This window comes from Papaver somniferum, chromosome 8 (assembly GCF_003573695.1).
Source record: "Papaver somniferum cultivar HN1 chromosome 8, ASM357369v1, whole genome shotgun sequence".
Taxonomy (NCBI): Eukaryota; Viridiplantae; Streptophyta; class Magnoliopsida; order Ranunculales; family Papaveraceae; genus Papaver; species Papaver somniferum.
The window spans coordinates 41177-109846 of record NC_039365.1 but is presented as its reverse complement, the minus strand read 5'-3'; the positions used below and the strand labels follow the sequence as shown (position 1 = coordinate 109846).

Sequence of the window (68670 nt, the reverse complement as noted above, 5' to 3'; positions counted from 1 at the left end):
TTTTTTTTTTTGAAGAACAAGGAACCTTTCCATTAATAAAAATTCGAGGTTATAATAAGTTTAAGATCAAAAATAAGAGAATACAAATTAACAAGAACATACAATACTGAGAAATCCGACAAGAGAAAGAAAAGGATTACCGGAGTAAGAAAAATAAAAGTATGAATAAGATCAAATTAAATCGTAGGAAGAATGGTTTTTCTCGGAAGTAAATCTCAACCATTTAGTTTATTTTTCTTCTTTAGAAAGATATGCTCCAAAAATAGAAGTGATTTGGTCAAATCTCTTATAACTAGTGATGAAGCTTCCGGCGTCAAAGAAATCGTTGATGAAGATCTCGTCGTTGGAGAGCATAACTATAGATGTTAAAACCCGACCCAATAACCAAGAACCGCCAATAAACCGAAGATAAACCTCAAAAGAGTAGATAAAACCACCATAATTGTGTAGATAAACAGAAAACATAATTAGAATTAAGCTAAAACTACTAGCTAACCTAGAAAACAAAAAATAATGAAAAAAGATGTGCTCATATCGAGCCAAAAATAGACCAGATCTGAGAAGAGAAATGGTCTTTATTGATGGTTTTGTTGAAGAAAAAGAATGAATTAACTTGTTTGCCTTGCCCACGTTAAGCCTCCTTAATTAGCTGTTGAAGCTTCTGCGGCTGTGGTGGTTCTTGTAGCTTGCGGCTGTGGTGGTTCTTGTAGCTTCTGCATCCCCTGGTTTGAATGAACCTTCGTTACGATATGTGGGATCATCCGAATTTAAAATGATTCTAACTCAACAGTTTCCAACCGAATTCGCGGAATCTGACTTACAATTTGCCTTAATACATCCTTTTCCTGCACTCTGTAGAGCCACAATAACATTCCTTTATCTTTAAATTTCCCTCCGAATCATGAACTGAGCCTAGCGTATAGTTGTAATCATATGTCAATTCTTGCAACGGAGGGATATTGTCAGCAGAAAATAGCATTATGTGCGGCATCCTCTTGTCATCATGGTCATAAAGAACATTTTGGGCTACAACGTTAGGTGAACAACTATGGTTGATAAATCTACTAACATTTCCATACCCACGGGCATCAATGGTGAGCCCCTCCTCATCTTCCACATTTTCTTCAGAGATACTAGTTGATTGCAAGTCATCGCACAAAGTTTGGTTGCTGCTTTTAATCCTCCCAAGATCATAAAGATACTCATCATTTCCGGTTCTTTGATCAGCTTCCTTTTCCGAAAGGACCTCCCCAGTGTACTCACAAATGAAGCTTCCAGAGGGTATTGAGTTCAAGGATCTAACTCCCCATCCCTTTGACTTAGTTTTGAAGATCTCCAATTGAAACTTGATCCCATGTTGGCTAACTCTATTACGACATGATGGAGGACACTTACAATGGGGTCCACATTCATAAACACTTTGGGGATGCTTCAATTCCACAAGAGCACCATTGTGATTAAATGGGACATCTCCTCCATTCTTTACTGCACAAAGACATTTCTTTGAATCAGAGCATCCGTTCTTGCATCCACAACCCCCCTCGAGGGGAATAACATTGTGCCTTGATGGGTACTCCATTTTAGTAATATACTTAAATTGAGGTGGTTTTTCGGAATCTACTGTGTTCACAGCACAAATTCGCATCTTCTCCTGACCTTGTGATATATCATCTACACAAAGACCTTCACATACTTTCAATTTTCTCGATTTTTGTACTTCTCTTAGAGCAAGCTCGGGTTGTCCAGGAATTCTTCTCAGTTCAAACATATAAACATTGTTACCATGTCGTCCCTTTTCTTGCCAATAACGTTCAGCCAAGTACAACCCATCATAAGTGTACGTCGTAACCGTTTTGCCCTTTGTCTCAAGAGAATCAGGTCTTTTCATTTCTTTAAATCCACGAATAACCCTAACTGGAGTTCTCTCATCTACACTATTCTTTAGAGCAAGGTTTCCCCGCTGAAGCTTTTGATCTTCAGCTTTCTTGTTCTCGCCAGATGGTTTTCCTCCGTGACCAGAATATACTAATACATCAAAATTATCAATGTCATCATAAACTCCACAAGACACAACACTTGTTGCCAGATATTTACCATCTTTGTTTAGAAAATCGATACCAGACTGAAAAGGTCCATGAAGACCAATCATAGAAAGTTCCACCCTGAATTGGAACTCGTCTCCAACCTCAACCCCGGGTATATGACCCACTATTTTACCACCGGTGTTCACCCACTTATCCTTTTTCTTCAACTCATTGACGGTTACCAAATCAATCCTCTTGGAATGAGTTCCGGGCACCTTCACCTTTGATTCCTCATCTCGTGTAGCCTTCCTGTACGTTTCTTGAAATAAACGAAGAGTCTTTTTAACCTTGTCGCGAGTTACAACGTTGTCATTGTTAGAGGCTGGACGCCCAACCGGATTCACACTCAAAGATGAATGTGGTGACCTTGGAACTGACGAAGAAGGATTTGTGTGTGATCCATCTTTATTACTTGTGACTTGTGACTTGACATCCTTCGCAGTTGGTCTATGTCCAGCGTTTGTTTTCAAAACATCTCGATCTGACGCAACTCTAACATTTTCCACAAAGTTTTTCATAACACTCCTCTTCAAATTGCTCCTTAGATCATCCTGAACATTTTCTCCAGTAATCCTAGCCTCAACCATCTGTTTTGGTTGCTTATTTTCTTTATCACTAAAATTATCATTATCCGCACTTGTGTCCTTCAAAGACTCGTTACTTAATCTTGTAACATTGCTCCATCCAATCGGATAATCTCGTACAGCTGAAACTGTTCTTCTAGGAGGATATTTTCCCGCAACTTTCCAAGGCACAGATGCATCTTTGGTAACAGCATCCATTGCAGGTTCTTCAGATTCCATCCGGTTAAAAGATTTTGGCAATTCAATATCTTTGGTTTTTCCACCTGTTAATGGACTAATCAACTCCATCTGATCCATAGACTTCGAATGCTCTGAAACCAGAGGCTCTTCAACATTCTTAGTACTCAATCTTGCAGCACATCTTCCACAATCTTTAGGAAAAGATCTTGTGGCCGAGACTTTTCTCCGTTTATACTTATCACGACTGCAGGTTACGCCATCAACTGAAACCCCCATTGTCGATGATGGTCGCTTCAAAAATTCCACCATTGGCGCTGTTCAAACAAAGTAAAGTTACACATAATCAAATGAGGCACGAATCTTTCGTAATTCATCACAGCTGATATGTAAAAGTAAGGTTACAAATAGCATCACTAATGCAGGTACCACTATAGTACAATGGTAAAGTCAGTGGATGTGTCGGTGTCACTGTAGTACAATGCTAAAATCATTGGGTGATGACACCAGTAACCTGTGAGTTCGAAACTCGCCGCTATTTTGTAAAAAACGCCCCGGGCACTCATCTAGACGCTCTAGGCGTGCCAGGCGCCCAAGGAGAGCCTAACAAAAAAGCGCCAAAGGCGCAAAAATAAAGCCTATTTATGATTTTTCTAAATCTCGGGCTTTCTAGGAACTCGCGTTAGGCGCTGGGCTTGGCGCCTCGCCTTGCCCAACGCCTTTTACAAAATAGACTCGCCAGCACCAAATTATTTACCAATGAAAAGAAAAAGTCACTAGGTGATGATACCAGTGACCGACTTCGAAACTCGTCAGCACCAAGACGAAAACCAAAAAAATGTCACTGAGTGATGATATCACTGGTCTGAATTCAAAACTCTTCAGCATCAAATTCTTTACCAAGGTTTATTATAAAAGGAACCCTAGGCGCTCTCCTAGGCATATGAGGCGCCCACCTTGGTGCCTAGGGAAAAAAAGGCGACTATTTATTCAGTTTTCTCGACACGCCTAGAGCGCCTAATACAACATAGGTCTCACGTCGCTGAGATGGTGTTTAATTGCGTAGTTTATAAGTTAGTAAAATCCCTGAGTTTGTAGACTAGTTTTAGAGTTTGAATTTTATCATGGACTTAGGACGAGTTCGGATCGATAGCTAAACATTTTGTGCCAGAGCCAACCACCACGATCACCGCCCGCACCATGAAATGGATGACGTACACATTAGATTCTATGTTGTAAAAGGCGCTTCGAGCCCTCTCCTAGATGCACTGGTCGGACAAGGGGTGCTTAGACAATTAAGCGCCCAAGACGCCAAAGTATCACCAATTTTGTATTTTTCTAATTTTTCGAGCCTCGCCTAGCGCCTAATACAACGTAGGCTGGATTCACAAAACAAATTGTGAGGGAACCAACCGCGATCGATGTCCACACCATAAAATGGGTGACCAACAAGTTAAATTCCATAAGTGGAGATTGGATTGTTTATAAGTCGATGGGATCCTTCAACTCCTAAACCTAATTTTTACCCATAAAGCTATGAAGAGTTAGGTCGGTACCCTAACAGTTTTGGCAATACTTCTATCAATTTCTAATAAAATTAAATCAAAAGGAGATTCACCGGTGGTAAAAGTTATGATGGGAACCAATAAATAAAGTGGAATGAAGACTGATGATAAAATTTTAATAATAATAATAATGGGTTTCTACGTAGAGAAAGAGGGGGAAGAGAGAGATAGAGTACCTGGTGGAGTTAAGTAATGGGTAAGTTGGAAGAAGAACAAGACAACTTCTACAAAAGGAAGAAAAAAAGGATAATTAAGTCCACTTATGTCTTACACTAGTGATGATAATACTAACTTACAAGCGCAACATGCAACATTAGGCAGCAACTTGCTTGGGGTGTAACAATCTACGAGGCGTTCCTAGATTTTGGTGCAGTTTAACACTGTGTTTGGATTCTAAAATTTTCCCCGGAAACAAAATATTTTGTTCATAAAAAAATTGGTTCTAAAATATTTGTCTCAAATTAAATTCTTGCTTTCTGATTTCTAAAAAGATATTTATTTCCAACTTAACACAAGTATGGGTTTAATATGCACTATTTATGACCTAGTTTTTTCTATTGGGAAACCGGTAGAAATCGAATAAATCTATATGCTAAATATGTATTTATTTCCAAATCAAGGATGGATGGAGTCCTAGTTAGCCGTCATCCATCTCTGGCGACAAGCATGATTCTCAAGTAATTGCTTGATATGAAAAACAAGCCTGATTTCTGATGATTGATATGAAAAACAAGCCTGATTTCTGATGAAAATATTGCGTTAAGTAAACCTAAATTTTTTTCCCAAGTATTCACTTGCAAGACTTAAAATATGAAGAAGTCTTTGTAGTATAAAAGTAAAGTTGTTTGATGATAATACCAGTGATCTGAGTTTGAAACTCATCTAGGATTCAAAAACCAACATGAATCTTTGTGATAAATTATACTTTGCCATTACCATTTATTTTAAATCATATAAAATAAAAAACTGATCTAGATTTCTAGATAGATATCGATGAAAAACTCCAAACTAATAGCAGCCATAAGTCACCCTCTAAAACCAACCTTCTACGGCAAAAACTCCATATATTGGTACAATTGGGACCCAACAAAATTATAAATATATAGAGGTTATTAGTATATTGAGGTTATTCTTATGAGTTTATTAATATATGGACTATCAATACACAGAGGTTGAACTACATATTGACGTAGGATGGCTTAAGCCATCCCAAAGTCAAGAGAAACTCAAAATTCTATAGTGATTTTAAGTTTGGCAAAAAATTTCATGTCTAAAACATAAGTTTAAGCCACCCCACCTTTATTTTCCAGCTCCGCCACTGTCAATATAGGGATTTTTTCACGGTATATGTTAATTACATACTAGATCATAAGCTTTCTCACTCGCAAGGAAAAAGATGATAAGAATCAAAAAAAAATTATAATGGCAATAGAAGATAGATTAGGGTTTCTATGAAAAGCCAAAAGAGAATCAAAACATTAGGTTTTAGGAAAAGAGAGTGAGAATACCTGGTCAGTGAATCCTTCCTTGCTTCCTTAAGGTATAACAAATCTGGATGGCTAGTGTTAAGATCTAAGCTCCCATAAGTCCTCTATTTATGGGTGAGCGCCTTGACATTACTTGGTCTCCAAGATCTTATCACTTTCTATAAAAGAGGGAGATTTCCATGTACTAACAATTACTGCCTCCACCAATAACATGCCTAAAATAAGGAATAAATTTTTGTAAAACCAATCAAAATATGACACGTGGAATTTAAGTTAATTAGTTAAAGTAAGTAAGATCTTCTATATATTTGCTACAAAAGTAAACTGAATCCTGCTTTTATTCAAACTCCGTGTCAAATCATGATTCGTACTCACCTCCTTCAGGTCAAGGTCAGAAACGCGTAGAAAAAATATCGGAGAACATACCAAAACAAAAATCGTAAACCCTAATACCGTAAAGCCCAAAACACTTCAAAACCTGCTTTGAGTCAATCAAATCCATACCGAATCTTTCTAAAATAGACATCTCTGGTTGCTCGTCCTGGACTTATGATATATATAATGATGTAAGAGAAAGGGTTTCTTAGGTTGAAGCATTTGTGTATAAAATTGACGTAGCATGGATTCTTGTCGTCTAGATTATTTCATCCCGAGCTTATATTTTCGGTTTTTCTTTGTTTTCTCATGCCTCTTGTGTATACATATATCTCGCCATCAGACACGTGTATATAGAAAGATACGTGGAAAGCAAGCAGGCCAAGACATCAAAATACGATGCATTACGGAACACCAAATAAACCCCAAGGAGTTACTTTATCTCATCCCCAAAAGAAGCTAAGATCAACGGTAGAGAGAAAGTTAGCTGACACGGACGTGACAGGGGCAGAAGACACTTGTCTGACACGAGCAGGCATCTCAACTACCCTCATTAAACACTCTGAGCAGTATACGTGTCGATCAACCCGTGCTACGAGCGAGGATGTCTCTGCGTGATCAAGTGGCAAACGCAGACCTCTGCGTGATGGACACAAGACACTAGAAGATAAGGTTCCAACGGCCTTCAGAGAGGGGTCCCACACTCTAACCCTATAAATACCCCCTCCCCACCAAGAGGAAGGGGGATCGGAAAAATCAGGAAGGGAAGGAGAGAGAGATTTCGAGTGTAATCCTTTAGAAGAGAAAATACATGTAAGCCCAAAAGTCATTCGACTACTCTTGTAACTGTGAAGAACATAGTGAAACAACAAACCCCGTGGACGTAGGCCTTAGTGCTGAACCACGTAAACCTCGGTCTTGTTTATATTTCAGCACTTTATATTTGCCTAACCCCATGGATCTTTACTTGTATGTATTGTTTTCTTTGTTTTTACCTATATCCCGTGCGCAAACGCCCCGCATGGAGTTGTTAGATGAGGCTGTGATAAACCCGAAGGTTTTGAGCCAAGGAATCAACACTAAGATATCATCATCACAAATCACTCTAGATTACAATGATTGGTTGTGAGCATTCGGATGCCTTCATGATTTGAGTGCTCACAATTTGGCGCTAGAAACAGGGACTTCGTCCCGGTAAAAGATTTATCTTGTCCTGTGATTTCATCTTAAACTGGCATATGATTGCTCTGATTTATTAGCTCGGACCGTATAGATCATTTGTTAACTTCATTATATTCAAAAACGCACCCATTATCTTCGATAAGATTTATTGTTTTGATCCATGGATTTACGTTTTTCTTTAGATCTCGTGCGAACCTGTCTCTCAGGGGGGTTTTCGTAGTTTTTTTAAAGGATCTACTTGCATTTTTAAAAGGATCTCTTTTAATAAAACTTCAACCCGTGTATTGTAACTCATATGTATTAATCCTCTCCTGGAATAAGATATTTCGCAAACTAACCCGATTCACGCGGATATTCCCGTTTTTCGCTGTTTGAAATTCCCTTGTGCAGAAAGAACGGATTGTGAGTAAGGAAGGCGAGTTTCTGCGATATCTCATTGTCGACAAAAGGACCCGTGATGGAAAAGACGCAGGAAGCAGGAAAATCCAAAGCTTTGTCAAAGGAAACACCCAGGACAACCCCGGTCATCACCCGAAGCAAGCAGAAAGGAGACAAAGCTAAAATGACCAGTCAAAGGCAAGATACTGCGGAAATCACTTCACTTATATATGCTAATTCAGTTGCAGCCGCGGCTCTCAGAGCAGCGGTGACAAAGTACGGTGCGGCTGCGGTAGTCCCGAAGGCTGCAGAGGCTAGCAAAACTTGTGCTATGAATCAATTTCATCAACCAAGAGAAAGGGTGGATGAATCCAGAACATACCAACCCGTGCACCTTCCAACTTTCGGAATGCCACCACAAATGATCAAAATCAAACCATACCGGCGGCTCTAGCACCGCAGAGGGGCACTTACCCCGATTTGTAAATGCCAGCAACCGAAGTTGAACCTCTGCCACCTTTAGTGCAGACCGAAGAGGAAGGCGGCACCATGGTCGTAGTGGCACGAGTTGGGACTCCCAATCAGGGGTCCAACCAATCACATCGACTGATGGCTGAGCTTGAAGAATTGAAGAAGAGCCAGCAGGTTTACGCAGATGCTGTAGCTCTGCTGGCCAGAGAAAATCAATATTTAAAGGGTCGGATTGCTCTAAGCACGAAGACCAGCCAACAACTTGATGAAGCAAATTCCAAAGCACCAGAGCCAAACCGAGACCGAAGAGTCGTCATAGCGGCTAATGGAGACGCGACTAGGGGAAGTAGCGTATCCGACCCGGATTATGACGACGGAGAATCAGACGGTAACGAGCAGAAGAACTTAGGGCACCACTGCGCGATGGAAGAGCTACGAGATGAGATGATGGCCGAGATCAGGCAATTAAAAAGTAGACAAGGAGGGGGGAGGTTAGAAGAGGTCATGAGAGAAGCTAACTCTACGCCCTTAACTCATCGCTTGGCCAACACCCCTATTCCGCTGAAATGCCCTGTCCCAACGTTCGAATGCTATGATGGATCCAGCGACCCTGCTGCACATATTCGGTATTACAACCCTGTCAGAACGACGCCGTACTCCGCAGATACTTCCCGTCAAGCCTGAAGGGATCGGCATTATCATGGTTTGATAATCTGCCACCAGACTCCATCCACTCATACGACCAACTCGCAGAGAAATTCTTAAGAACATACATGTACAACAAGACTGTAAACACCGGAATGGATAAGCTCTTTTCACTAGTGATTGGCTACAAGGAAACCACGAGGGAATACACTAACAGATGGCACAAGATCTGCCAAGCCATAGGGAGCGTGGACCCAGTGGTAAGCATCAATTGCTATAAATGGGGATTAGACCGAATGAGTCCCCTATTTGTTGAAATTCATGGAAGCGTGCCTAAGACAGAGGGAGATCTTCGAATAATTATTGAAAAACACGCTCGACTTGAAGAAATTCAACGGGAAAACCCGAGGGCATATCCGCAGAGATCTCACCGCACCAATTCAACAGAACGAACCAATGGGGCCAAAAGGAGTTGCTCAGTGGAGAGACCTCACGAAGATAGGAAGGAACGAAGGGATGAACGAAGAACAGGTGACCGAAAATTCGAAGATCAAGTTTACACGAAACTCAACGCTAGCTATGCTCGTATCCTACGAGAGATCAAAGGGAGGGAAAACCTGGAGTGGCCATGGTCTAAGGGAAAGCAGCCCCCGAGATCCGAGAAGTCTAAAGATTACTGTGAATATCATTGTTTCAACGGACACCAGACCGAAAAATGCAAGAACCTTAAAATAATGATCCAAAAATTAATTGATGCGGGAGAGCTCAAACATTACGTACGAAAGGATATTACCGAGGATAGATCCAAGCGAACCAAACCAGTCCAACTTCCGGAAGGAAACCGCACAATCAACACCATCTCGTGTTCCAAAGCCACAGGGCCCTCACTTACAGCGCAGATATGAAAGAGGTTATGGAAGCAATTCGAAGACCGCTGCGAATTGTATAAGGTCGATGGAATAGAGGTGGACGAGCACGAAGAGTGGATGCAATCTCCTATCATCTTCGATGCCGAAGAAATCGAAGAAGATATGGAAGAACATAACGATCCCTTGGTCCTAACACTACCAGTAGCTGGATGTAACCTCAAAAAGATCCTCATAGACGGGGGAAGCTCCGTAAACGTCCTATTTTACGATGCATTCAAACAGATGAAGCTCCATGATGAACAGTTAATGACCTCTTATTACACCATCTACGGATTCAATGGAGCACCCACGAAGCCCTTGGGAGACATCGTGTTGCAGGTTAACGCAGGGCACATGAAACTAGAAACCCGATTCAGTGTGGTGGACATCCCATCCCCCTACAACGCCATTATTGGACGAAAATGGATACATAAACTCAAAGGAGTTGCGGCAACGTACCACCAATATCTCAGATTCCCAACACCTGAGGGAGTAATGGAAATCAAGGGAGATCGGGTCACTACGAGAGAGTGCCAGGCCACTCAGGATCATATCAACAACGAGCAAGAAGAGGAGCGAAAAATCCGAAGAGTAAAAAATAAAGAAACCGCGAAAGAGAAGGCCATAGACCTGTTCCTCAAGGAAATTACAGGGAAGGGCTTGACGAAAGATGATAATGTCCTAAGCACAGATACAAGTACTTCAACAACCAGCGAAGGACAGAAACACGCTAAATAACAATTAAAGAACGTCCCAGTCCTCGGAAATCCGAAGCCTGTGTTCACACCAGTGGAGCCCGTAAAAGAAATCAACATAGGAACGGAAGAAAGCCCGAAGATGATCAAAATAGGGACCATAATGGACGAAGGAAGAGAAGATTCTTTAACCAAATTACTTAAGGAATACGCGGATGTGTTCGCCTGGAAGCTAGGAGATATTCCGGGGATTGACCCAAAAGTAATCCAACACGAGCTATGCATCAAACCGGGCACGCCCCCGTTCAGGCAGAAAATACGAAAAGTAGCTCCAGAGTATCACGAGGCAGTAGAAACAGAACTTCGGAAACTACTAGACGCACACTACGGGAAAAAACATCATTGACGACACAAGATAAGAGTTGCAGTAACCCTACGACAACTCCATTTCATGCATTGTGGAACGGGGGTATTGTAGAAAGTCCAAGTTTTTCTACAATGGATGACAAGTGTTGTAAAGGGTGATGTGATTCATGGTTCGACAATAGTTTGTCAATGTTGTGATTCTCTTTCGATTTTTTTTGATAACCTAACACAACTCTTGCTTGTATTGTAGAAAAATCGTGGACAACATAAGTAGTATATCGTAGAAACATATACAACAACAATTACCAGTATTATGAATAATACTTGCACAACACTTGTATGAATTGTCGAACTATCCTGGACAACACCTGGTTATGTCGTAAAGACATTTTTCACAACCTTTGGTATGTGTAGTTGAAATATGGAATACAACTCTTATTAGAAGTTGTGTGCATAAAACTATTTTGAAAAAAAAATTATAGCTGAAACCGAATTGCATGAATTGCCGAAAGTATTTCACATTCACATTAACATGCCAGTGTAGCACATTTACATTCATTCAAGTTAACCTACCACTCCAATTGCATTACCTAGCTAACTTCAAATCACCTTGTATGAAAGTGTGTTGCGCAACGAAAGAAAATAAAATGATAGATTCTTTGAACATGACTAAAAATATCATATAAATCGTAAAACACAAATATTGGCCTTCCCTACAAATATGACAGTAGCATACACGTTCCAGTATGGTAGTCTGGGTTACATTGCTAAATGGAAATGATCCATTTTTGCTGCACACTCTCTTCTTGGTAAACCTAACACCGATTATGAGAAACATAGTGGTAGATGATACCGTAGAGGCACTGTCTTATACATGAAGTGTCGTAGTTCTCAACGAAAGCCTACAGGAGAAGAGTGTCATTTAGCAATACAAAGTAACAGTCAAAATTTTATAATACAAAGTAACAGTCAACCTAAGAGTGTCATTTAACAATACCTTACACTGAAACTAACCTTTCCAAGTCCTAGAGAGGGTTCACCGTTAGGTTGTGGACGGGGGATGACAATATTCATCAATGTACCTACAATCGCAAAATGTACGAGTTAGAAACAAATTATTCTGAAGGTCCAAAAGTGTAAACTAGTCGTTTAATTGGGGCGTGAAATCAAATATTTCCAAAGGCTGCGAAACACAAAAAAAACAAAAGCTCGAATATAAGAAACAAAGACATTAACTTACCAAATTTTCCACCTTCTACCCTCATATCTTCCAAAATATCTTCATACTCTTCATCATCTTTAAGCTCATCTGCAGTAACCACCTCTGTCAGGCATACGACCTTGGTAGCAATGCCACCTCCATTACCACCACCTAGACCACCTCCGGTTTGGAACAATTGCCTCTGCCAAAGAAAACAAGAAAACTCATCCCCTGCTGTCCACTGCACTACACAACCACCATTCCAGACATCCTCCTCAAAGCATTAATTGCATCAACATCTGCATCTTGACAACCTAGCCATGGCAGCAGCATCACAGTCACAGCACCAATATCCTAAGCCATTCTCCTCAAATCTATCAGCTGAATCCATCTGAGCCTTAACTGTAGTCCATTCATGTGCTACTGCAACAGCTCAACACCACCAGTTTCATGAGACATACATTCCCTTCTTCACAGCCATCATACCAGCATTCCCCATTACCATTTCACATCACTCCATTCATCTTGCTTCCAAATGTCCTAACATACAACTAGGTTCGCAGGCCATTCATTGTATTGCGGCATCTTCATCACCAACTGCAATCCCATTTTTATCTCAAGACTCAGTTTCAGCCATATTCATTTCAACTAAGAAAAAATACAATAAAGATAAGCTGTAACTAATTCCATACTCAAGTAGCCAAAATTGAGATGAACAGCCAACGAGAATAGCAATATCAAGATTATGAAATTTTTTACTTGAATAGACTAACAAGTCACCAAGATATCATTCAGAAATGTGTAAGAGATTGCCTACATTGTAATAAGTGAAACAGATAGAGGTATAAAAGATGTCAACATCTTGAAATTTAGAAAGAAAGAGAAAGAACAAATCAAGGGTGTCATTTGCCCACACAAACTGTTACATATTAGCTTGCAATGGTAAACAAGCCAATACATCGTATCTAAGCCAAATCAACCGTCCCATAGAATATAGACATTTCATTTTAAGTAAAAGCAACTGCATTGGAGGGCAAAACTCCAATGCCCAGGGTTCAGAAATCATCATATTATTTAAAAAGCTCGGCTTCTAATGACATCAAGATCCATCTCAGTAGGATCAGTTGCTTGCAACTCTACCTGAATTCCGTCAAGCTCTCTCTTGAAACTCTCCTATGAACTCGCGTAAATCATCTTGGTCCTCACCCTTGTGGTATCATGAGACCTTCAAAACACAATAATGAGACAAAGGTTACTCACAGTTCTAACCCTGACCAGAATTCCTATCAGACAACAAAATCGCATATATTCCCGTTTAAAAATCGCATAAATAATAAAAAATACGGAAATACGTATGCTGACGCACAACTTCCAGACCTTAATTTGAGAGAACGGTGAGACGATGGTCATCAAGATTTTGTCAAGAGATCTTTCGAGCTCTGGGACTTGGATTTGTAAGAAAACAATCCATAAGCATGACGGTACCTGACTATAGACTTTAAGGTGGCCCCTAACTACTCCAATCCCACTGGCATGATGTATCATAGCATCTCGATATTGCTCATACAGTACAACACAACATCTCGATACTTCTCGTACAGTATATCACAGTAGAAAACACACAATTATATAGTTTTAACAAACTTATTCAAATAAAAAACCGTAAAAAAAAACACGGTGCTTGGAAACACCGTACCCTTCTAACAAACATATCGTGTCCTTCTTGAAGATGCAGGCCAGTGTAAATGCAACTAACGAAAACAAATGTAAAAACATGGTGATTGAAACAAAATCCAAATCGGAAAAAGGAATTAGAAAGAAAGCGTGGAAACAGACCTTAGAGGAGCATAGAGGAGCACAATCGGTACAGTTTGGAGGTTTCTAAGACTTGGGTTTAAAAGCAGGAGTAGATAGAACATAATCTGATGAAAGTACATAATACCTTCAATTTAAAGGGCGTCGTATTTGTTCGGAGAACCGATAATCACCAAAGTGAGAATGTAGAACACCTAAAAAGACCAGAGAAACAAACAGCTAAAACATAGTTAATTACATGTGAGCTATCTGATAAACAAACAGATAACCGATGATCACTGATGTAATTAGCTATCTTAACACCTAGTCATCCATTAATCATAAAAGACCAAAATGAAAATTTAAACAACCCAAAGGCTCCATGAAAGAAAGACCAAGGACAACTACACAAAGGCTCTCTAAAAAAACAACGATGTTGTCACAATTTACAAAACCGCTTAATATATTAGATACATGTAATTAGCTATCTGAAAATGTTGACCTAAATTGGTTTTTCCTTGTCATCAAATGTCTGCTAGTTCGAATACTTCTACCACCTGGTCCACAATTTAAAAGGTAGTATGAGAAAAGAATTAGGCGCATTGCAGAGAAACGATTAACTAAAAATGGAGATAATAAAGATTTGCAAAGATTAGACTATTCAAGAAAGAATAACCTTTCTCTTTTGGCAATTCTCATAGCTTTCAGCTGACTCGCCAAGCTTCTCCAGAATAATTTGCTTTTGCTTATCCTTCTCTTCAATTTTGTACACAACAAAACGGAAAGTCCTTTTTTACTTCAATTCCAAAAACCTTTGTTTGCAATCATCGTGCCAGTAATCCCCGACGCTGCATTAGCCTAATACAAAAAATTCAATCCACAATTCAAAATCAATACCAATCCACTATACCCACATACCAAAATCAATACGAATCCAAATACAGGACCAACAAGAATCAATACCGAATACAAATTCCAACCTCCTCTCCCATTCTTCTCCATATCTTCCTCTTTCTCTTCCTCCTCTTTGATTTCAAATTCACTTTCCTGCTCATATTCAGAAGAACCAGGTTGCTGTGCTTGTTGTTTCATACTCTCCCATTCTTCTCCTTCGCCCCTGATTACTTTAGTTGTCTTAAAATCCTCCTCTGAGATTCACAGCAAACCCTAATACAATTTCTGCCATTAACGACCATTACCATCTTCATCACTGCCAACATCAACTACCGATCACTTACAGGGTTCGGTTATGGGAATTGGGATGAGGTTCTAGATTGAGAAGAATATTTTGATGAATCGAGAACTTCTAGAGATGGAAGAATTAAGTTATGTGATGAAGATTTGAAGAAAACTTGAGTTAGGGCCGCCGTCGATTGTTACCGAGAAGAAATTTGGTTTTGTGTAACTTGAATCAGTGATGGGGTTGATTAGAATTTGGTTCAGATCTGGATTTGATGAGCTGCTACTATTGACTGTTGCGGATGAGAGAAAGGGGGAGTTAAAGAGAGAGATTGAGAGAAGATGATGAAGAAGAGGGGTCGAGAGAAGAGCAGCGGTGGTGATGGAGCGCCGTCGTCATCTGTGGAGTAGAGGTGTTCTTCAGCGGTGGTGATTGAGAGAAAAACATATAGGAATTGGGTTCGAGTGGTTGAAGGAGGGTTATGCTTCGGGAAAAAAAGAAAGAAGAAAAGAGTGAATCCGATGGACGGTTGAGATTGTATTTGAGATGCTCATACGGATTAAGAAAAGATCTTGACGGTTGAGATTGTATTTAAGATGCTCATGCGGATTGAGAAGTATGTGTTTCATTTTGTGCTAATACGAGCTCGTGTATTCGGTTTGATTATCAACCTTCGACACGAAAAAAATCCAAAAAAAATATGAATAAATGTAGCACATTCTTATCGACATTTTGATTTAAGAAAATCCAAAAAATGTATAAGAATAAAGTTGAAAAATAAGAAATCAATCGGATAATTGGTGTGTTTCTTTGTGCTTTTGTGCTTTCTCTTTGTGCTTCCGGACTGAATTTCGACTAGTTACATAGGTCATGGAGTAATTTTGACTAGTCATACATGTCATGAAGTAGCTTTAGTTCACATTAATAGCATGATATATCATCGAAATCGATAAATATGAAGCTCAATGTCGATTCAAACTTCAAATGTGGTATAACGACATACAAACTATGAACCAAGAAGCTCTGAGAGGGTTATGACTTCAAACTTAGCATGATGCATCATCAAAATCGATAAATATGAAGTTCAATGTCGATTCGAACTTCAAACTTGGTATAATGGCCTATAATCTATGAACCACAAAGCTCTGAGAGGGTTCTGACTTCAAAATTAGCATGATACATCATCGAAATTGATGAATATGAAGCTCAGTGTCGATCCAAACTTCAAGTTCGGTATAACGACTTACAAACTATGAACAAGAAGTCTGAAAGTCCACAAAAACGATGAATCCAACCATTTACTGGTAAGATTCCATGGAAATATTCTACGAAACCTTAAACACACACAAAACTTGGTAAGAACGATGAATCCATCCATTTACAGGTAAGATTCCTTCGGAATATTCTACGAAACCTTAAACAAACCCTATTTATGCACATTGGATGCAAACCAGACTCCGAGATTGAAACCTGGCAGCGAGTGGACTACTCTAAGTCAGAAACTTGGTAAGAACGACGAATCCATCGATTTACAGGTAAGATTCCTTCGGAATATTCTACGAAACATTAAACAAACCCTATTTCTACATATTGTATGCATACAAGGCTCCGAGATCGAAATCTGGCCGGGAGTGGACTACTATAAGTCAGAAACTTGGTAAGAACGACGAATCCATCCATTTACAGGTAAGATTCCTTCGGAATATTCTACGAAACCTTATACAAACCCTATTTCTGCATATTAGATGCAAACCAGGCTCCGAGATCGAAACCTGGCCGCGAGTGGGCTACTCTAAGTCAGAAACTTGGTAAGAACGACGAATCCATCCATTTACATGTAAGATTCCTTGGGAGTATTCTACGAAACCTTAAAAAAACCCTATTTCTCCATATTGTATGCAAACCAGGCTCCGAGATCGAAATCTGGTCGGGAGTGGACTACTATAAGTCAGAAACTTAGTAAGAACGACGAATCCATCCATTTACAGGTTAGATTCCTTCGAATATTCTACGAAACCTTAAACAAACCCTATTTATGCATATTGGATGCAAACCAGGCTCCAAGATCGAAACCTGGCCGCGAGTGGACTACTAAGTCAGAAACTTGGTAAGAACGACGAATCCATCGATCTACAGGTAAGATTCCATCGGAATATTTTACGAAACCTTAAACAAACCCTATTTCTGCATATTGTATGCATACCAGGATCCGAGATCGAAACCTGGTCGTGAGTTGACTACTATAAGTCAGAAACTTGGTAAGAACGACGAATCCATCTATTTACAGGTAAGATTCATTCGGCATATTCTACGAAACCTTAAACAAACCGTATTTCTGCATATTGTATGCAAACCAGACTCCGAGATCGAAACCTGGACGGGAGTAGACTACTATAAGTCAGAAACTTAGTAAGAACGACGAATTCATCCATTTACAGATAATATTCCTTCGGAATATTCTACGAAACCTTAAACAAACCATATTTCTGCATATTGTATGCATACCAGGCTCCGAGATCGAAACCTGGCCAGGAGTGGACTACTCTAAGTCAGAAACTTGTTACGAACGACCAATTCATTTACAGGTAATATTCTTTCGGAATATTCTACGAAACCTTAAAAAAACCCTATTTATGAATATTGCATGCAAACCAGGCTCGGAGGCTGAGGATCAAATTCCCCCATCCTCATTTCTTCCAACGTTCTATATTTTTACTTCAACAACACTTATAAGTGTTGTTATGCATTTTTATTAAGAAAAAAAACAACCAAAACTTGTGAACGGTAAGGATGGTTGATGAGCTAGACTTCCATGCAGTAGATTCATGTTCGAATCTCCCTTCTAATCTCATTTTTTCCAACATTCTATATTTTTACTTCAACAACACTTATAAGTGTTGTTATGCGTTTTTATTAAAAAAAAAAGAAAAAAAAAAAAAAACTTGTGAACTGTAAGGATGGTTGATGAGCCAGACTTCCATGCAGTAGGTTCATGTTCGAATCTCCCCTCTAACACTATTTTTCATCATCATATTTTGGTGTTCTTCAACAACTCTTGTGAAAATTGTGATAGGCTTAGTCACTACCTTTATGGAACAGAGTTGTTATAGCTAAATGTCGTCACAACGTTTTTGCTTAAGGAGTTGTCGTTTGTTTTCTTAGGCAACCCCTTGTTTCCTAAGGGTTGGCAGTGATGATATACGACAACTCTTCCTTTGAAACCAGTTGTAAAACATATGACTTTCTACGATGTTTAGCGAAGAGTTGTAAATATCCAGTTGTAGATGTATATTTTTCCCGTAGTGGCAGGATTTATCAAGGAAGTCAAGTACCCTACCTGTATATCCAACATGGTCATTGTTCCTAAGAAAAATGGAGGGGTTAGAATATGCATCGACTTTACTAATCTCAACAAGGCATGTCCAAAGGACAGTTATCCCCTGCCAAGCATAGATCAGCTGGTAGAAGCAGTAGAAGGATATGAAGAACTGTCATTCATGGATGAACATTCTGGCTACAACCAAGTGGCCCTGGCAGAAGAAGATCAGCCACACACAACGTTCTACACCCCACATGGCCTTTATTGCTAAACTAGAATGCCCTTCGGATTCGAAACGCAGGGGCAACATACCAAAGAATGGTCGATGCTATCTTCAAGCCATGGATTGGAGGAACCTTAGAAGTCTACGTTGACGACATGCTCGTCAAAAGCAAGCTGCGCAAAGATCACCACCAGGATCTGAGAAATATCTTCGAAGCAATGAGAAAACATCACATGAAAGTGAATCCGGAGAAATGTACTTTCGATGTCACCTCGGGGAAATTCCTCAGGTATCTGGTAACAAAAAGGGGCATCGAGGTAGACCCAGCAAAGATTCAGGCCATAGTAGAAATGCCATCCCCAAAGAATTTAAAGGAAGTACAGAAACTCAATGGATCCATAGCAGCTTTGGGCAGATTTATTGCCCGATCCTCGGACAAATGCAAACATTTCTTCAATATTCTCAAAAAATGGAGCAGGTTCGAATGGACCGTTGAATGCGAGGAAGCATTCCAAAAAATCAAAGAACACCTAGCCTCAATCCCGATCCTGCAGAAGCCAGATCCTGATGAGGTTTTGGCATTGTACATAGCAGCAACAGAAGACGCAGTCAGCGCAGTGTTGGTCAAAACCAATACGAAGATAGAACAGCCTATCTATTACGTCAACAAGACTCTCAATTCTGCGGAAAGGAACTATACCAAGATCGAACAGCTCATCCTCGCATTGGTATGGGCTACTCAAAAGCTGAGAACCTACTTCCTAACTCACCTCGTCAGGGTCCCATGCAAAGCACCATTGGAAGCAGTCCTCAAAAGCACGGGAAAAGTGGGCAGAATAGCCAAATGGAACACCCATCTGGACCAATTCAACATCATTCATGAAATTCAACATTCTCGGAAGTCCCAAGTTCTGGCGGATTTCTTAGCAGACCTCCCCCTTGAAAACGACGAAGAGATTAAGGGAATACCAGAAGCCGAGGAAGAAAACAAGGATCCAATGGATATCCTCGAACCCGCGAGTCAAAGACAATGGGAAGTCTTCGTCGACGGATCCAAATATAAGGAAGGAGCAGGAATAGGCATTGCCATCGTCACCCCAACCGGAGAAAGGATTATACAGGCACTTAGGTTAGAATTCAAAGAGCATACCAACAACATCGTTGAATACGAAGCTGTCGTACATGCCCTCCGTATAATAATAGAGATGGGGTAACCGATATAAGGCTGACAAGTGATTCGCAGCTTGTCATACGAAAAATAGGGCTCGAGTATAATGTGTACGATGACACCCTGTCAGCTTACATGGCCTTGGTCCAAACATTGGCATCGCAAATCCCGAACATCAAGTTCCGGCACTTATGCAGAAGGGACCTCAGGCACGCGGATGCCCTAGCATATATATCATCCATGCTGAGGGATAAAAACGTCGAAGCTATTAAAATAGCAAGGTTATACGAGCCTTCGATTGCATCTCAATTCTCCTTCGCTACCAATCAAGATACAGTGGAAGAAAATATCGAAGACCAGGTAGGAGAAGACATCCATAACGACTTTGACGAAGAAGATATCCTGTCAAGATCAAATCAAGATGAAGACTTCAGAAACAAAGATGACTGGAGAGTGATGATCCATGCCTTTCTCGAAAAGGGAAGCTTACCTGCGGATCAGAAACAAGCTAGGAAGATACTCTCCAAAGTAGGAAGATATGATCTTCGGGATGGGGTCCTGTACAAAAAATTCTTCCTCGGACCATTACTACGTTGCTTGTCCCGGAAAGAGGGGCATCGAATTCTAAACGATATTCATTATGGTGACGCGGGGAATCATAGCGGCATGAGATCACTAGCTGACAAAGCAAAAACGCAAGGATATTACTGGCCGACAATGATACAGGATGCCGCGAGGATGTCCCGACGGTGTGAAGAATGTCAGCGCTTCGCCAAAAAGATCCACGCGCCGGCAACAATGTTAAACTCCGTCGATAGCCCGTGGCCATTTGCAAAATGGGGCGTAGACATTGTCGGGCCTTTCATCGAAGGATCAGGGAAAAGACGATTTTTGATAGTAGTCACGGACTACTTCAGTAAATGGGTAGAGGCTAAGGCCTTGGCCAGGATCAGAGACGTTGATGTGTTTACTTTCATATTCCAGAACATCATTTGCAGATTCGGTATACCCGCTGAAATTGTGTCTGATAATGGTAAACAATTACAGGGGAAAAATATAGACATGCTCTTCGATACTTTCAAGATAAGAAAGAACAAGTCCACCCCCATATACCCTCAAAGCAACGGGCAAGCGGAAGCTACCAACAAAACCCTCGCCCTTATACTCATAAAACAATTAGACGAGCATAAAGGGAGATGGTGTGAACAGCTGCACAATGTGTTATGTGCATACAGGACAACGCGAAGATCCGCCACCGGGGAATCCCCGTTTCTTCTCACTTATGGAGCTGAAGCAGTCATCCCTACAGAGATACTCATGCCAACCACAAAGACCGAAGCGTGGGAGAAAAATCTCACAACAAACATGATGTTAGAGAGATTGGACGACCTAGAAGAAAGAAGGGAAGCAGCATTGCAGAAGATGGAAAATTACCAACGAAGACTTGCAAGGGAGTACAACAAAAAGGTAAAGCTCCGGAATTTCGTAGAGGGGCAGTATGTGTTGAGAACAATCCCACAGTATCAACGAGAGAAGAGATGGGGAAAGTTAGCACCTAGGTGGGGAGGACCTTTTATAATACATGATATTGCGGGAAGCGGTTCCTACTATCTTCGTAATATGAAAGGCGAAGTCCTCCGACATCCTTGGAATTCTAAGTGGCTCAAACCATACTTCCCATAGGGGCAACGCAGCCTTGCAACTGCGTGAAGGGGTACCAGAAGAAGAAGGGAGTGTGACCACTCTACATGTTTCTATCCCTGGACGAGGAATTGCAGGCCTCAACCTATCAATCAAAAAAGCTTTCTATATATCTACTAAACCTATCGACAATATTGGGGAAAGTAGTTAATCTACAATCTCTCAGGGCTCCCCCGTCAGTGTCCATAAGTGTAAGACCAGGGGGAAGGCACCCAGCAGAAAGAGATACCCAACCAATCTTAAGGCAACGGGTCGACGGAATGGGTGTATGTAAATTTTTTAACCCCATATCCTAGAACGTTGCCTCGTCCCCCACCGTCTGGGAATCCTCTGTCCAAGGGTTCGCCAGCGGGGAGACAGGTCTCAAGCCGATCACGAAGGTACCTCCCTTCGGGATCGCACCCAAACACTTAAAATCCTTTTTTATTTTTAGAGTCTTTCATCACAATGCTTAAAATAAAAACAAACCAACATTGCAGGTATATCAAGAAAAGGATCCATTTCATAAAGGACGATTACAAAAAGTGGAAGGCCAATTCAAGGAAGAGTACACATCAAAAAATATTCCTTTTACATGATACTAGCAAAAAATATTTTTTTTACATGATTACAAAAAGTGGAAGGATAATGACGCCGTGGTCTCTACAAAATGCAGCGGTCTCTACCTAGATGATGCCGCCCCATCAGCAGGATTGTTCCGAAGACTTGAAGGGACGCTCCCACCAGATGAGGGCCCCGAGGAGCCAGGCAAGGCAGCAGGAACTGGACGACGCAGATAGTTCTTCACAAGACCATGCTCGTTCTTTAGGCCAAGTTCTATCTTCTCTAGCATCTTGTTCGTCTCCTCAGCCAATTGACACCGAGCCTTGTGCTTAATAACTGTCGTCGGCTGTTGGGCTTGGGATAACAATGAAGATAGACGGTTCACTTCTTTAGAAGCAGCACTGACGGCCTCTTCGCGGGATGCCGCCAAACTCTTAAAATGCTTAGTCTGTTCTTCCTGCTGCGCTAAGGAAGATTGAGCCTTTTCAAGTTTTTCATTTGTAACGCGAACTTGTCCCTCGAGTTCTGAAAAAGACAACACCAGGGAGTTAGCACAGAAAAGACACAATCACACTCAATGGAATAGGGTTATACCTTCGACACAAGCCGAAGCTTCTTCAAACTCATTAACAACCGCATCTCGCGCTTCATCAAGATGGTCATATTCCGCGGATAATTTCTTATAATCTAATTGAAGGTTGGTGAGAGTAAATTGACTGGCATCTAATTCTACCTGCTTCATCGAATCCATGTGACTAAGGTGGTCGACTTCTTTGTTTATCTCTGATACCCCCTTGCTCAATCTGTACATACACACTTCAAGATTTCTCTCAGACTCAGCCTGACGAGCTACTTCAACGCGGGACGTGGCAAGGGCTTTGCTTAGAGCATCGGCTTCGGCACGGGCATTGTCCCTTTCTCTGATAAGACACCGCACACTATCCTCAACTCCTGGAAAAGGGAGGGATCGAGCCTTTTGTAATTCCTCTTCCAGAAGTTGTATCCTAGACTCCAACAAAGAAGTACGCTCACGGGATTCCCGCAGACTATCACGTGTCCACAGCAGCGTACCATTAAATAAAGCACGGTCATGGTTATACAGATTTTGCATGTCGACCATCTGAACATGCCTTGCGCGCCATACCTCAGCCCGAGCATCCCATTTCTTGGCTTCACTTTTAATTTTCTCAACAAGATCTTTAATACGAGATTTCTGCCGTGCCCTTTCATTTCGAAGCCATATCAGCTCGGGGACGCCACCCACTGGAGATAGGGTGGGGAGACTCAGACAGAACAACTAAGAAATAGAGGAATGACGACACACTGCGAGGGAAAAAGAGAAAAAAGAACCAAACCTGTGAAAGCTGAAACTTGGCCGCGAGTTTGCTCTAACTCAGCGCGAACATCAACAAGCTCTGAACGAAGACCGGCCTCCGCTTCACCCAGCTTTTCTTTCTCCTTGAGGCTTTTCTTCAGCTCTTCTATTTCCACCTCAGCCGCAGATAATTCCTTTTCTCTGTGACGAAGCTTAGCCTCGAGCTTCAGAGATTTCGCTTTGAAGAACTGATACAGCACGTGGTTACAATGCTCACTCCTCATCATCTACACATCAAGACGAAAAACATTATTTCACCGAAGAATTGGATCGTCACGTAGAAGTATGTACGAAAATTTACCTCCAAGACACGCTGCTGAGGAAAGCCATATTGATACCCGTCGGCTATGGCCATCATATCTGCAATGGAAGTAGGAGGCTCCGACACAAGGGTAGCTTCGGGAACACTCAAATTTCTTCCCCACGCCTCAGACACCCGCTCCTTGGAAGATATTTCCATCATACGACGGGTATACGCATCAGAATCCTTTTCACCAGCAACAACAGGGGCGGGATGAGGGACAAATAGCAGATTCTTTTCCTTGAGCCAATCCATTATGGCGTCCTCACCCTCAGATGTCGTCGAATGAGGAAGATCCGCAGCAGGCGAATCAATCACCGACTTCCCCTTTTCTGACACGGCCCCTTCAGCACAAATGTCGACACCCACATGCGCACCATGCTCCTCCGCGCCACCATCTTGAACAACAACGTCTCCATTACTAGCACCCCCGAGGACATCCCAATCATCATTGGGGGACAGTAGAGAGAAGTCCTCAGGAAAATCGAGGGCATCATCCATAAACTCCCCTGTAGAATACAGCCGATCAAAAGAAAACTCTTGAGAAAGGGTGGGGAGGGTATCCGCGGCATCCCCAACAGGGACAGAAATATCACCAATGACACCGTCATCAGCTACCATGGCGTTGTTTCTCCCTTCATCACCATCATGACCCACACAGACCTCTTCTTCGACATTGATAGGGGAAGTACCAGTACGTTCCTCCCCATCTGTAATCTCCTCATCCTCAGCAAACTCTTCGTTCACCGGACTTGTAACTTCTTCATGGGCCTCAGCCTCACCCATCACAATGGTAGAAGACTGCTTCGGCTTAATCTTTTTCTTCTTCGACACCTGAAAACCAACACCACAAAAAGAATTATTTTTCCCGAACAGTTGAATTTCTAAAGAAGGAGAAGCGCAGCTAGAATCCGCGTACCTGAGCAGTCGAGGCACTCCTCGGTGGAAGTATAGCACCAGAACCTTCCTCCTTGTCTCCCTCAACAACGTCAAGGGCATAAGGAAAATTCATACCTGCGAAGTTTAAACGCCAGGGACAGAAATCTCCATAACGAGCAGGAGGAGATTCACGTGGCTTGCTACTCCCAGTAGGACGCCAACCGCGTGGACCAGGGATCCAACCGTACGCCCATGGACCAACAACTTCGATAACGGTAGCGTGCTACTCGTAGTCATGGTCGCGCTTGATCCTCTCGCGGGCCGGGAAAAGTTTCCGCTGACTAGACCCCTCCGTGCCGGGAACATACTTCAGCTTGGCATCGCTGACCTCATTTAACAGACGAATTTCGCCCCGAGGAGCAGCGAGAATCCGAAGGCTGACACTCCACGGCTTACGGTTCCTACTATTGACGTAATCACCGAAGGAGTTATTGAAATTCTCAGGAGTATACCATTCCTTCTCCGCGGGATTGGGAACGTAACAAGTCATTGTTGTCTCCCCCTTACTACGCAGATAGCACTCCCTCAGGGCACGGAGATAATTCCCCGATAGTTGCGATACAGAACGGCTGTGAGTATTGATGGAAGAGCCTTCACGACTAACAAGCACATCATAGTAGAAGGAATCGCCTGACTTGTACAACGGCAGCATAAGACCAGCTTCGAACGTTCCAACCGTAGTCAACAAATGAAATTCATCGAACTCATACTTTGAGATAAGCTCATAAGTAATATCATCCTCAGGGGCATAGAAACGAACCTCGAAGGCTTGAAGATCATGCTTTTCCTTGAAAATTTCGAGTTCAATATGCTTGAACGTTACTTTTTTCTTGCTGACCGAAACGCTGCATATCAATGGGGCAGCCTCATCCTCCTCGGCGGGACCGGATGAACCAATGAACGCCTCGGAAGCCTTTCTCTTCAAAAGAGGATTTTTTGAAGATTCATCCCTCGGAACACCACCTTTCGTATTCTTCCCTTTAAAAGAAGTTGTAGGAGGGGGCGGCAGATGATGCTCGGGCACTACAGAACGTAGAGGAGGAACATCAAAAGCGACAGCACGAGTCGGTGCCTGCGTACTCCTAACATCATCACGAGGACGAGACACCGCGCGATCGAAGACTTTTCGAGCCCCAGAAGGATTTGTCGAAGGAATCTCTTCCCTAGAAGATAAGGCCTTCGCCCCAGAAGACCCTCGACTTCTACGAACATCATCTTGAGACTCTCTATGCGGAGGAGATCTCGATAGACCAGAACCAGGAGCCTGATAAGGAAGACGCGGACGGTCAGACATGGCTGCGAAAAGATTAATCATAAACAAGTCAAAAACAAACTCAAGGACATTACCAACAATCAAAAAACCACATAAATAGCAATCCACACATGGTAACGCAGAAACCCTAAAATTAGCATACATGCTCGAAATTCCATAAAATCCCTACCCTGAAAAGCTCAATCAATACAAGAAAACAATGGCATCCTTGATTTAAGACGAAGAACAGGGGAAAACTAGCATGCAAGCATTAAAAGAAGTTCTTCATCACAAACAAGGAACAACAGTAGCAGAAAATTTACAAATCAACATAGCGCAAAACCATGGAAACAAAGAAAAGAAAAACTTACCAGCAAAAACAGCAGTAGAGAGAACAAATCAGAAATAAAGAGGAGGCAAGCGTGATTAATGCTACGGTAGAGAGAATTTAAGGGCTGAAGAATGAAGACTGACAGAGAATTTAAGGGCTGAAGAATGAAGACTGACAGAGAATTTAAGGGCTGAAGAACGAAGAATGAAAACCGAGAGAATGTTTAGGAAGAATGAAATTAATTTTATTTCTCTCCTTAATATACCCGAAAGAAAGAAAAAGAAATTAATGGAGGAATGGGAAACGTGCCCGTTACATGAGCAGTTAATGCACAAATAAAAGACGTGCCCAAGTATCTAGGAAAAGTTATTAGGAGAGATAGAAGAATATGCAACGACTGTTTTCTTCAATGCACCCATTAAACATTCAAGCCCGAAGAAAAGGGGCAAATTGTGTATACATATATCTCACCATCAGACACGTGTATATAGAAAGATACGTGGAAAGCATGCAGGCCAAGAAATCAAAATACGATGCACTACGGAACACCAAATAAACTCCAAGGAGTTACTTTATCTCATCCCCAAAAGAAGCTAAGATCAACGGTAGAGAGAAAGTTAGCTGACACGGACGTGACAGGGGCAGAAGACACTTGTCTGACACGAGCAGGCATCTCAACTACCCTCATTAAACACTCTGAGCAGTATACGTGTCGATCAACCCGTGGTACGAGCGAGGATTTCTCTGCGTGATCAAGTGGCAAACGCAGACCTCTGCGTGATGGACACAAGACACTAGAAGATAAGGTTCCAACGGCCTTCAGAGAGGGGTCCCACACTCTAACCCTATAAATACCCCCTCCCCACCAAGAGGAAGGGGGATCGGAAAAATCAGGAAGGGAAGGAGAGAGAGATTTCGAGTGTAATCCTTTAGAAGAGAAAATACATGTAAGCCCAAAAGTCATTCGACTACTCTTGTAACCGTGAAGAACATAGTGAAACAACAAACCGTGGACGTAGGCCTTAGTGCTGAACCACGTAAACCTCGGTCTTGTTTATATTTCAGCACTTTATATTTTCCTAACCCCATGGATCTTTACTTGTATGTATTGTTTTCTTTGTTTTTACCTATATCCCGTGCGCAAACGCCCCGCATGGAGTTGTTAGATGAGGCTGTGATAAACCCGAAGGTTTTGAGTCAAGGAATCAACACTAAGATATCATCATCACAAATCACTCTAGATTACGATGATTGGTTGTGAGCATTCGGATGCCTTCGTGATTTGAGTGCTCACACCTCCGTTTCTAGGGTAGAGATTATGGCCAAGGGTACTGATCAACAACTTAATACAAGATGGAGATAGGGATTGAATGGAGATGGGATCATGTGGGCCGCGGCACAATTACTCGATAGATACGATTACCGGATTGTGGTAATCTTTTCCTTACTCTGGAATTTTCATAGATATCCTGAGAAAAACATACCACAATTCTCGCGTCTTCGCTCGGCAAGGCTGATCTCTTCACCTTGATATCTAGAATTTTGTAGAGGATAACACCAGTCACCAAGAAGGATCTTCTTCAAGAGTTTCTTACATGGGATACCATTAAGGACGTGCAAAAGGGTTTCTTCAGGTATTCTTCTTAGCTGCTAACAACTGTGGCAGTGCGTGATCAGCAAACACAAGTCTAGGCTACGAAGGTACTTCATTATTCATTAGGGTTTACAAGGAAAGCTACAGCAGGCTGACGACAAGCTTACACCACTATATGATCAGGTGCGCGACCTTCATTCTGATGCACCAGGATAAGAGTGCCATCGTCAGTATTGGCTCCAATCACAATGGTCTTCAATGTTTTATTGCAAGCCAATATGGGATGTTATAATTCAGAGAATATTTCAAAGGTTGTCTACTTGGAAAAGCCAATATGGGATTTTATTGCAGGCGTGCCAATATATTATCTTTCTATGTTCCGATGTCGGTCTCATTTATGAAGGAGATAGAGAAGATCATTAGCGATTTTCTTTGGGACTCTTCTAGTACTACTACAAAGAAAAGAATTTGAGTTTCTTGGGCTAAAGTTCGTTTACCAAAATGCGGAGGTGGTATTGGAGTTAAAAAACAGTAACTTGTAAGTGGATTGGGAGATATGGAGTGGAGAAGAATTCCCTATAGAGCCCAGAAGAATTCCGACTTTGGAGGATGAATATCTTAAAGGAGGAAGAATACTACACTGATATTTTCGGAAGGATCATACATTTTTCACTCCAACACATGGTGTTGTACAGTCATTGTAAGTGATGTTGGTGCCTATTTTTTTGGGGGAGATGTGCTAGACAGTTAGTTGGTCAAGTTGGAGAGCCACACCCGTCTGCAAGTATAGCTACTTTGTATGGTCGAGATACGTAGAGCCAAAGGAAAGAGGATGGAAAAGGTATGAGACTAAATTCACCCCTTGTGACGAAGACCATTACGACCGACTGTACAAGAGTGTTAGAGAGTCAATAATTCTTAAAGAAGTTTTACACAACTACCTGATGGATTTTACTGCATTGGGTATAGAGCATTATAGAAATTGGATGCTCCACCACATGCTCCACCAGTAATCCTACTTTCACCTGTTATCCTGCACCGGAAGCTTTATCTCCGTCCACTCAATCAAGACGAAGAACCAGATCTTCTTCTTCATCGGCTGGGTTTGAATTTTCAGTTTTGAATTGGGAGCTAGAGATTTCCGAAGAATTATACTGGCACATCGGAAATTCAAGAACAATTGATTGAACAGTTGCATTAAATGGAGTTAAGAGATATCGAAGCCAGACATATATACCTCCAACAGTTGTGCACGTTTGGGGATATGATTAACTTCAGTCCTAATTTTTTCAATGTACAACAACTCCATATTCTCAGGAAGTAATGCGAGTAACACAAGTACCTGATGTGACACAATCTCCTTATCATCAAGTGCAACGTTCTCCAATTTTTCTAGTTCAACAATCTTTGCATCGCCAGGAAAGTGAACAACGTCCCAAAGGTTATCAAGATTATAGGAGATCATTATACTTCAATGAGTCTCCAGTTAATACTGAAGGGTGTCAACCTGCAGGAACTTATGGTGGATTTGAGAGTTTGGTGCAAGGGGGGACTTACTACAGGAACTGAGTGGAGCCGAATAACTAATATCATGCTTTATTTTAATATTTGTAAACTGAAATTATTATATCAGTTATTACTGTATCCGTTACATGTAATTAGTATTAATTTATCTAGAAAGTTAATTAAAACTTAATTTAAGACGATAAATAATAATTAAAGTTTAAAACTACTACATATCTTACTCGAGTAGTATGGGTATTTTTCAATACTCAAAACGAGATATCAAAAAATCCTTTAAGATTGGTAATGAGCTTCATAAGTAAAAATTGTTCTTTTTCATCTTCGTCATTCCTCTCTAGCATGCATTACAACAATATCATTTGTCTCACCCCTAAATCGATAACGATTAACAAGCCGAACAAAAGCTATGAATTCTCTAACTTATTTTTTTGTATCACCGATTCGCCAAAACAACCCAGCAGCATTGCGGTTATTGGGGTGTCGGTATCACTGCAGGATTTTTCACAGATTCTATGGATATAACTCATACTCATTAACCCATTTTGACGTTGTTCTGCACCCCTAACCCGATATAGAGCTATGTAGTTTCGACAAAGCGAAAAATCTTCATCAATCATAAATTTTTCTGGATCAATATACAGTTGAGTCATTACTCGGAAAAAAATTTGGTGCAGAAGGTAGGTGTGGTTTTAAAGTTCAAATCCATTCTATTTAATTATAAGAGGGGAGTTGATAGCCGTTAGATGGACTGGCCGCGGTTGCTTCAGTATGCACCGACCAGCTGCGATTATCGCTTCAACTGGAACCGAGGCTCGGCTCAATATGAACCGATCGGTCTAGTTTAAGCCGGTCGTCTCAGATTGATTCGTTCGATTCAACCTAAGACGCGATGACCAAACCCTTTGATTTAATGGTTTTCCTATCTGTTTTAATGGTTTGTCAACCCCACTGTAGGTGCACAATGAGCAAATCTACTTGTTTTTTGGTCCCATTGGAGGTGCTCTTAGGTGGGGCTTTTTGTTCCCCTAGTGTTTATATTCTTTTTTCTTTTTCTTTTCTTTACTAAGAGCTTCTCCGATGGAATGTGTGTGAGGAAAAAAGTCTTCAGCCACATTGGATACACATCCATATTTGCTAAAATCTTTCTCCAAACCTAACCTGTTCAACTACTATGGAGATGACATGGCATATTTATGTAGACATCCTCTAACTCAACCTCTTGTTTCAGAGGTTCACCAAGAGAATTTTTATCCATCCTAATCAGCATTTTTTATATTAAAAATAAATTTGATTTATTAAAATATTTTTTTAATCAAAATCAAATATAGATTAACGAATTGTTTTCCTTTCTCATTCAATATTAACCAAAAAACTTTTCTTCCCCTTTCTCGTATCTGATGCAAATAAACCGGGAACAATGATTTCTTTTTATTATCAATAATTCTTATCTATTAGATTAACTGGAACTCCATCAATTACTAATTATTAAGTTTCATGAGTTAGAAATATCAACGTTCTCCTTTTTAATGATGCAGAGAATCAGATAGTAACATCACCAAGGATGAACTTATTCTATTGGTTTTAGGGTGAATATGATTGCATATGATTACTTATTTAATTCCAAACTGGTGGTATAATACTCTGTTTAAAACCATTTTTGTGAAGCTCTAAAATGTTTTTTTTGTAACAGCCACAAGGGATGAGCTATTAATTGCGAGGGAGGATCCCCTCAGACTCTTACTTTTACACTATCACACATGTTGAGAGACATTTTCTTAATCAAAATAAAACGGTAAGGTATTTGAAATTGATATTTTGGAAATATTCTCGTCTTATATAGCTCTACATACCCATAAAAAGTGAGCTCGTTCCGAAATGTATAACTCCACCATCTGCTACTTTGAAAATTAACCGTTGAAATTCGACTAAATTTCAACCGTTAAAATTAAGATCGGTAGGTGGTGAACTTTGGTGTTTCTGAACGAGCGCATTTTTTTTGGGTATGTAAACCTTTGTAGGACGAACATATCCCCAAAGTATTAGCTTCAAATACATTACCATTTAATTTTTATTAAGAAAAATGTCTCCAAACATGTGAGATTGTGTGACAATAGCAATGTGATGGGATCCTTCCTCATTAATTGCATCTGTAAGTTTTTTATTTTGCTGTCCTTGAGGTGTAAGGACAGATTGGTGTAGGTGAAAGGGGAAATATGGGTGGAAGGAAAATGAGCAACTTATTTTTTCTCTATCGAATAAAATTAAGCAAAAAAAAAATAAAAAAAATAAATAATAGAAGACTTCAGGTAGGCAAAGAAACGGCCGAAATCGAAATGGGCTGGAGAAAGATTATTTTTATTCCTTATATTTAGCCTGGATAAATTGGGGTCTATACCACTTAATCGGGGCCTATAGCTAGATGACAAAAAAAGTTATTAGAAATCACCTTCACACCACCCCTTATCAAAATAATTACCTAACTACTTATTTTACCTCTGAATAATTAGCACTAATCAATCGTACTAGGGATTAATTATGTTTTGGATGTGAGATTAACTAATGTTAGAGGAGTTCATCGAAACATCAAACATTTTATTTATTTTTCATAAACAGTACCCAGAATCGGTTTACGTTCATTCACTTGTAAACCGATTCTGGATTGGTGTTTTCACATTAACAGAGGACATATATAATCGGTTAACGTTGACATGTTTATAATCCGATTCCTGTAATCGGATTTTACTTATGACATATATAAACCGATTGTTTCCTTTCATTAACAATTTTCATTCATTCCATTATTATTCTAGGATGCATTTAACACATCCATCAAGCCTTTAAACTCCTAGGCGACCCTAGTGGACGAGTTATAGTCTCGTGGAGGTTTACATAGAGGCCTACCCACAAAACCTATATAAAAACTTCTAAAGCCATAAATATTCCTCCTCAGAAGACGATACAACATCCAAGTAGTCCGGGTTATCCTCCGGGATTATTTCTACCAATAAGTGATAGCTTGCATCGAATGCGAATGCTTCCCCCTTTTCCTCCAAGTAGCGCACTTTCACGACTTCGTGCTATAAAAACACAAAAACAAACTTATATTTGTTAGTGATGTTTCATTATAAGATAATACAACATGGGTTACGTAAAACAGACCACAAAAATACTCACAAATTGTGCAATGGACAAGTTGAAGGGGGGCGAGTGTTAAAAATCCGAGGTTGGAGAGCTAAAAATTCAAGTATCACATTTTCGATAACTAGGTGCCTATCATGAACTTGTTGGAAACTTCTTCGATTAGGATTCCTAAACTCTTGCCTAAATGTGTTGTGTACCCTAGCCCAAACGTTTTCGGAATCCTCCCTTTCAGAGGATTGATGTCTAAGTTCAGTTTCCGCGTACCATGCTTTGGAGATTGCCAAATCTTCGTTTGAATCAAATGATGTCATTTCTTGTATCTGGAGGTATGAAATGAGTAGTTGTGGAGTATATGGAGTGTGGGCGAATCAAATGCTCAATTTTGGGGCAAATGGGGTCCAAGGGTGAGGTCTCTATTTATAGAGAAAGTCCCTAACGACTACTTTTTTTTTGAAAAATGTGAAATAATTTGGTGTAATCGGTATTTTATAAGGTCTGTAAAACCCGATTGTGTTGATATGCCACAAGGAATCGGTTTTTGTTGTGACCAACGTAAACCGATTAAAGACAGGTTAAATTTTGAATTTTCACCGACACCAATCGGTTTATATATTTTCATATGTGATCCTATTCTAGCTTGAAAAACATCCATGAAAAATTGTTTTCACAATCGGTTTATGTTGACATATCGAGTAGAACGATTGTTGGCATGTCAGGATAATATCAATTTAAACATTAAGTGCATTAAGTTCAACACAAAGATCATCCAAAATACAAACATCAACAACATAAAGATCATCCAAAATACAAACATCAACCATCCCAAAGACTTAAAAACAACCACAAGTATTATAAACTTAAGGTTTTGATTTTAAAAGTTAAAATTAAAAACTTAAAGAGCACCAGGAGCATTTGCAGCAGCAACAACATCAGGAGCAGCACCAGCATCAGGAACAGCTGCAACACCATCAATAGCAGCATCATCAAGAGCAGCAGCTTCTGCATCACCCATGGATATCATTCAGTCATTTCTTCAAACATACCTTCCAATTCTTGGTGGCGATCCCTCTCAGATGAAATAATGTTTCTCCTCATCCTAGCGAACCTCATGACCTCAACAAGCTCTTCCAGTCCAAGCATGTCAATCAATGCGAGGGCTTGTTCAAGATGGGTCTCACCCCCAAAAGCAAACTTATATAGGCTTCTTTCTGGCACTCGTTGTGGTTCCCTCGGAACATCCTCCAAGGTCATCTCTCGATTGTAAAATGCTAGGTGTCTGAAGTCCATATCTAAATAAAAAAAAAATCAAGTAAGAAATCGGTACATAAAGAAACATAAATAACCCGATTCTGAGGAGACTACAATAATCGGTTCATGTGGTACATGTATAAAACCTGATTGTGTAAAGGAAGCTGAAGAGACTACACAAATCGGATTACACATATTACTTATATAAACCGATTCTGGTGATGTATTTTCATATTTCATTTCTAACCCAGAATATGTTGATGTTAATCATCATGTAAACCGATTACTGTGCATGCTCTTCATGGACGAAAACAAAACCCAGAATCGGTTTATTCGATATGTCAATAAAAACCGATTCCGGGTGTAATCAAAATTTTGATTTTTCAAAATTGAAGATTTAAACATGTAAATCAATAAGATATGAAGAATCATAGAATGGGTTGATGTAGATTTACCTTTTTCTTGTGTGGATCGAAGATCGTCGAAGAAAAATATGATTTTTTTTATTAGGATTTTGAGAATTTGGAAAGTTTTTGATGAAAATAAAAAGTTTTTTTTTAGGTTTAGTTTTTTTTTGTTTTTGGATTTACTGAAAATGAAAATATTAGAATTTATATGAGATCGTTTTAGGAATTAATGTGGGCGTAAATTAGTATTTTTTAGAAGTTTGGGTGTCCAGAATAATTTGGTGGTTTGGGAAGAAAAAATTAGATAGGCCGCAATTAAGTGGTATAGGCCCCAATTTAGCCAGGATATTTAGGGAAAATGGATGTAATATGGGTTAAAGGATGTTTTCCCACAATGCCACGTATGAAAGAGACCATATGACCATTGGAGAAGCTCTAAATACGATTGGCATTAAATGAAAAAAAAAAGTTGGAGTTGCCAAAACAGGAAAAATGCGATTCTTTTGGAAATCACAACCTTTTCAACTTGAATAAACATCGGCTCGGGATCCTCTACATCAAAAATCTTCTGCACCTCTACACCAGCCAATAAATAGAAGCCACGTGTTCTCCTTTTCCACATACCAAAATCATGTATTCTGGAGTATATTAATGTTGTTAAAACAAAAAGATTTTCCCGGTGACAAAACTGGAAAACATTTATCCTCTCTTAATTACATATCTCCGTATACTGCAGCGTAGTCGCTAGACCAATTGATGAACACTTTTCATGTTCTTCAACATTTTAAATTAGTTTTTTTTATTGGAAGTGATTGTTTTGTTTTAGTCCTGATTCTTAAAAGGACGACATCACTTATGTAACTTGCATCCTCAAGATTACCCATGGGGGTTACAATATCGATGAAGTTCATGAGAATAAAGAAGATAATAGGTACCTATTTAAGTATCTGCACATTATGATCGTTACGATACGAAACTCCAGTAATTCTGATGGTTGCAAAGTACAAAAGAAAGCCCAACCTGCTGCTTAGGCAGGGACATGAATGTATTCTGTTGTCTTTTGTCATCATAATAAAGAATCCTTTTTTGATTCTCTGTAAACAATTAATAATCTTGAGAATGCAGTATGAACTCCTCTCTTATGTTACTGCATGAGCTTTGGATGCTTTATAATGGAAATTATGTCAATTACTTTGCATATTGAACTGTTTCCTAGTAGAAATCGGCTACTGTGACTATTAGTTTTCTACATTTATAGAGATCAATAGCAGAAAATGGTTGATCTCACAGGTTTTAGTTAATAGCCAAGAACCATTTACCTCAATCCCCCCTTAATAAAATTGCCAACATTAGGTCTGGTTATTTTATAATAGATCACGATACATATGTGGTAGGACTTGAAAGAGTACCTACGACTATGTCAAACTGCAAGTGCACAGTGTCACAATGTAACACAGGGCAAGCACAGGTCGATCCACAGGGACAAGGTGGGTGTAAAGATGAAACTATGGTCTCACTTAAACTGATTCTAAATAAGAAAGAGTAACCAAAATGGGGGTTGTTTTGATGTGTCGATACGACAAGTATGAATGATTATACTACACAAACAATATTAGAATGCAATTAGAAAGCACTAGGGCAGTCGAATCCACTGCTTAACCTGCACTAGATAATTCAGTTATGGATATTACTCTTGTCCTTTTAATGAATAACGGTGAGGATTCGTGTCTTCCGCTTATACAAGGTGATCTGAAGATGGATGACTAATGACAACTAAAGTATTTATCCTAAGTAATAATTGTCTGATTAAAGCACAACTATTCAAAAGATAAATCAATTCATTTAAGCATGAGTTGCAGCACCACAACATAGAATTGTTCCAACTACCTAGGTTGCATGACAAACAAGGTGAAAGTAATATGTTGTAGAACAAAGATTAAATCTATCCTTAAGCAGTTAAGCACAACAAGAAAGAATTCATAACCAAAATTATCTGATATTAGATTAAGAGCTTCATCTAAGCCCTAGTTAGAAAATTAGAACATTATAAGAACTGAAAAATAAACCTAAATACTACAGCTTGGTGCACCGGCTAATCCGGGCCTCTAGGGTTGAGCTCTGGCTAACCCAGGCATATCCTCCCAACACCCACACACACATTCTATTTATACCCCAAAATTAGGGTTCATGTAAAATAAACTCACCAATCTTCTGATTTTGTTTTCTCCTCTGCTAATTGACGACAACCCATGCCTTGTCTTGCTTCTGCCACTCCATCTCCTGCTCCAATTGTCCTTAATCGACTGTGAGGGGAAACCCTAAGTCTGCCTCTCTCAATTGTAGCATCTAGGTATGAAGAAGCTATGATGGAGAAAGAGAGACTAGGGGGTTCAATTGATGGTTTGGTCTGCTGTCGTGGTCGGGTGAAGGTGGTGGTGGTGAAACTCGAGAAGAAGAAACTGCAGGTGATGGGTTTCTGTCGGGGGAAGAAAACTGCAGAGAAAGAGAGAAGAAGTTCTCGATGGGAGGAAGAAGGGAATGTTTGGTTGGGAAGAAGATATTTGTTGCTAGGGTGTGAGGCGGGGACATCGAATGTTGATGCACAGCGAAGAGAAAGCGTTGGATGATCACATCTGGATTGAATCGAACGGCACGAAGGGAAAAGGCGTGGATCGACCGTTGGATGTGTAATACATCAAAACTGACGGCTTAAGATGGAGTTAGGTACTATAATGTTAGACAGGAACTTCAGAGTTTGATGCACGATGATGAAGCGACCGTGGGATGAAGTGATGGATCCAATCTGACGGCTGAAAATGGAAGCGGTTTTGGGTATTGGAAATGGATTTGGGACTTGGATATGCCAAGCCCATATCTTCTTTAAGAACAATTATTCCTCTTCAAGCCCACTTCTAGTTGATCCGGCTCTTGCAAACATCATTTTTCGCTGCCTTTCTGCGGGAGTCTTTGCCGTTTCTTTGCTCTTTTCGCTCCGTGAGTTAACCAGGCTTTATTTAGTACCTAAAAATGAAAAATTAATTAAGAAAAGTATTTATTCTTGAAAACAACGAAAACACAGAATATGGGATAAAATGGAGCGTTAGTGCATAAATGATGAGTTAAATGCCAATAAAAAGGTGCAAATATATACAATATTTGGCACTCATCAATATGTATTACAAACTACAGTGGGAAAATGGTGATATGAATCAACCTTTTGTCTTTTATGGAGATGTTACGTAGTGGGAAGATGGCTGGTAGTCTTTTATGCAAGCAAATTGTGGCAACTTGCATCCTTCATTGCAGCTAAATGACTTTGGAACTTTGGGTTTTCTGTTCATAGTATTGGAAGAATGAGTTTTAGAAAATACTTAGCTGCTCATTTCGTTTTCACTTTCAGTAAAATCAAACTTTAGTAATATAAGAAATGAGAGTTATGTCTTGAGATCATTGCGCATAGATTCCTTCAGTTAGACACACTCGAACAATTTTAATTCCCAGCGAAAGTCCATAACCATAAATCTGATACGGTATGAGTGAGAAGAGATAATCAAGGAAGGATAAACATTTTCCATTTTTAACTCCGTGAATATCTTTTAGTTTTAACAATATTAATATAGAATATATGATGATTTTGGTATGTGAAAAAGGCGAACACGTGGCTTCCATTCATTGGCAGGTGTAGAGGTGCAGAGGATTTTTGGTGTAGAGGATCCGGAGCCATAAACATGTAACCTGTTATAGGGGCGGCATGGTTTATTAGAGGGGCGGCAGTGTGATATTAATGTCCCTCTAGTTGGTTAGGGGATGTCCTATAAAGGGTGTAAATTAACTAGATTATCCTCTCAATTTTTTAACCTAAATCAAAGTCAAATTGAAAATTTGTTTTCTTTCTTCTTTTCTTCTCCTCCTCCCATCAACCGTAACCTCCATTAAAACTCAAAATTTCATAATCTTCGATTAATCGACGATTCGAAAATTAATCAAGTGTAGTGTAATGACTTATATGAGGTATGTTTTGAAAACCCAGTTAATATTTGGTTTATTTTGTTCGATTTAAGTTTAATTTCTATCAAAAATTAGGGTTTTAGATGAAAATTGAAATTTCTGGGTTTATGTGGGTTACGGTTGATTTTAACTCAATTACGAACCGTAACTGGATATTTTGATGTTGTTACGGTTGGTAATAGAACTATTACCAACCGTATGTTCTTATATCTGAGAATTTTCTTCAGTTACGGTTGGTAACCATTTTAGTTTACGAACCGTAACTCGAGCATTTAGTTACTAACCGTAACTGGTTTTACGATTGGGTTTTCTTCAAATTTAACCAGTTACGGTTGGTAGTTCATCTTTTACGAACCGTAACTTCGATTTACGGTTGGCTATGAGCAAAGTTCCAACCGTAATTAGCTCTGAAAATGTAAAAAGAAAAAGAATTTTTTACGTATTTTAGATAACTTTGAGCAACAAAAAGCTAGTCGGGACTAATTTAGAAGTATACCCAATCATTTTTCAGGTCCTGGTTCTTCATTTTGTTGGTTAATTTCTTCAATTGATTGAGATTGACCTTCTCCTCTAAACTTTTTTTTTTCTTTTAACTCTAAAAATCTGATTTTGGTTTTGATTTTGAGTTAATATAAGTGAAATTAATCATTAACACTAAACTTGATTATCATCATTAAACTAGGTTATCAATTATGAGGATTAATTTGTCATTTCCAGTATTTTTTTGATAAGGGACACCTTGAATGATCATGTAATGACCCTTTTTGTCCAATTAGAATGCCGCCCCTCAAATAAACCATGCCGCCCCTATAACAGGTTACATAAACATCTGCTGGAGTTAACACCAGCAGTAGATAACACAAGTTTTTATAGAAATAAGAAAATTTTACTTGCTTCTTGCTAGGAAAGTAGAAATAGAAATTGTACTTGAAATTAAACCAACACTTGTATTGCAATTTAAGGAAAAAAATCTTGATTAAAGCTGGAACGCCTGGTATTGCAATGCACTTACCGTTTCTTTCTTTCTGCTATCCCCTTGCCCACGTTAAGCCTCCTTAATTAGCTGTAGAAGCTTCTGCCGCTAAGGTGGTTCTTGTAGCTTCTGCATCCCCTGGTTTGAATGCATGTACCTGCATCCGAATTTAAAATGATTCCAACTCAACAGATTCCACCTGAATTCAGAGGATCCGACTCCCAATTTGCCTTAATACATCCTTCCAGTGCACTCTATAGAACCACAGTAACATTCCTTTATCTTTATATTTCCCGCAGAATCCTGAACTGTGCCTAACACATAGTTGTAATCATATGTCAATTCTTGCAACGGAGGGATGTTCTCACCAGCAAATAGCATTATGTGCGGCATCCTCTTGTCATCATGGTCGTAAAGAACATTTTGGGCCACAAGGTTAGGTGAACAACTATGGTTGATAAATCTACTAACACTTCCATACTCAAGGGCATCAATGGTGAACCCCTCCTCATCTTCCACATTTTCGCCAGAGATACTAGTTGATTGCAAGTCGGCCCCCGTAGTTTGGTTGCTGCTTTTACTCCTACCAAGATCAAAAAGATACTCATCATTTCCAGTTCTTTGATCGGCTTCCTTTTCCGAAAGGACCTCCCCCGTGTACTCACAAATGAAGCTTCCAGAGGGTATTGAGTTCAAGGATCTTACTCCCCATCCCCTTGACTTAGTTTTGAAGATCTCCAATTGAAACTTGATGCCCTGTTGGCTAACTCTATTATGACATGATGGAGGACACTTGCAAAGGGGTCCACATTCATAAATTGCATGATCTTTGGCTTCCACAATAGCGCCATTGCGATTAAATGGGATCTCTCCTCCATTCTTGACTGCACAAAGACATTTCTCTGAATCAGAGCATCTGTTCGTGCATCCACAACCCCCCTCGAGGGGAATAAGATTGTGGCTTGATGGGTACTTCATTTTAGTAATATACTTAAATTGAGGTGGTTTTTCGCTGTCTAATGTGTTCAGAGCACAAATTCGCATCTTCTCCTGCCCTTGTGATATATCATCTACACAAAGACCTTCACGTACTTTTGAATTTTTCGACTTTTGTACTTCTCTTAGAGCAAGCTCGGGTTGCCCTGGAATTCTTCTCAGTTCAAACATATAGACATTGTTACCATGGCGTCCCTTTTCTTGCCAATAACGTTCAACGAAGTACAACCCATCATAAGTGTACGTCGTAACCATCTTGCTCCTTGTGTCAAGAGAATCAGGTCCTTTCATTTCTTTAAATCCACGAATAACCCTAACAGGACTTCTCTCATCTATACTATTCTTTAGGGCAAGGTTTCCCCGCTCAAGCTTTTGATCTTCAGCTTTCTTATTCCCGCCAGCTGGGTTTCCTCCATGACCAGAATATACCAATACATCAAAATTATGAATGTCATCATAACCACCAGAAGACACAACACTTGTTGCTAGAATTTTACCATCTTTCTTTACAAAATCGATACCAGCCTGAAAAGGTCCATGAAGACCAATGATAGAAAGCTCCACCCGGAATTGGAACTCGTCTCCAACCTCAACCCCTGGTACATGACCCACTATTTTTCCACCGGTGTTCACCCACTTCTCCTTTTTCTTCATCTCATTGACGGTTAGCAAATCAATCCTCTTGGAAAGAGTTCCGGGAACTTTCACCTTTGATTCCTCTTCTTGTAAAGCCTTCCTGAATGTTGCTTGAAATAAACGAAGAGTCTCTCTAACCTTGCTGCGAGTTACAACGTTGTCATTGTTAGAGGCTGGACGACCAAATGGAATCACACTCAAAGTCGAACGTGATGGCCTTGGAACTGACGATAAAGGATTTGTGTATGATCCATCTATATTACTTGGGACTTCTGACTTGAAATCGTTCTCCTCCGCAGTTGGTGCGACTTCAACATGTTCAGCCTTTGTTTTCAAAACATCTTGATCTGATGCAACTTTAATATTTTCCACACATTTTTTCATAACACTCCTCTTCAAATTGCACCTTAGATCCTCCTGAACATTCTCTCCAGTTAGCCTAGAATCAGCCTCAACAATCAGTTTTGGTTGTTTATCTTCTCCACCACTTGAATTACCATGATCCACACTTATGTCCTTCAAAGACTCGTTACTAATTCTCGGAACGTTGCTCCATCCAATTGGATATTCGCGTACAGCTGAAAGTGTTCTTCTAGGAGGAAACTTTCTACGAATTCTTCCCAAATTTATAGAAGACATTTCAGCTCCATCCGCAACTTTGGAAGGCACGGATGCATCTAATTTGGTGACAACATCCATTACCGGCTGAGGTTCTTCAGATACCATCTGGTTCGGAGATTTTGACAATTCAATATCTTTGGTTTCTCCACCTTTTAATGGACAAACCAACTCCATCTGATCCACAGACTTTGAATGCTCTGAAACCAGAGGCTCTTCAACTTTCTTAGTACTCAATCTTGCAGCACATCTTCCACAATCTTCCGGAAAATCTCTTGTGGCAGAGATTTTTCGCCGTTTATACTTATCACGAAAGGAGGTTACGCCATCAACTGAAACCCCCATTGTCGATGATGGGCACTTTGAAGATTCCACCATTTGCCCTGTTCAACCAAATTAAAGTCAAACTTAGAAATAACCAAATGGGACGGGATCTTTCATAATATGTAAAAGCAAGGTAAAAAATCGCATAATTCGCCAAAACTTTCAGGCCCTAAAATGCAGTTTCTTTCAGTCCATAATTCAAACTGTGGTTCTAACTTATTCAATCATGTATTAGAAAATAAAAAATTTCCCTATGAGGAATTTTATCAAACAGTTGTGGTGCATCAACATTGCATAGTTATTTCAACCAAGTTAGACTGTTCTGATTATAATTTCCATCAATTTCTATCAATAAAAAGAGATACCAATTTCTAAATCCCAAAAAATAACAAATTCATTCTTATTCTCAGACAAAAATCATATAAAGTCCCCATTAAAAAAAAACAATCTTCTACTTCTATTAAGCCAAAAGGGGATTCACTGGTAGTGAAAATGATGCTGGGAATCAACAAATAAAATGAAAATTGAAGAGATAATAATGGGTCTTTTACAGAGAGAGAGGGAGGGAGGGAGGGCGGGAGAGAGTACCTGGTGCCTGGTGGAGTAAAGTAGTGGGAAGTTGGAAGAAGAAGAGCTTCTGTAAAAGGAAAAAGAAAAAGGGTAATTTAGTCCACCAACGTTTTTAGTAGTGGAGAGAACATATAACTTACAACTTACAAGGGCCGAACATGCAACATTGTGATAGGGGCCCTAATTTGCTTGGATTGTGTATGGTTTTATATATGGATTTTGTACTTAAAGAAAACAAAAGTAGAAAAAGTAATTTAGATTTATTTATTTTTGAAGGTTTACCTATAGCCTATTTAGAATGCGAAAATGCTAAACGTACTAAAAGTTTATTCCGAGTAAATCTCCCGAAAAAGATAAGTCAGGGACTCATTTCTACCGTTTACAATCCCAATGCTAAAAACGTTTTTCCTCGTCTGTCAAATCTCTAATAGAGAGAAATTTCGGAAAAAAATTGCAATGGTTGTATCACTGCTCATTTGGAAAGGGTGAGAGTTACTAAGATGAATGACTACTTAGAAAGTTCTTGTTTTTCTTTTTTAACTTATGCCAATTTGGTTGGAACTGAAGGGTTAGGAAGAGAAAAAAAATGGTATTGGGGCTCATATTGTATACATGCCTAGTTTGTGAGTTGACGTATATTATTTTCGAAAGTAGAGAGAATTCTAGTACTTGGTTTTCCGGTGTGGTACGGTTTCTTAAGTAAACAAGAACCGAAACTAAAGGTAAAGGTTTATCCGCTTTTAAAATTATACTAAATCATATTCCATATACTGTTGGGCAGTTAGTTCGGGGCAAAACTGATAATAATTAAAATGAGAATATAAAAGATTTTATGGTAGGCACGACATATAATATTCGAGTTAACAAGACCATAAGAAAACCATGATAAGCTAATATAACTTAGACTAAAGGTAGGTGTGCAAAGGAATACAATCTACAAATTCTGGGAATTCTAAGGATGGGAAAGACAACGAAAGTGAAAAATTAAGGGGCTTAGCTTAATCGGTTTATACGTTTTCGGATCCGGTTACACAATAGTAAAACCATCACAAACAATTGGGGTAAATGAATTGCTTTTAACCAAGTTAATTCATTGTTTGGAATGGAAATTGTGCAACCATATCAGGTGCAAAACTTCAAGTGCCTGTTTGATACAATTTTTAAAAATAGTTTTCTATTATTTTGAAAACATACCATTTTTTCTTATTTTCATTTTCTAAAAACTATTTCGTAGGAAAGTAAAAAACTATTTTGAAAATCAAGGAAAATCAACTAAACTGAATTAAATGTAAAGACTCGTCAAGATAATGATAAAATGAATTTTTACACATGCAATTCTTTCCGTAAAATCTTACTTTGTTCTGAAAAGAAAAAGAAAGAAAAAAAGAAAAAACACAGAAAATGAGTATTTGTTGTTTTCATTTTTTTATTTTCAAATACAGAAAAATGGAAAAAGTTTTTGAAAATACATCTACCAAACACATTTTCTCCTGTTTTTTTATTTTGTTTTGTTTTTATAAACGTGAAAGTATTTTTGAAATTCACACCATACACAGGCTAAGCTTTTAAAATATTTTTATTTATACGTGGGGGCGCCTTGAGGTTCTATAATTTCTAAGATTTCGTCACTTTCAATACACGTATAATTGCTTTAAAAGAATAATGATTATGATTTCGGAGAATTGCCGACTTTAATAAAACTTTTCTTCCCCAAGTATGCACTTGCTACATTTAATATGACCATGCCAAAAATAAGCTTGGATCAAGATAATAAACGTCCAAACATGGATATCTGAATATATACCAAAGACAAACTCTTTTACGCTAAGAAAGGTTTCTGCTTGGATCAGAAACCATAGAAAAAGGGTTCCTGAACCAACATGTATTTTGGCAAAAGTGGATACCATATGTATGCAATTAAAAACTCTTTGTAGATATGCATAGTTATTAAAATATAATTTGTTAGAGCTTATTTAATGGGATGTACATGATGATAAATGTCTAAATCTACATAAGATAGACAATCATTTTCCTTAAAAATTCTCTCTAACTCCAACTTCTTAAATCAATGTAAAGATGACATGGCAAAATTTGTTAGGTATCTTCATGATGAATGTATAGTTTTAGACATTCACTTTGAAGATGTCAAGCTATCCTAGCAAGTTTTTGCTTAAACAAAATTAATTCCAATATATTAAATAATGATTTTTATCTTTAATAAAATGGTAAAATTATTTAAAATAAAATTTACATTATCCCAAAAAATCACAAACAACATCACTGGAGATGAATTGTTTTTTCCCATACACTTAAGAGAAAATTGGAATGAGAATGTCTTGTTTGTGTTGTCACTTAGTAAATACATACGACATCATTGGAGTAGCTCTTATACACCTTAATAAAATAGGTTTTTTTAGCAAAAATATGCCAGAAAAATTCTTAGAAAATTTCTATATATATATTTTTTAAATTTCTTGATTATCAAGAAGAAACCAAAACAAAAGTAATTGAAATCGTTCATCAATCCTATGGTTGGGAAGCCTAGAGCTGGGGAACAATAAATTCGGGCTTGGAAATCACCAAAACTCAACATAATAATCGGAACCTATTTATTAGAGACCTATATATTGTTGCTCATGAGTCACGATTTATTATCTTGTTTTTAGAGGTTTTTCCATTTAATAACTCCCATCGATAGGGTTACGAGATCTCTTATTTTCTGATTTTGGTTTACGAAAATCAGTCCAAATCATCTTGTTATTCGCTAAATACCGGAAATGGCTTGAAATCAGATATCACATTGTTCATATAGCTTGTAGTGATTTTAACTATACCGACCAAAACTAGGTTGTGAAAAATATTATATCAAACAAGGAATTTCGAAAATTGCTTGTCTATGTGGAAACAATTTCAATTCCAATATTTTTGCAAGACCCTAACCCTAATTTATGGGATTTCACTAAAAGGTTTCTTTAAAAAAATAAAATAAGAGAGATGAGATTACCTGCCACAGTATTATAGATGGATCCTTGTTGGTGAGGCCACCATGATTCCTGCCTGGTTCCCAAAGGTATAGCAGATCCGAATACCTGCTGCAAATTTCTAAGTTTTCAGAAGTTCTCCATTTATAGGTGAGAATCTTGAGATCAACTTAGTCTCCATTCAAGACCTAATCAAATACTCAAAATTACTTTACCTTAAATAACATGCAGTTCATATACCTAGAAAATCATGCCTAAAATGAGGAATAACTTTGTACTAAACCAACCAGAATATGACATGTGGCAATTAAGTTAATTAATCAAGATCATAGAATATTCTCCATATATTTGTTCAGAAGGAAACAAAAATCTAAATTTTATTTAGAGACTTGAATAGAGAAGAAATATCACAAACCTCTTAATTGGGCTAAACTATTAACTTTATAAAGCCCAAAACAATTGTATAACTGATTTGACACCGATTCAAAATAAAATCATAATCACCACCGATTCCTTTTTCATTCTATCTTCTTCACTCATCTTCTTTGGAGTAGTTAGCTCCATTTATTTCTCTCTATGTGGATTAAAAAAGTTGGTGTTCTTCTACTCTGCCCCTTTCTAACTGGATGGATGTCTGATCTCACTTCTCTCCTCCAAATTCCGGTAATTAATCTTCTTTCTTTGTTCTGATTAACTTCTTCTTCACCTTCCTCTGCTCAATCATGAAACCCTGATTTTTCACAAATTTTTTCGCTTTAATTCATTTAGATTTTCCTATGGATACTCTGCTTAGAACCCATAATCAGCTTCAATTGCTTTACCCACTGCAACACCATGAATTTAGGATAAGACCCAAGAAGAGAAACGGTCAAAATAGTCAACATTGGTCAACTAATACTGGACTTACAGTCCTTAAGGCCAGTGTTCATAGTAGTGCAGTTCTTGAATTGCCTGTTCCAGAAGCTAAAATAGAAGAGAATCTTGAATTTGAGTTACCAATGTATGATACATCTAAAAGTGGTGTTACTTTCGATTTAGTAGTTGTTGGTTGTGGTCCTGCTGGTCTTGCAGTAGCTCAACAAGTATCAGAAGCTGGTCTTTCGGTTTGTTCGATCGATCCGTTTCCTAAATTGGTGTGGCCGAATAATTATGGTGTGTGGGTTGATGAATTTGAAGCAATGGATTTGCTTGATTGTCTTGACACCACTTGGTCAGGTGCAGTTGTGTACATAGATGATAATTCGAAGAAGTCTCTTGATAGGCCGTACGGGAGGGTGAATAGGAAACAATTGAAATCTAAGATGATGGGGAAATGTGTAAGTAATGGTGTTATATTTCATCAAGCTAAGGTTATTAAGGTTATTCATGAGGAGTCGAAATCGCTTTTGATTTGTCATGATGGTGTGACGGTACAAGCAACTGTTGTGCTTGATGCGACGGGGTTTTCACGTTCGTTGGTTCAGTATGATAAACCTTATAATCCTGGGTATCAAGTTGCGTATGGTATCTTAGCAGAAGTAGAAGAACACCCATTTGATGTAGATAAGATGCTTTTCATGGATTGGAGAGATACTCATTTGAAATCGAATCAACAACTTAAAGAAAAGAATTCTAAGATACCCACATTTTTGTATGCTATGCCATTTTCGGCAAACAGAATCTTTCTAGAAGAGACATCTCTGGTTGCTCGTCCCGGACTTATGATAGACGATATAAAAGAAAGAATGGTTCTTAGATTGAAGCATTTGGGTATAAAAGTGAAGAGTATCCAAGAGGATGAACGGTGTGTTATTCCAATGGGTGGGCCACTCCCTGTACTTCCTCAAAGGGTTGTGGGAATTGGCGGGACTGCTGGTATGGTACATCCCTCGACAGGTTACATGGTTGCAAGAACTCTTGCAGCAGCTCCAATAGTTGCAAAGGCGATAATAAAGTTTCTTGAATCTGAACAAGGATTTTCTGGTAATGATTTGTCTGCGGGAGTTTGGAAAGATTTATGGCCTATAGAGAGGAGAAGGCAACGGGAATTCTTCTGCTTCGGTATGGATGTCCTACTGAAACTTGATTTACCAGGAACACGGAGGTTTTTTAGTGCATTTTTTGATTTAGAACCTCGTTATTGGCATGGGTTCTTGTCATCTAGATTATTTCTTCCTGAGCTTATATCTTTCGGTCTTTCTTTGTTTTCTCATGCCTCTAATGTTTCGAGGGTAGAGATTATGGCCAAGGGTACTGGTCCGTTGGTTAACATGATCAACAACTTAATACAAGATGGAGATAAGGATTGAATAAATTTATGTCAATTGAATGTTTAATGTAATGATGCATCTGTTTCTAGTTCCAATCTTTCACAGAGTCAATATGAATCAAAATACTTATATATACGCAATTTCATTTCCTTAGTTGGATCGTATATTATTCTGTTTTAGTTCTTTTATCTTTTTGATTGCCTTGGTGTTTTAAGGAACTTGAGTAAGCTTTTTTCCGGGTTGGTAAACATCAAATTCCGTTTGCAGACCTGACATTCTTTCTATTTCTCCCCTCAAAGAAGCCCTTTGGTTAATGGAACACAGGTGCGTTTTTTCAGTACATTTTGCTTTTCTCTGAACTTCTCATATTGTCTCTGTATTTTGTTTCAGTTGATATCAAATAATAAACTAATGATGCAAACTGCGTGTTATGAGATGCTTGTTCGCCTTTTCTAACTACTATTTAGTTTCTTATCTTCGATTAGTACTGATAAATGTGAATGTTCTATGTCATGAGATTGCTGAATGCAATAGAAAATTAAACTTGATGGAAACTGAAATGCACTCAAAGAGATTAGTAATGAAAGAACTTGTAGAATTGTAAAATTGCAACCCAAAAGAGAAACTTTCTAGTCTTCTGTCTTTCTCTTGGATCTGCATAATATCAAATTTCCCCTCTTCCTTTTTGTTTATTTATATCTTCTAGTGGCGATCATTAGAACCTCTACCAAAAAGAAATGAAATTGTGGAACATATGAAACAGGACATTAGGCCTCTGACTGAGGATAATATGGAAGTACCCACCCTATTAGATGTGTTTATATGGTCAGAAGCTCTTCAAACTGCTAGGAACATAAGATACTTGGATCTTATGAATTTGTAAGGTAACATTTCTGGATATAATTAGTGCACTTCCTATAAATTCGGAAGGTGAATGTCTTCGTAACAATGAATATCATCAGTTCTGTTGCCTCTTACATCGTTGACAGATGGACTTTGCTACACGGATATCCTCTGTTCTTTATCTTCTCTTATCGAAGTAAATTTAGATGTTATTATATTTGTTTTTTAGTTATATTTACAGCATATACAAAGATCTGGAACGACACTGGTTCATTTTTTCTAGGACGCGTGTTGCAAAGATTCTGAGAGATCCCTCAGCTGCAGATAATGGTACACCTACACTCTAAGAATGAAGCAGTTGAAAACTGGGAGTGGTTCTACTTGGTGAGCAACAGCAGAAGCAACCAGTATTATCTGGAGATACAAAGACCTTTCACATGCCTAATTTCAAAGCTACCGATGTGCAATAACCTCAACCTGAGTTTCCGAATTGGTGCTGGGTGTATCTATTATGACCAGGTAACTGAAGCATCCTACCTATTTCATAATTTCGCATTGATAACATTTTTTCATGTATTTTCAGCATGCCACCTTGACTTCTTGCTTATATATGACGTGGTTGTTTAAAGTTGACTGCTAGTTGGGTATCGAGGTCGTTGTTTCTTGTTTATTTATGACCACAGTAGGCAATTGGTTTTTTAAAATTAAAACCATTACAACATATTTAACCCCTCCCTATAAAAATCTTGTTCAGTTCAACTCCCTCAATAATCTGGTTTGTGTTATTATTACCTTGAATCCCTCACCCTGTAGCATGATTTAGCCATTAGCCAATATGCTATAAACTCATGTTTCTGGAAGGGACTAAAACATGCTGCTCTTTGTTCAGCAACTTATGATCCCTGTGGGATTCCTCATCTGTAAGGTAGAGGCCAGAGGGTACAGAATGGAGAGCATTTTGTGCTCCTTGGTTGCCATTATGATCAATTTAAGGTTCTGATTTGCCAGAGCACATAAAGTTTTATATATGAACTCTCTACTTCCTAGTTTGTAGGAACTCGCACTGTGCAGCTGCTATCTTTTCTTGTCATATCTGGATGTGTATATGTAATTGCTACTTTCTGATCCATGAAATTTATCCCTTCAGTATGAGCATTTGTTGTATGATAGGTATGTCAGCTTATGGTATTTCTGAACCAGTGCAAGAGTGCTAGATTTTGTTTTGTTTTGGTATGGGCAAGCACATATCAGATCGAAATTTTATTTTATTTAGCTTATCATTTCACCCAATTCTGTTACGGCATAACAATATCTCAGATATTCTTCCAACAGATCATTCACATGTTCTATCTGTGTCACACCGGTCGGAGGATGTCACCTCATTGTGAAAAATGCAAGTAAAAGAACCCAACTCTGAACCTCCATCCGGTGGTTGCTATCACATTGGATGTTGAAGCCTTCATCCTGGGTTTTCTGTCTGTAATATCTGCTCTCACCACACTTAGCAAACAACAAATACATAGACACCATCCTACCTAGGAATTCAGGCTCACTTTAGCAATCAATGGAAAACAGTGTCAATATTTGCAGCAGCTGTTCTCTTGGCCGGTTGGCCCTCAGTGTGATTCAGACTCGAGCTAGAATATTGATTCTTTGTCAAGTGTCGTCATAAAGTGTGAAAACTGAGTTAAGAGGTGCAGCATTCTTCATAAATGATGTATGCTTGCTGAAGTTTTCAAAGAACAGGTCGCGTTGATTTGAGCATTCGTTTCTCAGTAGTTAAGTGTTTCCCTGTCTTAATTTTTTTATGCAGCTCTCCAGCACGTGGGTTCTGTTTTTTTCTTCTTCTGGGATATAAGTTCATCGCTTTTGTATCTCAGGAGTTCTGCTGACACTACTACCCCTTAGCATTCAAGAGGTCGGCTTCTAACAAAATATCCTATTTAGGTTAAATAGAGGCAGAACTGGTAGCTCAATCAGAAGAAGCAGAAGCAGAAGAAATGTCAAGCATTCCATAAGAGATCTACCATGATATCCTTTCAAAGTTACCTGTGAAATCATTAGTTTTGCTAAGTTGCATCTTAATCTTACTGATCAGAAAGGCAACCTTGGTCTTCATTTTGAGGTAAACCCTGGTTACATCTATATGGGCCGCACATACATGGGCCCGAGGCCCTACAACAATTTCCTGATTATATGTAGTCGTTCCTAATTTCTCATGCATCTGTATGCTACTGCAAAAACATCCTTACAGCAAAAAGTAAGACAAAAAAGTAAGACTCCAGTTCCAATATTTTTCTGCAAAATACAATCAGTCTTCTTCCAGTAAATTAACCAGAATCAGTTTTAAATCCTCACTTTTGTGCTGAACTTCAATTCTGCTGTCTAACTGTTTGATAAAATGACTTATAGAGATTCTGTTTTATATTCATTAGTACTGTTTTTGATGTGTTACTGAATGTGCAGACTGATTCTAGTTCTCCCATTTTTTCTTAATGTGTAGATGGAAGCAGATGGAATGATTTTGAAAGGTGAGAAACTTATATTAAGAGGCTTGATGTTCCAAGGATATCATGGTGTTTTACCAGAAGAGAAAACTCTGGGACAGAAGTTTGTGATTGATATAGATGCATGGGTTGATCTTCGTGACGCTGGTAAATCTGATAACATAAATGAAAGTGTAATCTATGTGGACATTTACAAGTGAGTATACCAAGCAACTTAGGGCTTATTCATTTCTTGTCAAAGCTAGTAACGTCGTTATTGCAAATGCGTCTTCATTTCTTGTCAAAGCAAACAAAAGCTAGTAACATCGTTGTTGCTAATGCGTCTTACTTAGTTATGATAGTTATGCATTGGGAATTTGTGCTTTTCTTGCTATTCCTTGTTAACCTACTGCACGAATATATCCCTGAATAGACGTTAGGTTGTATAGAGTAATGTTCATAGAATGGTCATGAATGAATGTTAAAACAATTTGCTGCAATCGACACACTTGACTCATTCCATATTCGATTAAAACTAGTACCAATTCTTCATACACATAATTCATCCAACTTTTTCTCTTGGATCAAAAATGCTTAAATGTCGACAAGTTGTGCTAGATCAGTGTTTTGTGCCTCTCTGTTTTCTCCTAGTACTTCTGTTATGCACTCGTCACATCTTGAAATACCTATATCTTTTTGTGTTGGAATGACTTACAGCATTGCTAAGGATGTAATGGAAGGACCTGGGTATAATCTCTTAGAGTCGGTGGCTCACCTCATCGCCACAAGAACACTTCAAAGGTTCTCTCAGATATCTACTGTTCATGTGAAGCTTGGGAAGCCTCATGTATCTATTCAAGGTCCAGTTGATTATTTAGGGGTCGAGATTTTTAGGTTCAGAAATGCTGATGTCCCATGGATTAATTAATGGTCGGGATTTTAGATTCAGAAATGTTGATGCCTAATACTGAGCATGGTACCAGAATACATTGTTCTCTCTCTTTTTGATATCATCTCCTTTATTGAATGTCTGTGATTTTTGAACTGATTGGTGTTAATCCTTGTTACCTGGGATTACCTTGGATCTAATGTTCTTCAATACTAGTACTTACGAAATTTATCACTTCTTTTACTTGCACTGCGGCAGCTGGCCTATGGCTTCTTGATTCAGGAGGTGTAGATGTGCTCATGCATTCAGTTTTGGTAGGTTAGCTTTTCTGACCCGATGCGGTACTTTGTGACTGTGCCTATGTGTTTGAATATATGTAGCATATGTGTATCCAGAGTTTATAGTTGACAATCCTGTGTGTATTAAAAATGCTTGATATCCTCCATTTGAGGTGTGAAACCTGTTGCCACTCTGCCTTACAAACTCTTGCCTAGACTACTATCATTTTATATTCTGTACAACTTGTTATCAATCAATACAATTATTTCAAAGAAACACTATTACAAAATTTTGTAGATGATCAAGAAGGGTGCCTGTGTGTGCTTAGTAATAGTGATTTCGGTGTTTGTATTGATGTGCTGGTACTGGTTAATGCAGGATTATAGAGACCAAGAATCTTGGACAAAACGGTATGCCATAAACCATGAGACTGATTCCTACGGTTATATGAGGTGTGTGTGGTTTTCTAAGACAGGTGAGATTCTGATCGAGGCATGTGGTGATGATCTAGTTTATTATGACTCTTTAAGTTTGGAATTGTAAGAGAACCAAATAGTTTAATCCTTTTTGAGAATGAGTAAAATTTGTTTTTATCCATATTTGAGCCACGATGAAGTTTCATCTAATCCAAAATTGGGTTGAACTTGGTTTCACCCATGTTTAACTAGGATGAAAATGGTTCCATCTAATATTAGATTGGGTTAAATTTAGTTTCACTCATGTTTAACAAGGATGAAACTTGTTTCATTCTGTGTTGGATTGGGCTGAATTTGGTTCACTCATGTTCAACCTTAAATGAAATTGATTTTATCCGGTTTTAGATTGGGTTGAGTTTGGTTTCCCCATGTTTAAACCAGGATGAAACCATTTCATCCTGGTTTAGATTGGGTTGAAACTGGTATCATCATGCTCAAACTGGTCTATGTTCTATGTATGAGGTTTTTTTTTTTTTTTTGCTTGGTAATGATTATGATTTATTATAACAGAATCGTAAGTACAAAGAACAAACCCCACCGGACACTTCTCATACTAAACTATAAGAAGCCCTTAGAAACAAACTCAGCCTAATAGGCCAAACTCCAAAGAAATGGAAACTCCTACCGGAGATATGAGAGAGCCCATAAAACACCTCTTATCATACATAAAAAGATTTTTTTTTTGGGCACCTCCCTATTTTGGTGGGGAACTTTGATTTCATTTTGTGGATATTAGAAATAATCCTAAATCACCTCTTATCTTAGTATTTATAGTATTACCAAACTTACCCTTCTTTAGTTGAATTAGTTAGGGTAATGATTAGTAAGTGTAAGGATTAGTTAAATAATGAAGTTAGTTTAATTGGTGATTAGTGAGGTTAGATAAATTAGTCGGGTGTTTTTAGAAGAATAGATTTTCAGAAGAAGAAGAGGATTTTGGGTTTTTTTTTTTTTTCTCAAGATGATTGATTCCAAACGAGATTTCGGGTATTTAGAGTATACTTTAAATTTAGTTAATGTTGTTTGAATCGGCCGAAACTTTTAAAAAATGAAATTATTATAAACTAATTTCAACCATGGAAATAAAGTTTGGGTACGACATCTGAAGAACAGATAGCCGAACTCATTTGCAAGTGTAATTCGGCTAAAGTTTCTGAAAACACAGGTAGCCGAACCCAGCTTTATTGAACTTTTCTTTCAGAGAAAAGTTCGGTTAGGAGAAATAAATTGTGACGCAACGGGAATAAAAATTTGCGACATAACCAAACTCAATATATCAGTTTTCAGATAAAAGTTCGGTTAGGAGAAAAAAAATTACGACGTAACCGAACTAAAAGTTCGTCTAGGAAAAAAAAATTGCGACGTAACCAGACTTTTCTCTGAAAGAAACAACTCCATTAAAACTGAGTTCGGCTAGTTCAACAAATTGTTTCACATAATTTCTAGCTGGACATCTCTCCGCAACTTCCATTTTCAACTATTGATGATTACTACTCATTTTTTCAATCGAAAATGAATCGGGACGGTGAAGCGGAAAGAACAGGAGAAAATGAACCATCTAGTTGTAATTGATTTATGAATAATTAAAAGTAATGGATTTGTTATAATTATATATATATATATATAATTATTAGATTAGTTTCAATTTTAATTAGATCAAGAATATGTTAGTCATTTACACAATTTAGGACTCCCCTTATAAATGTAGGGTAGACATTTTTATCACATAATGATCTCACATAGGGGTGAGTATTTGGCCCGTAATCCGTGGATTTAACCGAGACCAACCGTTCGTTTGCGGATGGATACCCGGACTATTTTCGTTAATGGATTGGGTGCGGATGGAATTTTTGAATTCCAACGAATTATGGATCGGGCACGGATGTAACTTTGAAAATCCGTTGAACATCCATATCCGTTAAATTAAGTGCTTTTGTATAGTTCCAAAAAATACTATGGATCATTTAGGAATTCTTAAGGTGTTTGCTTGGGGTGTTGTACATGACATCTTTATCTTCCTATACATATATAGGATATGTAGGTTCTATAAGGAGTCATTTGTGTTGTCTTTATTTTCTTTATTACAAATCTTAACTAAAACAAATGCATCAGATTATCCGTATCCAATCCGTTCATCTGTGTATCCATTGGATGCAAATCCGTTGGATGTGGATTGGATGCGGATGCCAAATTTGAAACCCATAATGTATTGGATTGGATGTCAATGGGGTGAAATCCGGTCCATACTGGCCCATGCTCACCCCTAATCTCCCATCGAAAAAGGATGGTGCCCAAAAAACAGTTTGAAAAGAAATAGACCTTATAGAAAACTCATGGAAAGCCCAAATACAAAAATAAACCATTTTTCCTCCACTAAAGAGAAAACCCTATCATAATTGAGAAACTCAATCGAAGAAACCCTTGACAACCTGAACCCCAATCAGCCACCACTTTTTCGAAGATGCCCAAACCCTCAATGCAAAACCATCATCGTAAGCACATCTTCTACCACAAACAAACCACCACCGAAGAATCCGTGGACATTATTTTTATCCAAATAAACAAAGTACATGTGCTACAGAAAAATAGTGATTCCAATATGATGTTGATTGAAAAAAAAGAGATAGCAAAAAATATATAATTGATAAAAAGCACGAGCAAATCAGCTCCACTTCTCCGTGATGAACTCTTCTTGGAAAAATAAAAGGAATCCCTGTAAAATCATCATTAGAATCGTGAATATGAAACCTCGGTTGAGCAGATCTGCGAACAAATTTCACCACCAGAACCATAAATGCTTACATTCAAATTGTGATGCATACAACAAAGAGTCTTCCTAAAGACTCTCAGCTCAGTTAGTCATCCAGTCAGCACTAGTCTATAGGCTATTCAGTCGTTCCTTTTGTTAGTTATAAACTCATCCTTTTGTTACAATATTTGTTTTATCTCTTAATATAAATAAGATCCCTATCTCCACAAGTTTTTTGTGGAATATATTCTACCCGATATCATGTTCTAAGCTGGTAAGCCTTCTCGATCCAACCCATGCTTCAAAATCAAATCAAAAAAAAAAATGGCAGCAAATACCAATAGCCTCAAAAATATCCAGATTCATCATCTAGTCATTTTGAAACTCACAGAAACAAACTACTCACTGTGGAAAACACAGTTTAAGCCAATCCTCAAAGGACATGGACTTACATGTTCCATTGATGGAGCCCAAGAAAAACCTCCAAGAACCCTTCCTAATTAAGAAGCTACTAACCCATTATTCATAAATTATGAAGCACAAGACTCTCTACTTTTAGGGTGGCCAAATTCTACATTGACAGATGAAGTTCTCGACTGAAAACTGCCAAACAAGTTTGGGATAAACTGGAAAGCCATTTTGCACCCAAAACAAGAGCTCATCAGATGAGTCTCAAGAAACAAATACACTCAATAAACAAAGGTAACAAATGAGGATAAGAATCTGTTTGATTAGCTTGTAGCAATAGGGTACACATTTTCGATTGATGAGATGAAGCAATCAATTGCTAATGGATTGAGTCAGGCTTATGATCCAATTGTTACTGCTTTGAACACCATTGAGGAAATGGACATGGACATATTTTATGCTCATCTCCTTATTTTTGATATGCGACTCGATCATCAACTTGCCTTGTTACAGCAACCTATGGCCAATGTTGTTGTTTCAAACTCAGCATATTCAAGAAAAAATGGTCCAAGGAATTTTCATCCACAAAGCCGTGGATCTAATCAAATGAAAAACAATCAGTTCCAGCGACGCAATCATCCTGCTCAGAAAAACTACACCAACAATGATCAACCCTGCAAGGAGAGAAACCATCAAGCTGACAGGTGTTGGTTTAGATATGAAAAACCCAACAATAATCATCAGAAGAAGCCAACAGTTTATATTGCTCTTCCTGGGGGTGCACCTGACAATCAATGGGTAACATATACTGGTGCAACTCATCACTAACTGCTGATCTGAGCAGCTTGACTATTCATCATGAATATGATGGCACTGAACATTGATAATGTTGGTAATGCTACTTTCACCTATTACTCAAGACAGTTCAATTTAACCATATTTTTCATGTATCTCATACGATAAAAACCAATTTACTATTTGTTTCATAATTTTTCAAAGATAATGTTGTATTCTTTGAGTTTCACACATCCCATTTTCTTGTGAAGGACAAGCACACGGGAACAACGTTGTTGCAAGGGTTGCACATGAATGGGCTTTACATCTTTGAGGGCATTGATAAAATAGACATACCAGTCAAGCCTTATTTATATGTTGCATCTTCCTTCCAAAGTTGGCATCAATGCATGGGTCATCCAATGAGGCGTACTGTCTCTAGTATTTGTCATAACTTTTATTTACCGGTTTCTAATAAACAGTTTGATTGTTGTCATTCATTCCATATCAGCAAAAGCAATAAGTTGTCATTCTCTCTTATCAATACAATTTATGATAAACCACTAAGTTTAATTGTTTCTGATATTTGGGTCTCACCATATTTGTCTAGCACTGGTTTTCATTACTATATGTTAATCATGGATGTTTACTCACATTTCACTTGGGTATTTCCTCTTTTCCAATGTTCTGATGCTTTACATACATTTATACAATTCCACAAGCAAGTAGAAAATCTCACGGATCATAGAATCAAAATCTTTCAGTCTGATAATTAATGCATTAGAATACAAAAATTCATTGCATACGTTAATGATTCTGGCGTACAACACATATTTTCATGTCCCCATACATCCACACAAAATGGTATTGCAGAAAGACGAATCTGACATGTTACAGAATCAGGCTTAGCAATTCTATTTCATGCACACATGCCTACCTCGGTTTGGTCAGATACCTCTACTACAACTTGTTATCTAATTAATATTCGTCCAAATTCAAACACAGAACACAAAACTGCACTAGAACTCCTTTTTCACAAAGAGGTAGATTACTCATTCTTAAAGGATTTTGGGTGTCTAGCATATCCTTGTTGGAGACCATACAACTCCAATAAACTAAAAACAAGGTCATTACCCTGCGTTTTTATCGGATATAGTAAGTCTCATAAAGGTTAACTATGTTTACATAAACAGAAAAATAGGATTTACATGTCTCGCCATGTGAGATTTGAAGAAAAGATATTCCCATTCGAGCCGAAGCAGCAGAAATTACCAGTGATATGTTCAAGTAATATACCTTCAGATACTAGTATAATGTTGTGACCTCCTTTTGGAGAGAGATGCTTATTATTCGCGCAGGATATTGTTGCACCACAATCCCCAATACTATCACAGTTTGTTAGTCAGTCTGAATCTATTGCTTCTCTTGTCGTTTCTGAGGCTTCACCATCTCACTCGTTTCAACAACAAGTTGCATCACTAGACGATTCAGACACATCTGCTATATCAAGTGTTGTTCAACAGGATCAGTCAGTTGCGCAACCATCTCAAAGTGAGCTCGTTTCTCATCATATGGTGACAAGAGCAAAGTCTGGAATCAGCAAACAAATACAAAAACTATGTTTAACTGCTACAAAACACCCACTTCCTGAATCAGATTTCATGGAAGCCTACATGTTACTCAGAAGCTTGTAAGAATCCAAAGTGGAGAGCATCAATGGATGTACAAATTAATGCAATAATTCGTAATGACACTTACTCATTGGTCAAGTATGAAAAAGGAATGAATATTGTTGGATCCAAGTGGGTATTTAGGGTAAAGCAGAATCCACATGGAAGTATCGAGCGCTACAAAGCTTTCCTAGTTGCAAAGGGCTTCAACCAACAGGAAGGAATAAATTATGGGGATACGTTCAGTCCTACAATCAAGGCGTACACAATTCGATTAGTATTATATATATTAGAAATGAGTCAATGGCCACGCAAGCAATTGGATGTTGAAAATGCTTTTCTGCATGGTCAACTAGAAGAATATGTAGGCACGAAGCATCCGGCTGGGTATGTTGATTCTATTTACCCAAATCATGTTCGCAAGCTGCATATGTCTTTATATGGACTTAAACAAGCTCCTCGAGCATGGTTTTTCCAGGATAAATACCTTTCTGGCTAAGATTGGCTTCAAAAGATCTGTTGAAGATAGCTCTTTGTTTGTGCTTCAAACACCAACATCAATCACATATGTTCTTGTGTATGCCTATGACATTATTGTCACAAGATCAAACTCAGCACAAATTAGTCAACTAATTGCGGCTCTTGGTGCAGAGTTTGCAATTAAAGATACGAGGAACTTGTATTTTTCTTGGGAATAGAAGTTTTGCGACAAGGCAAAGAAATGATTTTCACTCAGAGAAAATATGTGACAAATCTGCTCAAGCATACCAAGATTGTAACAACCAATGTTTTTAGCATGGCGCATGCTAAATGATGCGTCATAGCCTGATATGAAGCTTCATCGAAAGCTTACATTGTTTGGTAACAGGTAGATTGTCTTAAGTCCAATACCGCGTCAAAATGGCGCATTGTGTTTGACATTTGTCCAAGAGACAAATATCGTATCAAATGATGCATTAGGCAAGTTGGGTAGGTGGCCTTGAACTTGCAGCGTAATCATTGTGCATTATCAAAGCTATTGGCCTATAGCTAATATCTCACAATCATTATGCATTAGGCCAGAGAGGGATGGCCGAACGAATGTTGCGCAATCATTATACGCAATCATTGCGAAGTAACGCAATCATTGCACACAATCATTGTGCATCAGGACATAGAGGGCTGGCAGAACGAGTAGTGCACAATCATTGTGCATCAGGCCAGAGAGGGCTGGCGAAAAGAGTGTTGCGCAATCATTATGATGAACAGTGAAGCAGGCATGTCAATCTTCTCCCCAAAACATACTTGTAGAAATTCCATTAAGATATATATAGGGAGGAGTACTTGGTTAAAGGTGCATATGCGGACTTTGCATCAAGTAAGCTTCATAGATTAGCCGGAAGAGTATAAATGATGCCTAAGGCTCATTTATATTTGTGTAGCCTTTCGAAGAGAGCATTTTATGCTTAGGCATCACTATGCCATCCCGCGGATCCGATGATGCATAATCATTGTGCAACATGACGGAACGGCCTATGCGGACTAGGTCATTACCATTTTTGCTAGGCCACGACCTTGCAAATAAGTTGGTTTGAGTTGTTGTCCCTTCGAGGATGAACTACGGTCTTTGCTTGATTCCTTTAGAGTAGGGAAGGGTACGTAGGAAGCCGCAATGAGTTGCAGCATTGCTGGTCCAGCACTTTGTCGCTCATATCATCTAATTGCAATATGATTGCGGAAGATTGGCCCCTCATATCATCTAAGCTCGGTGCAAGAGATGATTGTGGTCAAGCTTGATGAGGCTTAGTTGCATACCAGCAAGTAGATGCTCATACTTCCTATCAAGCTACAAAGAGCAAGTTATAGCACGCACGCTGGATTATTTGGAAGTTAAGGACCCGAATGTCGTAATTTAGCTCAAGCGGGGTCCATTTTGATGGGAAACGACCCAAAGATCAAGACATGTTGATCTATAGATCCACATGCTCACCAGAATTTAGCAAAATTCCATCGTTTAGAGCTTCAAAAGGGCGTTTTTGTCGTTTTAAGAAAGTTCTTGTTTTCTTAATAAGCCCTTTGTGGATCAAGGGTGAGTTGGAACGGTGTGGTAACTAAGTTAGATGCATAATGCTTACGGAGCATGCTTGCAAGGCAGATGAACGTGCATTTTCCTAGCTTTGAAGCCCGGACCGTAGCTTCATCACGACGCACCGGGGGAGATTACAGCCTGCGGGGCAACGCACCAAAGGCGTAATTTTCCGGTCCGTCACAAAGATGGATGGTGTTGATCCTGTATACACAACTTTAGCATCAAACGTGAAGATCCAGAATGGAGGCACTGAGAGATTTAAAGATGCAACATTATATCGTGGTGTGGTAGGTGCACTGAAGTACTTGCATTTGACAAGACCTGACATCTCTGTGGAAGTCAATAAAGTTTTCCAATACACGCATGATCCGTACGTTGAGCATTGGGAACTTGTAAAAATAATTCTACGGTGCCTAAAGAGCACTGTTGATTATGGTTTTCATCTTAATGCATCACATGACTTCTCTCTTCATTCCTATTCAGATGAATATTGGGCCAGCAGCTTGGATGATTGGAGATCAACTACTAGATACTGCATTTATTTTGATGGAAATTTGATATCTTGGAGGACAAGAAAACAGAAGACATTGTCAAAATCTAGTACGGAGGCAGAGTACAAGTGATTAGCCATTGCCACTTCAGAGGTCATTTGGATTCAATCAATTCTTAATGAACTTGGTATTACCTCTTCAACTCCTGTTTTATGGTTTGATAACCTTGGTGCTACCTATCCCACAACAAACCCATTTTTCCATGCCCGTACTAAACACATAGAGATCGACTACCATTTTGTCAGAGGGTGTCAGGTAAACAACTGCAGGTGCGGTTCATAAGTTCAAAAGACAAGCTAGCTAATATATTTACGAAAGGGATATCTTCACCACATTTTCAGTACATTCGAATCAAGTTGCACATTCTTCAACCCAAGTACAACTTGAGTGGAGGTGTTAAGCATACAACAGAGAGTCTTCCTCAAGAATATCATCTCAGTTAGTTGATGTATTTCAAATAGTGATTGTAGTAGTGGTAATAACTGGGTCTTTTCAGACTTGTGAAGGTAACAAAATTTCTAGATTTAGATAAAATTTAGGGAAATAGCAAACTGACGTAAAATTTTATGGAGAAATAGGGGTTAAGATTCCACCATTCAACAATACTTATGTGATCTAATATTTTTTACTATGCAATTTGAATAATTGGGTTGATTCTTAATATTTCCAAAAGCAGATTTTCCAAAAAATCAAATGTTAATCACAAGTATAATGCATCAAGAGTCTAAAACTAAGCATGCATTATCAAGGGAAAACACAATTGATTAATAAAAACCATTTAAATCATTTTTACCAATGCAATTAATCATATAAAAATATTGCATAAATTAATAAAATAGAGATTACCACATAATTATTGTGAGAATGGCTTCCTCTGTCACCCCTTGGATTGGGTTTAGCTCCTCATCCCAAAAACACACTCACAAGATAAATTCATGGCCAAAATAGGTGTTTTTGTTGATGAAATAGGAATTAGCAACGCTGTAGAAGTGTTACAGCGTCACTGTTACAAATGGTGTAAGTGTTGAGAAGAAACGATAGAACTAAAGTGCTGTAAATAGCGACACAGGGTGTAAGCTGCTGGAAAGAACGATACAAATCGTGTGCTGTAAACAGCGACATAGTTTCTGGTTTTAAGACCGATGAAGAACGACTGCCTTAGCAGGTGTTCTTCCTCTTCTTCTTCCTCCTCGAACAGCAGCAGCAGCAGCAACAATCAATGGTATCTTCCTCGTTTCGGCTCTGAACTCTCTCCTCCGGGTTTCTAAACCTTCTATGACTTAAACCCAACTATTTATAGGCTTTGAATCACCTTGAAACTCGATCAAACCCCTTGGAAATCTCCATTATTCTTTACGGGTTGTTTGAAGAATAATCCTCTTCTTGTTGTGTTCCAGGCTGTTTTTAGCTATTCTCTCGACTCAAATATATTCTCTCACTTGGACTCAACTGTTTTGAAGTATATCCCACGCAAGAATCTCTCCCAAATCTTTCAAACCAATTCAAAACCCTAAACAGGGACCGTGTGCACTGTCTTGACTTTGTGTGGATTTTATGACTTATCCAGCCCAATTAGATGGGTCTAATCGCTTCTAACAGGTCCCTTATGTCTTGCAGAGTCCGTGGGTACCAAATTTGACCATTGAATCGCCTCCTAGGTCGCTCAAATCCTTGACGAAAACTGTTGACGCTGCTGCCTTTTTTTTCCCGCCAAAATCCAGTTTTGAAACTTTGAAGATGACCTCCCCCTATCCAGTTCCGGTGTCCCTTTAGAAGCTGCCTGGAAATAGGTCACCCCTTATTAATTAGGTTACCTCTTATCCAAAATCAAGGGTCCGTATAGCAAGTGTCCTCTGGGGCATTTTCCGCACTTTTTCGGGGTTCCTCCAACATACTTCTGGGGTGTCTCCAACATACTTCTGGGGCGCTTCTGGTAGTTATCAACGGAGGTCCAAATGACGCATTTTTAGCCAATTTCGCCACAAAGCCTTATTCTTCCAAAAACACCTACAAATAAATAAAATAACCAAATAAGTACAATATCGAGCACTAACAATATATACAAATGAGCTATATTAGACACATAAATGCGTCTATCAAATACCCCAAGCTTATTATTTGCTAGTCCCGAGCAAATCAAAACTACAAAATAAAATCATAACTCACTGTCGCAGGCATCGTCGATTGCATTTAGCGTATGCAATAAGCCTTTAAACCCCTAGGTGGCCCTAGTGGCCGAGTTATAGTCTCGGGAGGGCTTACCAGAGATATACCCACAAAACCTGTACTCCTAATTGGTCACAAGTATCTAAAGAGCTATGAGGACATACATATTCTCAACCTATCTCCAAGTAAGTATAATGCCAGAGAAATTAAAGGTGTCAGCTCTAAAGCTGACTGAAGAAAGGGGGAGACACATCTGCATGACTGCTAGATAAAGAGATATCCGCTATACAGCTAGATAAACATTGTAATATGCGTCCGCTGCTTTACAGCTGGATAAGATTAGGAGAGAGATAAAAATGAGAGGGACATCTGCTATACAGCTGGACTAATTACGTGTGATGAGTTAAACCAGTGCTAGAAAGATCTTGTGCCAGATTGAAAGCAGACTAACAAAGTGACCAAATGTATCTTTCTTCGACTCTCTCATAGTGCTCAGTAGAAACAACGTCTTCTTCGGTCTTCAACTGTTGATGATAAACTATCGAACCTCATAGAACCTTGACAATTAACTCTTCTCTTCGATTTCTTGCTTGACTTATAAATTTCTTCTTCCCTATGTCCTTATTGAACAAAAAGAACGTAATGATGTTTCATTATTATTATTTTTTTCCTTTTTTTTTTGTTTTCATATTTTTTTTTTCATTCATTTTTTTTTTTTTTTTTTGGCCAAAATTTTACAAGACAAAAATTTACATGGCCATGAGAGAAGGACTTTCAAAACTTGGATCTTCGCAACTTGTGATGACTTGGTATCATGGATTCTAACAACTTATATCATTTGCTCTTATAACTTCAACTTTGATTTTTGAATTATTCTCTTCTATTGTTGCTTCTAAACCTAAAACGTCTTCACTTCCTTCATAGATTTTGATGTCGCTCCGCTTGTTGATGATGATAAGTTTCTACCGAGAGAGAGTCGCAATCCAGTAACTAAGACTACATTGTGAGGTTGCTTTGTCTTTCTGGCATTTCCTGACCTACTTGCCTTTCCATCATGTATGGTTAGATCCATCACGGCTACCCTCTAAAAAGAACAAGTTCTCTCCTGAATTTCAAGGATCTCAATGTCTTTTTCTCTAATGTCTCAATAAGTTGTTATCTGTAGCATTCCAATTTCTATCTTTTCGGTGAGAAACAGTATGTAAACTTAGCTAACCGGATACCATGTGACGCTAGAAGTTTCAAAAGTGCAACACAAAAGTTTCTCCCATACCCCCAAACTTAAATCTAACATTGTCCTCAATGTTATAAATATGAAATTAAAAGCATGAACAAGGAGAAACCATTACCACTGGGGGAAAAGAAATAAGGAAGGATATTACCGTATCACATGAACGCGGGAGCCTCCCAGTAAATGCTAAATTTATAGTCATTAGCTAGACATCAAATACCTCAAAAATAATTTTCACCTTCCAAAGTCGTATACCAATAGTCGAAATAATTGTGGGTCCATAAGACCAAATAGAACTGCCAAAAATAGGAGACAAATGCTCAAGATCAGAAAAATGAGCAGATAGAGCACAACCTGATCTAAAGTTTCTCGCAAGACAACTGGATTTATCTGAGGTGCCCACTTGGGCTTCATATGAGTGTCTCGGCAAACAGATTCATCCGAAAAACGGGTCTCTAACATATGGATTTTCTCCTGGACATTATCAGGCGGATCAGGTTGTGAAGTCTGAATACACTCAAGCGATACCTCAGATGCACTAGGCTTGAGTCCCAAGTTAGGGACTTCTATTGGGGATAATTGACAATCTCTACCCCCAAATTTAGGGTAATCACTATTCTCCGTAAGACCTTTAACTATGGCTTGAATTTCCGGATCCGGAGAGTATTTAAAATACTCTAGAGCTTCTTCTAGTTCTCTACCCCCAAACTTAGAATTTTGGGTGCCTCTACAATGACTAGTCACAATGTTCCTAATTTCTAGACCATCGGGTTCTTGAAAAAGGTCAATTGCTTTCTCTAAGTCATAATCAGGTGGTTCATCCTCAGATTGCTTCATATCTTCTATGGTGCACTCTAAGGCTTCCTTATTTTCTTGAAGCACGGTCTCTGGACTACTTTCCTGATCACTATCCAAATCGGAGGCTATAATCACAGGGAATGACTCGGGTGGGCCTAAAAATGTATAATTAGACTCCAACTCAGGAGGCTCTTTTAAATAAGGTATTAAGATAGACTCAGAAGCTAGTAATGGTTCGAACCTATCTTTCCATATATCAATATCTAACATAGGAACAGAATCCAACAGAGCATTTACTTGTTCAATGTTACTATCATCGTCTAAATCCAAGCTAAAATGGGATAAACAACTCTCCAATGTATTTTCCGATACGATGTTTGGTAATGACTCCTGAACTAAGGTTCCTATCATGTTCACCTCTTCAATACATGTGCTATCTAGCTCAGAATGTAGCTTGTTTACATTAAAAATATTCAGCTCAATAGTCATATTACCAAAATATAGATTCATAATACCATTTCGACAGTTTATGATCGCATTAGACGTAGCTAAGAATGGGCGACCTAAAATCACAGGTATTTGGTTATCTGGGTCGGGGACAGGTTGGGTATCCAGGACCACGAAATCCACTGGATAAATAAACTTGTCGACCTCAATAAGAACATCCTCGATCACACCACGAGGGATTTTAACGGACCTATCAGCTAACTGGATTGTTATCTGGGTAGGTTTCATCTCACCAAGTCCTAGCTTAAGGTACACATGGTATGGCAGTAAGTTCACACTGGCTCCTAAGTCAAGCAACGCTTTCTCAACACGGTACTTACCTATTGTACAAGAAATGGTAGGGGACCCTGGGTCTTTATACTTAGGAGTAGCGGTATTCTGAATAATAGAACTCACATGACTAGCTATGAAGGCTTTCTTCTGGACACTGAGCTTACGCTTTCGCGTACACAAGTCCTTGAGGAACTTGGCATAAGAGGGAATCTTCCTAATTGCATATAATAATGGAAGGTTGATATTAACCTGCTTAAAAACCTCCAATATATCATTAAAGTTGGACTCCCTCTTAGTCGGAACTAGCAGCTGGGGAAATGGGGCTCTGGGAACAAAGTGAGGCTCAACAGGACCCTCATTGGTCTCTTTAGAGACTCTATCAGTCTCCTCATTTTATGGCTCATAAGGGTGAACTACAGCATGTTCACTTTCAGGTATGTCGACCTTATTATCAACTTTCTTTCCACTCCTAAGGGTCGTGACATCATTCACATGATTGTACGATTTCTCTCCTCTAGGGTTAGGATCAGTATGACTAGGGAACCTTCCATCTTCTCTCTCACTTATAAACTTAGCTATTTTTCCTACTTGAAGTTCTAACTTGGCAAGACTCTGGGAAGTATTCTTAAATTCCTGCCTAGTTTCTTGTTGAAAGCTCATGTGGTTCTTTGATAGCATGTCATGGTTACTTACTAACATAGTGATAGATTCCTCTAAGGTAGAGATCTTTTTCTCGGAAGTGTTCTGAAACTGGGTTTGACCTGAAGAGTTCTTAAAACCAAAACCTGGGGGAGGCTGAGAATTGCTAGACTGGCCTTGACTCTGGCCCTTAGACCAAGAGAAATTAGGATGGTTTCTCCAACCAGGGTTGTAGGTTTCTGAGTATGGGTCAAACTTCTGACGGTTCTCAAACCTAGCATTGTTATAGACAGAATGGGCTTGCTCTTCACTAACCTGACCTTCCCAAAATGAATTATCGGGCTCTATTACACAACTAGAGACTTGAGAGGCTCTATTAGGTTCAACAAGGGACCTATTTTTAGTATGACCCATTTCTAAAGCTTTTAACCTTCTGGATAAAGCAGCAAACTTAGCATCTGACGCAAAACTCGTATCTACCATATTGGTGCTACTTCTATTGACCAAGAGTCTTTTAGGGGGTTCAACACAAGATTCCCAATGTTGGGATTTTTCAGCGATAACTCCTAAGAAGGTAAAAGCATCATCAGCATTTTTACTAGTGAACTCACCAGCGCACATAGACTCAACCATGGCTTTGGTCGAATAGTCTAAACCATCATAAATAATCTGTACGAGTTTCAAATTATCAAATCCATGGTGAGGACACTGAGATAGGAGATCATTGAATCGCTCTAAAAACCTATAAAGAGACTCTCCCTCTTGTTGCACACTAGCACTAATTTTCTGCCTAACAGCTGTAGTTTTATGCTTAGGGTAGAATTTCATATAGAAGGCAGCGATAAGTTCCTGCCATGTTTCTATGGATTCAGATGGTAGGTTGTTCAGCCAGGTCTTGGCTTTGTCTCTCAAAGAAAAGGGAAACATCTTAAGTTTCAAGACTTCATCGGTAAGGTCCTTTATCCTAATTGTCCCACAGATTTCCTCAAAGTCCCTAATATGAAAATAAGGGTTCTCATAATCTTTTCCTAAGAATATAGGGATCATATGAAGAATACTAGGTTTTATCTCAAAATTAGCCGTAGTGGCTGGTAATTTAATGCATGAAGCTCGGTTGGTCCTAGTTGGGAACATGTAATCTTTCAAAGTTGCCATCGCTGGCACAACAGAAGTACTAGGGGTACTATCCTCACAAAGAGACAGATTCTCAAAACAGAAGTTTCCAAAAACAGGGCTCTCAAAAGAAGAATCTTCGAGCTCCCTGCTTAAATCAGAAGAACTACTAGGTTTTTCGCTAATCAATCGACCTAGAGTATCTCTTTTCCAAGCCCTAACAAAATCGGGCATACACTAAAAAGAATTCAAAAAGAAATAAAAATCCTAACAGGAAGGTTCTAGCAAACATACAGCAGGCTGACTCGACTTTACCACAGCAAACCTAAAGATTTCTAGCAAACAACAAGCATGATGGCTCCACTTAGATTGTTTCTAGACCAGCTTCTAATCCTTCGAAAGGGAATTCGTTACAATTTGAGCAAACCCCTCTGGAATCAATCCGAGTTAAAGCAAGTTGAATCGAGGCGAGGGAAGCTCAGTGGAGCTTTGATACCCAAAACCTCACCGATCCTATGCGGCGCAGTCACGCATTCAACTCGCAGAAACCGTCAAGAACTTCGAGGTGTGCTTAAAAGAGTAACCAATATTTTTCGAATGATTGTCCTGTTAAGATCGATACCCTATAGGTCTCTTTCTAGTCCAAATTTTAGGCTTAGGTTCGCTTTAGGTTTCGTTTTCCTAAGGCGGGCAAGAAGGGAGCGGTGATGAAATCCGAACCCTTATCTTATATGGTCCAGTCCTTGCCCTTTACTAGGAATTTAAAAACAGTCCATATTCAAGTCCTCAGCATATATTCAACTTAAGGAGTCCAGTAACCCGCTTGCAGGAGATTCGCGGGTGTTTAGAATTTCACCTCCCGTACCAGACGGGCGAAGAACCGCTGAAGTCGACTCGGGCCACGACTCCTATGCCGTGTGCGAACCCGAGGGGCCGAGACGATATCGTAATCGTCGTCCTTCCCTGCACACAGTTTATATTTAAGGATACCCTTCCGTAGGGTTTAAAAATTAAAATTAAAATGTCCAAAGTCCAAAAAAAAAAAAAGAACAATAAAAATTACAAAAATAAAAATGTCTCTCTTTTTTTTTTCTCTCTTTTACAAAATAAAGAAAATCTTCTTCTTTCGCTCCTTTAGCTTTGCTTTTCGCTCCCAAACTTTAAGTAAATAACCACAAGCTTTGGCAAAATTGTCTTTCGCTCCAATCTTCAAAAATCTGCAAGGAAACAAAAAAAA

At 38.9% G+C, this 68670-nt stretch overlaps 6 protein-coding genes across 12 annotated transcripts; 3 read left to right on the top strand and 3 right to left on the bottom strand.

The window, feature by feature from the left end:
• Positions 1–826: 826 nt before the first annotated feature.
• On the bottom strand, positions 827–2965 carry LOC113304112 (histone-lysine N-methyltransferase, H3 lysine-9 specific SUVH5-like). Its single transcript, XM_026553175.1, has one exon. The coding sequence runs from the start codon at positions 2963–2965 to the stop codon at positions 830–832; it is 2136 nt and encodes a 711-aa protein (XP_026408960.1). The 3' UTR covers positions 827–829.
• An 8767-nt stretch (positions 2966–11732) lies between these two features.
• LOC113304111 (splicing factor U2af large subunit A-like) lies at positions 11733–12617 on the bottom strand. The gene is made up of 5 exons (XM_026553174.1): positions 12605–12617; positions 12377–12432; positions 12158–12320; positions 11932–11999; positions 11733–11819 (listed from the first exon to the last, which is right to left on the bottom strand). Exons 1-5 carry the CDS (start codon positions 12615–12617, stop codon positions 11733–11735), a joined length of 387 nt encoding a protein of 128 aa, XP_026408959.1.
• Positions 12618–38927: 26310 nt separating this feature from the next.
• On the bottom strand, positions 38928–45437 carry LOC113304357 (histone-lysine N-methyltransferase, H3 lysine-9 specific SUVH6-like). Of its 2 annotated transcripts, XM_026553444.1 has the most exons (3): positions 45288–45437; positions 42302–42350; positions 38928–41772 (listed from the first exon to the last, which is right to left on the bottom strand). In XM_026553444.1, exon 3 carries the CDS (start codon positions 41765–41767, stop codon positions 39371–39373), a length of 2397 nt encoding a protein of 798 aa, XP_026409229.1. In that variant the 5' UTR covers positions 41768–41772; positions 42302–42350; positions 45288–45437; the 3' UTR covers positions 38928–39370. The 2 variants fall into 2 exon arrangements, with proteins under 2 accessions (XP_026409229.1, XP_026409230.1); XM_026553445.1 differs by lacking the exon at positions 42302–42350.
• A 348-nt stretch (positions 45438–45785) lies between these two features.
• Positions 45786–47679, top strand: LOC113304188 (lycopene beta cyclase, chloroplastic/chromoplastic-like). Its single transcript, XM_026553237.1, has one exon. The coding sequence runs from the start codon at positions 46041–46043 to the stop codon at positions 47550–47552; it is 1512 nt and encodes a 503-aa protein (XP_026409022.1). The 5' UTR covers positions 45786–46040; the 3' UTR covers positions 47553–47679.
• A 55-nt stretch (positions 47680–47734) lies between these two features.
• LOC113304189 (dihydroneopterin aldolase 2-like) lies at positions 47735–52225 on the top strand. 6 transcript variants are annotated; one of them, XM_026553241.1, is made up of 5 exons: positions 48801–48875; positions 49689–50050; positions 50170–50481; positions 50860–51059; positions 51560–52225. In XM_026553241.1, the coding sequence occupies exons 4-5, from the start codon at positions 50860–50862 to the stop codon at positions 51768–51770; spliced, it is 411 nt and encodes a 136-aa protein (XP_026409026.1). In that variant the 5' UTR covers positions 48801–48875; positions 49689–50050; positions 50170–50481; the 3' UTR covers positions 51771–52225. The 6 variants fall into 6 exon arrangements, with proteins under 6 accessions (XP_026409023.1, XP_026409026.1, XP_026409024.1 ...); XM_026553238.1 differs by lacking the exons at positions 49689–50050; positions 50170–50481 and adding an exon at positions 47735–47837 and having other exon boundaries at positions 48640–48875; XM_026553239.1 differs by having other exon boundaries at positions 49689–50481.
• An 8115-nt stretch (positions 52226–60340) lies between these two features.
• Positions 60341–60778, top strand: LOC113304110 (uncharacterized mitochondrial protein AtMg00810-like). The gene has a single exon (XM_026553173.1). It carries the CDS (start codon positions 60341–60343, stop codon positions 60776–60778), a length of 438 nt encoding a protein of 145 aa, XP_026408958.1.
• Positions 60779–68670: the final 7892 nt, after the last annotated feature.

Excerpts from the sequence above, each read along its gene's own strand:
- LOC113304112 (XM_026553175.1), bottom strand. The coding sequence starts at position 2,965 with ATGGATCAGATGGAGTTGATTAGTCCATTAACAGGTGGAAAAACCAAA.
- LOC113304111 (XM_026553174.1), bottom strand. Across the intron at positions 12,321-12,376 it reads TGAGGAGGATGTCTGGAATG|AGGCAATTGTTCCAAACCGG; the intron begins GTGGTTGTGTAG and ends TTTCTTTGGCAG. Across the intron at positions 12,000-12,157 it reads GGTAGAAGGTGGAAAATTTG|GTACATTGATGAATATTGTC; the intron begins GTAAGTTAATGT and ends TTGCGATTGTAG.
- LOC113304357 (XM_026553444.1), bottom strand. The coding sequence starts at position 41,767 with ATGGTGGAATCTTCAAAGTGCCCATCATCGACAATGGGGGTTTCAGTT.
- LOC113304188 (XM_026553237.1), top strand. The coding sequence starts at position 46,041 with ATGGATACTCTGCTTAGAACCCATAATCAGCTTCAATTGCTTTACCCA.
- LOC113304189 (XM_026553238.1), top strand. The coding sequence starts at position 48,684 with ATGGTACACCTACACTCTAAGAATGAAGCAGTTGAAAACTGGGAGTGG. Across the intron at positions 48,876-50,859 it reads GGTGTATCTATTATGACCAG|ATGGAAGCAGATGGAATGAT; the intron begins GTAACTGAAGCA and ends CTTAATGTGTAG. Across the intron at positions 51,060-51,559 it reads ATCTATGTGGACATTTACAA|CATTGCTAAGGATGTAATGG; the intron begins GTGAGTATACCA and ends AATGACTTACAG.
- LOC113304110 (XM_026553173.1), top strand. The coding sequence starts at position 60,341 with ATGGATGGTGTTGATCCTGTATACACAACTTTAGCATCAAACGTGAAG.